The 64,889-nt window shown below is 52.2% G+C and overlaps 7 protein-coding genes and 1 long non-coding RNA gene across 18 annotated transcripts; 4 read left to right on the top strand and 4 right to left on the bottom strand.

Moving 5' to 3' along the window:
- Positions 1 to 10,302: 10,302 nt before the first annotated feature.
- Positions 10,303 to 16,401, bottom strand: DHRS1 (dehydrogenase/reductase 1). Of its 3 annotated transcripts, none has more exons than XM_049613003.1 (9): positions 16,150 to 16,401; positions 15,550 to 15,723; positions 14,031 to 14,174; positions 13,790 to 13,869; positions 12,342 to 12,474; positions 11,881 to 12,027; positions 11,270 to 11,339; positions 10,876 to 10,956; positions 10,303 to 10,691 (listed from the first exon to the last, which is right to left on the bottom strand). In XM_049613003.1, the coding sequence occupies exons 2-9, from the start codon at positions 15,697 to 15,699 to the stop codon at positions 10,555 to 10,557; spliced, it is 942 nt and encodes a 313-aa protein (XP_049468960.1). In that variant the 5' UTR covers positions 15,700 to 15,723; positions 16,150 to 16,401; the 3' UTR covers positions 10,303 to 10,554. The 3 variants fall into 3 exon arrangements, with proteins under 3 accessions (XP_049468960.1, XP_049468962.1, XP_049468961.1); XM_049613005.1 differs by lacking the exon at positions 16,150 to 16,401 and adding an exon at positions 15,946 to 16,118; XM_049613004.1 differs by lacking the exon at positions 16,150 to 16,401 and having other exon boundaries at positions 15,550 to 15,918.
- Positions 16,402 to 16,447: 46 nt separating this feature from the next.
- On the top strand, positions 16,448 to 21,674 carry NOP9 (NOP9 nucleolar protein). Its single transcript, XM_049612996.1, has 10 exons — positions 16,448 to 16,785; positions 16,999 to 17,457; positions 18,208 to 18,318; positions 18,562 to 18,703; positions 18,820 to 19,012; positions 19,705 to 19,845; positions 20,234 to 20,359; positions 20,515 to 20,751; positions 20,964 to 21,069; positions 21,401 to 21,674. Exons 1-10 carry the CDS (start codon positions 16,551 to 16,553, stop codon positions 21,556 to 21,558), a joined length of 1,908 nt encoding a protein of 635 aa, XP_049468953.1. The 5' UTR covers positions 16,448 to 16,550; the 3' UTR covers positions 21,559 to 21,674.
- Positions 21,675 to 21,982: 308 nt separating this feature from the next.
- Positions 21,983 to 25,361, bottom strand: CIDEB (cell death inducing DFFA like effector b). Of its 2 annotated transcripts, none has more exons than XM_049613008.1 (5): positions 24,285 to 25,361; positions 23,842 to 23,986; positions 22,849 to 22,998; positions 22,406 to 22,596; positions 21,983 to 22,068 (listed from the first exon to the last, which is right to left on the bottom strand). In XM_049613008.1, the coding sequence occupies exons 1-5, from the start codon at positions 24,323 to 24,325 to the stop codon at positions 22,044 to 22,046; spliced, it is 552 nt and encodes a 183-aa protein (XP_049468965.1). In that variant the 5' UTR covers positions 24,326 to 25,361; the 3' UTR covers positions 21,983 to 22,043. The 2 variants fall into 2 exon arrangements, with proteins under 2 accessions (XP_049468965.1, XP_049468964.1); XM_049613007.1 differs by lacking the exon at positions 21,983 to 22,068 and adding an exon at positions 22,086 to 22,238 and having other exon boundaries at positions 24,285 to 25,358.
- Positions 25,362 to 27,302: 1,941 nt separating this feature from the next.
- On the top strand, positions 27,303 to 28,943 carry LTB4R2 (leukotriene B4 receptor 2). Its single transcript, XM_049613000.1, has one exon. The coding sequence runs from the start codon at positions 27,420 to 27,422 to the stop codon at positions 28,494 to 28,496; it is 1,077 nt and encodes a 358-aa protein (XP_049468957.1). The 5' UTR covers positions 27,303 to 27,419; the 3' UTR covers positions 28,497 to 28,943.
- A 2,334-nt stretch (positions 28,944 to 31,277) lies between these two features.
- Positions 31,278 to 34,486, top strand: LTB4R (leukotriene B4 receptor). Of its 3 annotated transcripts, XR_007453750.1 has the most exons (3): positions 31,278 to 31,705; positions 32,300 to 33,687; positions 33,724 to 34,486. XR_007453750.1 is itself a non-coding variant. In XM_049613002.1 (2 exons), the coding sequence occupies exon 2, from the start codon at positions 32,356 to 32,358 to the stop codon at positions 33,352 to 33,354; it is 999 nt and encodes a 332-aa protein (XP_049468959.1). In that variant the 5' UTR covers positions 31,278 to 31,701; positions 32,300 to 32,355; the 3' UTR covers positions 33,355 to 34,486. The 3 variants fall into 3 exon arrangements, 2 of the variants coding, with proteins under 2 accessions (XP_049468959.1, XP_049468958.1); XM_049613002.1 differs by having other exon boundaries at positions 31,278 to 31,701; positions 32,300 to 34,486; XM_049613001.1 differs by having other exon boundaries at positions 32,300 to 34,486.
- Positions 34,487 to 35,331: 845 nt separating this feature from the next.
- On the bottom strand, positions 35,332 to 51,305 carry ADCY4 (adenylate cyclase 4). Of its 5 annotated transcripts, none has more exons than XM_049612994.1 (25): positions 51,165 to 51,271; positions 50,650 to 50,859; positions 49,168 to 49,365; positions 48,890 to 49,051; positions 48,099 to 48,248; positions 47,509 to 47,657; positions 47,319 to 47,430; positions 46,498 to 46,625; positions 46,186 to 46,344; positions 45,795 to 45,927; positions 45,419 to 45,592; positions 42,682 to 42,725; positions 42,207 to 42,564; positions 41,747 to 41,844; positions 40,991 to 41,075; positions 40,757 to 40,894; positions 39,831 to 39,941; positions 39,388 to 39,572; positions 39,108 to 39,192; positions 38,477 to 38,635; positions 37,020 to 37,166; positions 36,618 to 36,725; positions 36,410 to 36,524; positions 35,973 to 36,097; positions 35,332 to 35,882 (listed from the first exon to the last, which is right to left on the bottom strand). In XM_049612994.1, the coding sequence occupies exons 2-25, from the start codon at positions 50,806 to 50,808 to the stop codon at positions 35,730 to 35,732; spliced, it is 3,435 nt and encodes a 1,144-aa protein (XP_049468951.1). In that variant the 5' UTR covers positions 50,809 to 50,859; positions 51,165 to 51,271; the 3' UTR covers positions 35,332 to 35,729. The 5 variants fall into 5 exon arrangements, 4 of the variants coding, with proteins under 4 accessions (XP_049468951.1, XP_049468949.1, XP_049468950.1 ...); XM_049612993.1 differs by having other exon boundaries at positions 35,333 to 35,882; positions 42,207 to 42,276; positions 42,478 to 42,564; positions 50,650 to 51,269; XM_049612992.1 differs by having other exon boundaries at positions 50,650 to 51,271.
- Positions 51,306 to 51,360: 55 nt separating this feature from the next.
- LOC125909641 (uncharacterized) lies at positions 51,361 to 52,455 on the top strand. Its single transcript, XR_007453751.1, has 2 exons — positions 51,361 to 51,793; positions 52,345 to 52,455. It is a non-coding gene; the product is annotated as an uncharacterized LOC125909641 (long non-coding RNA).
- Positions 52,450 to 56,491, bottom strand: RIPK3 (receptor interacting serine/threonine kinase 3). Of its 2 annotated transcripts, XM_049612999.1 has the most exons (10): positions 56,327 to 56,491; positions 55,933 to 56,073; positions 55,485 to 55,794; positions 54,890 to 55,029; positions 54,717 to 54,763; positions 54,339 to 54,506; positions 54,163 to 54,230; positions 53,558 to 53,920; positions 53,354 to 53,414; positions 52,450 to 52,800 (listed from the first exon to the last, which is right to left on the bottom strand). In XM_049612999.1, the coding sequence occupies exons 1-10, from the start codon at positions 56,350 to 56,352 to the stop codon at positions 52,652 to 52,654; spliced, it is 1,473 nt and encodes a 490-aa protein (XP_049468956.1). In that variant the 5' UTR covers positions 56,353 to 56,491; the 3' UTR covers positions 52,450 to 52,651. The 2 variants fall into 2 exon arrangements, with proteins under 2 accessions (XP_049468956.1, XP_049468955.1); XM_049612998.1 differs by having other exon boundaries at positions 55,933 to 56,491.
- Positions 56,492 to 64,889: the final 8,398 nt, after the last annotated feature.

Raw genomic sequence — 64,889 nt, 5'->3', positions numbered from 1 at the left:
CCCTTGTGTCTCCGTTTCTTCAGTAGTAACATAGAAAAAATATCACTACCGGTGACAGTTCAAGTGAAGATTAGATAAAAGGACCTAATGTGAATGCTTAGCTTAGAACAGTGTCTATACCGAGTAAGGGCTCAGTAAATAGTAATAGTAGTAATATTATTATTATTATTTCTAATTTTTATGATAAATATTCAGGACATTGAGGCTCAGAAACACTAAGTAACTTGCTAAGGGCCATCCATGTCGTAAGTGGCCAAATGGGACCTGTGTCTGGTCTGGTCCAGCTCTCCCACCTCACTAGCCCTTTGTTTGCTTCTGTACACACTCACATGTGCAACCAGACAGCTGGGAACACAGATGCCCACAGACGCAGATTTGCCAGTCTTATATCCTAGTCACCAAGGGAGGAGGAAAGGGGATGGTTGAAAGCCGAAGTAGGCATGAAATACTTCTTAGTGATTAGCAATCTTGAAACTGGGAAGGTTGAATCAAGTAGGCTTAAGAGAGGAAGTGAGTCTCATGACAGAATCTGCTTCTGAGAAGGTAGGGCCTGGTTTAGGAAAGAGAGGGCAGGAAGGGCATTTCAGGCATGCATTGTGACGTGAAGGAGGGGGAGAACAGACTTGGCCGGCTGGCAGATAGCAGCAGAGCCAGGTGCCTTTGGAGATAAGAGCAATGGAATGAATGACAGGCCTCTTGCTTTAAGGCAAAGGGAGCTGTCAGGAGTTATATTTGGTCTCCTGTGTGTGATAAGTGGGAACCACACAGGTGCCTGAGGGTTATGATCTGAATGATGTTTAAGGAAGAGATTTTACTGCCCTCTATGTAGAAAAAGGAATAAGCAATAATTGAATACCAACTGAACCCTTAGACATCTTATTTAATGTAATCACTACCTATATGAAGTTGGTATTAGTATCCATATTTTATAACGAGAAAAGAATGCATACAGTGGTTTCACAGAGGTTAAGAGGCTTGCCCAAGGTCATACAGCTGGGAGGAAACACAGCCAGAATTCAACCCAAAGCCTGGGTGGCTGCTCCCACCTATGCAGTGGGCATTACCAGAAGCTCAAATTTGAGCTTCTTGAGGCCTGGAAGCCTGGTTCTCTTCATGCTGACCACCTCTTCCCCTGCCGATTATTTCTCTGCAACCACTCCCCAATGCGCGCGCGCGCACACACACACACACACACACACACACACACACACACTTACAATGTCCCTAGAACCCTGAGCCAGTCATGGACCAGAGATGGTTTGGAGGGCGGAAGCAGACCATGAGCCCTGGGTCGGGGCCCCATTTAAATCTTGGCTAGGAGCTAGACTTAGTGCAGTGCTGGGCTAGACTAGACAACTTTCTGCCGTGTTGAAACGTTCAATGTCTGTGCCATCCAGTATGGTCACCACTAGCCCTAGTGGCTAGTGAGCCCTTGAAATGTGGCTCGTGCAACTGTGGGAACACATTTTTAATCTAATTCAATTTTAATTTATTTCCATTTAAACAGCCACATGGGGCTAGTGGCTAGTACTGGACAGAACAGTTCTCCTGGGTGAGACAGACATGCCAGTATGTAAGCTAAAGTAGGATAGGGGCCCAGGGGCCCACAGAAGGGACACTGACTCAGATTGAGGTCAAGGGGAGTTTGTTCTAGATCTGGTGATATATAACATTTTACAATTTCTTTTCTTAAACTCCTAATGTTTCTTTTTTCTTCTTGTAAAACTTGTCAATGAAGCACAACATATATACTAAAAGCGTACAGCTTTGATCTTCCTACTTTAAACTCTCCAGCCACAGGTACGGGGAAGGAGGTTATCATCTCCTAGAAATACAGGGAGTAGAGAGGACTGTGAGGGGGTGGGGGGTCAATGAGTGGATATAGACTCGTAATAAGGAAGGACTTTCTAATAATTAAAGCTTTCCGAAAATGGAGTGAGTGAGTTGTGAGCTTACCATCATGGGAGATAATCAAGCATATGTTGTTCAACCATTCTTTGACAATGTGGTAGAGGGCATTCAAGGACCCGCCCCAAAGTTCTGAAAGATTCTGACCCTTGGGATGGAGCAGGGGATCAGATGGTTCAAAACCCAAGAAGATCCTCTATACTGCCCATTCCCCCAGAGTCCTGGGTTTCCTTGGGCACTTGGTCTGAGCGATTGGATTTTTTTCTCTTTTCCCTCTTCCCCAGTTGCTTCTGCCAGGCTGGGAGAATTCCTCAATGGCCAGCAGTGCCACCATATGCCCATAGCACACTTCTGGGCTGGGGGAAAGGAGGGAACCAGCTAGCTGATGAGAAGGGAGAGCAGGCCCAAAAGACAGAATGGCCTCAAAGGGAAAGTCCCTATGACAGAGCCAGGGCACAGTGGATGCTGACTCATGTTGGTGTTTTATGGGGGAAGAGATGCAGGGAAAGCAACCAGGAAGTGGGGCTGAAAAGCTGGAAAAACTCCCTGAGCCAGAACTGGAGCCTTTCTTTCTTACAGGAGCCAGGCACTGCACAGGTTTGGTGAAGAGGACAGCATTGCCCTAAAATTGTTCAGAGTGCGATAGGGAAGCTGAAAGGACTCCATTTTAGAAAGGCTCCATTTCTGCTGTTTCTGTGCTAGACCCCACTTACTCATGCTCTATATTTCTCCTTGCATCTGAGTAAACCAAAGAAGCTGTGCTCCCTTTCCAAGAGGGAGGCTAGAAAGTTAATCATTCTTTGACTTTCATCCTAGACCCCTGCACACCTGATAACATCTGAGAAGAACCAGATCCTAAACATGTTCCAGGACATTAGCTTCAGACAAACTTCCACGGACACTGGCGTCAATACTTGCTACCTTCTGTGGTTTATGGAATAACGCCTGACACTTGCCTTTGATGGGCCCCTACCCTGGATGCCTGAAAGAACATGTCCCTTGGACCCCTTTCCAATATAAACCCCTAAGCCCAGGCGATGGAGAGACTCACTTCTTCTTTTCTGAGTCTCACAGATACCCCATCTGCTATACTCTATCACTTACACTGTTCAGTAAACTCTACTTTTACCTCCTCCAGGCTCAACTTTGAATTCAATCCTATATGAGGCCAAGGACCCTCTTAGCTAGTCCTGTGGAACCCCCTCTGGGTCCTGGGACCCAGCATGCCTATGTCAAGAGCATGGGTGGAGTTGGGAATATGGCCAAGAAGCTCGCAAGTGGCAACCATCACTGCACAACTCCAGGGAGTGCTTTGGGTGTAGGGCATAGGAAATGTGAGTAGTGCCAGGAGGCAGCAGCCCTGAGGTTCTATGCCCACGTGAGAAACAGAAGCCTTGACTGTGAATGTCTGGACCAAGAAGGGGTGATTGGTAAATGAATACAGAGGGTGAACAAGTAGTCCCAGAAAGAAGGTGGTGGGCGGACCTTGGTGTAGATCCAACCCTTACTCCTTCCCTGTCCCATTCATTCATTCAACAGATAGCAACTGAGTGCCCTCTGTGCTGGACACAATGATAGGCATGGGGGCCGTGGCGGTGAGGCAAACACAGGCCCAGCCCCTACCCTCGTGGAGTTAATGGCCCAGAGTAGGGCTGCCCAGTAAAACTTTCTGGATGATGGAAATGGTGTAGAGAGGCAGTCACGTAACTGTATAAGCAAGTGTAAGGCTACAGTTATGCCCTTAAAGAGAGGGATGTAGTGCTGGGTGTGTCCCATGGGTGGGGGAACCTGCCCTATCCAGGGAAGGGGGTAAGATTTCCCAGGGGAGGAGCTTAGAGCTGGGGCTGTTGGTGTGGAGCAGGAGCCCTGGCTTGGGGCTGGTGGCACACTTCCTCTATGCTTCTCCAGCAGTGGGGCCTGTGGTGCCTGCATTCTAGCTCATTCTGTGGGGTGGAACAACCCCATTTCTACTCTCACTGTGAACTACCCAAGGAGGATAGTTGGACTGCATGTCCCCTCACCTAGCCTGGTGCCACAGTGGTTGCTCCACATTTACATAATCCAGCCAATCATGAAGCAATAATCACGGAGCCTCAGAACAGCTTACCCCATAGCAGTGACCAAGACTGCCAAGGCCCCTGTTCTCATTGAGCTTATACTTGAATCTGGGAGACAAACCCTGTAGAGGCAAATACATACAAGAGATGATTTTAGCCAGTCATAAGTGCCCCAAGGAGAATTAAACAAGGTATTGACCTAGAGTTGGTGGTGGTGATGGGAATCCTGGGAGAGAATGAATGACTGAATGAATGAATGGTGAGCAGTGAAGGTCAGATCAAGCACACTGAACCCCACTGGGCTGGGGCAGGGATTAGGAGAGGAGCCAAGACTCTTAGATCCCAGGGTGGGGGAGCTTAGGGCAAGGTGGTAGGGAGGGGTGGTCAGGGATGGCTGCACTTCAGGCCTCATGGGCAGGTCTGAGTGACAGGGCAGGAAATGGACAGGGAGTGCTGTGGAACCTCAGAATTTCAAGCAAGGAAAGAGAATACCTGGAATTGCTGACAGGAGCAGTATTGTGTGCCAGTCCCCTTGTGCACTCAATCATGACTCAGGTTTGAGTTCAGCGGGGGGCGGGAGGGGGGTGCGGAGGGCAGGGAGGTCCTGGAGTAGAGGTTTCAGGAACTTGTCTTGGGTTGGCCAGCCTCCAAGGGGCCTGCCCCCGCAGAGGTCCCCATGACCCCCACAACTGGCAGCCCTGAGCACAGGGCATGGAGGCTGAGGTGTGTGTTGTGAGTGGGACGAGGCCAAGTGCTGAGGAATACTAGAGAGCAGCAGTCTGGGGAGGGTCGGTCCTGGGCACATAGGCTGGCCCAGTCCACCTGACTCCAGGTAGGGAAGTGGGGCCCTCACCTGTGGCTCCCATCAGGCTTGTGAGCTCAGCCACACACTGGGTGGTGTGGACACTCCAGGCACTGTTCTGTTCTGTCTGCAGGGTTCAAACATTCTGTGAATGTGTGTGTGTGTGTGTGTGTGTGTGTGTGTGTGTGTGTGTAGGAGGTGTGAAGTCTAAGACCCAACCCCTGACCTGGGGGGCTGTCAGCCTTATCTAGGGGATGGTATGAGGACATCTATGGCTCTGACACTAGTCAAGAGGCAAGTGATTGTCATAGGTCCCCCAGAAAAGGGCAGGAACAATGGAAGAGGGTAGAAGTTTCTAGGAGGTTGAGATGAGCCTCGTGAGAAAAAATTCTGGCAGGTAGAAATGGGGCTGGGGTTGGGGGGAGGCGGCACCTCAGGGACCAGAACAGCTGGAGCAGAGGCATGGAAGGAAATATAGTCAAAATGAGAGAAGGGCAACTCTAAATTTGGCCAGGACACCTTTGGGTTGAGTGAACTTGGGAACGCTTTCACCATTCTGCCCAATCTCCAACCCTCTTTGCCAAAAAGAAAAGGTCCTCCAAAACCAAAATGAAACCAACTCCCAAAAAAATGAAGCAGCAGAGACAGGGGAATGTGGGGGAAAGACCTCGCCCTCTAGAGTCATACGTTGAAGCCAGACTCTTTTCCTATAAAGACTTGCAACCCAAGGTGTCTCGGTGGCTCAGTCGGCTATCTCTCTTTCTCTCTCTCTCTCTCTTTAAAAAATTTTTTTTAATGTTTATTTATTTTTGAGACAGAGAGAGACAAAGCATGAATGGGGGAGGGTCAGGGAGAGATGGAGACACAGAATCCAAAGCAGGCTCCAGGCTCTGAGCTGTTAGCACAGAGCCCAATGTGGGGCTCGAACTCACGGACTGTGATATCATGACCTGAGCCGGTCAGACGCTTAACCGACTGAGCCACCCAGGCGCCCCACTGTCTCTTATAAAGAAAGTTTATTTATTTGCAAGAGATAGCATGAGCGGAGGAGGGGCAGAGAGAGAGGGAGAGAGAGAATTCCAAGCAGGCTCCACACTATCAGCATGGAGCCTGATGTGGGGCTTGAACTCACGAACTGTGAGATCATGACCTGAGTTGAAATCAAGAGTTGGACGCCTAACCAGCTGAGCCACCCAGGGGCCCCAAAGTGTCTGACTCTTGACTTCGGCTCAGGTCATGGGTTTAAGCCCCATGTTAAACTCCACCCTGACAGTGAGGACCCTGCTTGGGATTCTCTCTCTCCCTCTCTCTCTGCCCCTCTCCTGCCTTCTCTCTCTCTTGAAATAAATAATCTTAAAAAAAAACAAAACAAAACAAAAAACCTTGTAATCTGGACAAGTACCTCAACTTTTCTGAGCCTCAGTTTCTAAAGCTGTAAGAGAATACTTACCTCATATGGCAGATGTGGAAAGATTAAGTAAGACTTAGGCAGAGCAGTTAGCTGGTGCTCAACAAACACGAATTCTCTCAGCCCCAACAATGACACAAGTCTCTGGCTGTCTCAGCTGTGTTAAAGGGACAGTGAAGGTCCAGAGCTGAGTCACCTTTGCTCCCTCCTACATGAGCCCCTCTGGGGATGCCGGGCACTGTTTGTTTATGGAGTTCTGGCTTTGCTTGTTTCTTCTGGAACCACCTCTTCAAGAAGGGGGGAGCCAAGATCTGCTCACTGGAGTACAGGTGCATACGTGTCTGTAGTTGCTAACAGAAACTGCACCAAGCTGACCCTACTTCCTCCCTCTGCCTCTTACCCAGCATTTCTCACAGCCTCCTCCATGTCCAAGGGCCTAAAAAGGGGACCTTTTCTTGCCTAGATTCTCCCATTATCAAGGTAAGCACAAGCAGCTCCCAGTTCCTCTGCTCTTCTGGCACACAAGTCGAGGCAGACTCTGGACCCTTTGACCTTACTCCAAGCAAGCTGGCCCACTTCTAAGCACCCTGGGGCACCTTGGTACAAGGCCAGTGGGACTCACCCACAGAAGGGCCAGCCTGTTCCTGTCCTTAGGCCCCACTCAGGGCAGATTCTGTCTCTGCAGCTCAACATGAGCTTAACATGGGCCAGGTCAGCCTGGTCAAACAGTAAGCCCCAAGGCTCTGTGAAGGTCCCTGGGCAGGGGCACCCGGGATTGCGTGTGGCGTGGGCGGCTGGCTGAGGCATACGTCAGGAAAGGATCGGGGCTGAGATGAGCAACGGTGCCCCTGGATACCTGGTGGCAGGAACTGAGACAGAGATGAGGTTTTGCAGGGAAAGGCAGGGATGACAATGTTGTAATACTCCCCGGAAGGTGAAACCTGAAAGGAATTGGAGTTGGGTGTGGCCTCGCGGGGGCAGCTGGCTATGCTGACCCCTCCTGCTTCTTTGAGTCCCCACTCTGGGGCTCCCTGTGGTTGTCTGATTGTCTCCTGATGATAACCAAAAGCACTTTGAGAGCCAGACCTGTGTGGTACAGGCCTGCCTGTACCCATCTGCCCTTCCCTGCCCAGGGCAGGGCACGGAGGAGGCTGCAACCGACACCAGCTGCCTGGGAGATGGAAGGGTAGGGAGAAGACTCAGCACAGGGCCCAGGGAGAGGGCCAGGGAGGATGGGCCGGAGGGGCAGCAGGAGCAGTGGAAGGATGGGGTGGGGGGCTGAGAGGGCATAGGCAGAGGGACCCAGGAGAGGGGCTTTGTGGAGGGGTAGACCAGCCAAGGGGACAAGGACCAGGAACCAGACGGGATGGGGGGCAGGCTGCAATGAAGCAATTTCTGAGCTCACTGTGGGGGCTCTGCCCAGGGATGGGGGGGGGGAGGCAAGGAGCTGAAGGGCCTCAGGAAATGTCTCAGAGAGAGTGCCAAGGCCTCTGGTTAGGACAGGGTGGGTAGGAGCCAAGATGAGGAAGGAAAAAGGGCAGGCCTGGGCCCAACCACCTCATCTTGATTTGCCCACTGAGCTTGGGCTCCTGTGGGGCCCTCATGCGGGCTTTTCTTTCACCTTGCCTGGATCCCCACCCCACTCTCACGTCACCCAAAGGGGCCTTTAGGGGTTGATGGGAACTCTTCCTCAGTGACTTGTCCTGAAAGCTGAAATCCACCCCTTGGTCCAGCCCTTGCTGGAGGAAGTCTCTGGCCAATATCACTTCCTTCCAGTTCTCTAGTTGCTTCTTCCTGTATTTTCAGGGTACTCTGTGTAAACTTGGCTATAGCACTGTTCTCACAGACTTAAATAGTCTTCCCTGGTGCCTGGCATGGTGCTGGGAAGAGGATGGGCATTAAATAAACTTTTTTTTGAATGAACATTGATCCTCCCTCAATGTCCTGAGCCTCTCTACTATTGAGTTTCTTAGATCTTGTTTCTCTTCTACCTCCAATCAAAACTCACTGTCCACGTTTCATTCCCTCAGAGCTCTGTACTCTTGCTTATGTTTCCAAGCTTGTTGGAGAGAAGCAGGGTGGTGTTCTGGAGAGAACACTGTACCCTCTGTTTTCTGGGGATACCAGGACTGAGGTCTAACTCCACACAGTGTGGACCCTTGGGGGTCACTTCCTCCCATCAGTGGAAGGTCTAGATGACTTCTAAGGTCTTCCAGGGCTGAAGTGGAAGTCCTTTGTGGGCCAGGACCTGGTTTGTCTTATGCTCTGTGCCCCCAGAGCCAAGAATGGTGACTGGTGCAGAGCACGCTCTTAAATATTTGTTGTGAGAAGGAACTGACAACTTCGATGGCTACCTAGTGCCTGGCGTTTTACACGTTATTTCATTTCATTCCCAGAGTGATGGAGTTAAAATTTGTATATACATTTGCATGACTCTGAAGCCCATACTCTTCCCATAATACTTTGCGGCCTTTAGGAGACGATGCCATTGCACAAGGATTTGTTCTAATGATGGCTGTGAAAGGCTGCAGGAGATCTGGAGGCCCTTATTCTTATCATATCATATAGGCAATGCCTCTGCCCCTCACAGACCTTAGGAGATAATAGGAACTTAGGGTGGTAAGTGGAAGAGGGTGAGAGGGTGGTGAGGCTATCTGATCACTGTCATCTAAATGGGGTGCTTGCGGGGCATCTGGATGGCTGTCAGTTGAGCAACCGACTTCGGCATGGGTTGTGATCTCGCAGTTGGGGGGGTTCAAGCCCCACATCAGGCTCACTGCTGTCAGCGTGGAGCCTGCTTTGGAGCCTCTGCCTGCCCCCACCCCCTGCATCTCCCCCACTCACACTTTCTCTCAAAAATAAATAAACATTGGGGGCACCTGGGTGGCTCAGTCGGTTAAGCATCCGACTTCAGCTCAGGTCACGATCTCGCGGTCCGTGAGTTCGAGCCCCGTGTCGGGCTCTGGGTTGATGGCTCAGAGCCTGGAGCCTGCTTCCGATTCTGTGTCTCCCTCTCTCTCTGCCCCTCCCCCGTTCATGTTCTGTCTCTCTCTGTCTCAAAAATAAATAAACGTTTAAAAAAAATTTTAATAAAAATAAATAAATAAATAAACATTGAAAAAAATAATAGATGGGTGTTTGGTTAGTTCCAGTCACGTGCTAAGCCAGCTCTCTCTAAAAAAAACAAAACAAAACAAAAAGCCCTAATTAGTAGCTTTTGTTGGTTTCTACGGCATATACACTCTCACTGTGGCTAAATTCAAGCAACAAATATGAAGTCACCACTGATTGCAGAGCTGGAAGAGAAGCACATAGTCAGCTCTTTTGCAAGCCAGTGAGCTGCCCTTCGCACACAACTGGAACAGTAAGCAGCGCTGTCCCCAGAAAGCTACAAGAAGGTCATGGCTTCTGCACACACTATGGGCAGCTTTGGGAAATGTCAGCTCTCACTTTGCCTTTTTCAAAGATTAGAAAGACTAGACTGACAGCAGCTGTCCCATTATGTGGATGGCCCTCTAGGCTGCTGCCAGGAAGGCTCCCTCAGAACGGTCCTGGGCTCCCCTTTGGAACACACCCCCTGATGCCTTGCCTCAGGCTGGGACAGCCCCTGGAGCAGGCAAGGCTATTCCTTGCAGTCAGTTCCTCAGGGAGCACTTCAGGTGGAACCATCCTGCAAGGAAGGATGGGTGTGTTGGTGCCATCAGCCTCTGCCTCTCACTTGGATTCGGCCAGTACTTTCCTCCCAAATTCCAGGAAATCATAAATACCAAGGAATCTGCCCTTGCTGTGCCAAGAGCAGGCCCAGCTGGAAGGCAGCAGACATTCCTAAAGAGATGGTGGAATGAGGGGGTGGAAAAGTACTGAGAGATAGGGGTGTGCCAGCTTCTGGTTGGGGAGGGACCCTGCTCCCCAGCTGAGGTGTGGAAACGGGCCTCGCAGCTGAAGAGCAGGTGCCCTTGAGCTGGGCAGCTCTAGAGGGAAGAGTAGGAACAGATGTGGAGGAAAGGGGCCTTGTCCTAGCAAGCTCCTTGAGGACCTAAACAGCTTGCATGTATGTCTTGGAGTCTTTCTCTCAAGTACTTAACACTGGCTAAGCACAGACAGAACCAGCAGTCAAAAATTTGTTGAAAGAGAAATGAGATGTTTATTAGCCTGCAGGATGTTTTTCAATACTAAGGCAAAAAGTAAAATGTAGGGGCAAGTAAAATTAAGGCATAAAGAAGTATCTAAGGGCCCCGAGGGCTCACCCAGGACATACAGTGGAGGTCTTCTCTTCATATCAAGGGTATGAGGTAGGCAGGAGAGGCTGACTTGTTTCACGGAGTCAGGCCCTACCACATAGCCCAAGGGAGAACAGTTGTGAAGTCAGGCCAGGAGGGTTAGAATTTGCTAGTGTAGAGGGTCATAATCCACTTGGGCATACGGAGGAAGCCAGGCAAGTAGGAGGCCAGCCAGCCCATGGTGGAGACATGAGAGAGAACTGAGCTCAAAGACAAATAGTCTTGGACGGGGCGGCCTGTGGAGCACAGGAAGAAGAGAAGGGTTACACTGTCATTTCCCACTCCTCAGACACCTCCGCCTAGGCTAAAGAGCCTGAGTGGGATGTGAGGGAGGAATGGGGAGAAAGTGTGGGAGAAGGTGAAGTGAGCAGGGAACGGAGGAAGGGAGGTCCAGGCTGGCTGCTGGGCCAGAGCTCTTACCATCCACATCCCGAAGCCCATAGCGTCGAGCAAGGTCACAAGATGGCAGCACCTTCCCACTCAGGCTCAGGATATTGGGGTCTGTGGGCACAAATACAGCTGAGAAGGCATGGCAGTGATGCAGTGTGACAAGGTTTGGGCCCAGTGGGACAGGGCACCACTGAAACAGGCTTCGGTGCCCAGAATTCTTTCTTTCTATTCCTAGGCCTCTGACTCCTGGCTATACTTCCTGCGGCTCCCAAACCTCAAACTGGGCCCACATAGGGTCCAGAAGCCGGAGAAAAGAAGGGCATATTCCTCAACCACCTCCTGAGCCAGGACCCAGAACTGGCTACCACCACCCTGCAGATTCTCCATGCCCTTTCTTGTTACCACCTGCTCCCAATCGCTTTACCTGTTGCCAAAGCCACCACACATTTGCCACTCATTTCTGTGGTCTCTGCAGAGCTGAAATCAGATCTGAACTGAAACACAGGGGCAGAGAAGTGAAGGGTTAATTTCCAAGAGAACTGCCCGAATTTCTTTCCCACTTTTAGCTTCTATTCCAAGAGAGACAGGCCCTCATCACTGCACCTGCAGGACCCAGAATCTTAGAAGATGCTTGAGCCGCTCCTCCCTACCTCCAGGTACATCCTGTACCCTGGCACCAGGACGCACTGCCTTTCCTAAGTGGAAGGATCTTGGGATGTCAACTATGTCTGGACCTTCTAGGTTAGTTCAGGGCAGGGGTCAACAGCATGGGCTTCGGGGAAGGAAGCTTTTCCATTTATGGCATACATGACCTTGAGCAAGTTTCTAACCTTTCCAGGTTTCAGAATTGCCATCTGCAAAATGGAGATAATATCTCCTTTGCTGGATGAAAGGACATAATGTATGTATGCTGCTCGGCCCTGCTCCTGCCACAGTAGGCACCTGGGTATTTCCTCTTTGTTACTGTCTTGTCATTGAGGATGGAGAAGCTGATTCCTTTGCATTCCCTGCCTCCTTCGCCCTCCCCCTGCCAACCTGCTTCAACAGGGGATCATCAGCATTGTTGTTTTTCATCACAACCTCCTTCAGTAGTTCTGTCTGCACCAACCCTGGCCACAGAGACACATAGCTGACCCCGTGGCGCCGCAGCTCCTGGGCACAGTCAGCAGCCAGCCTGTCGCACTGTAGAAGGACAGAAGGCAGGGGAGAGCCAGGGTGCCCGGCCACATCACCTTCCTCCCCTGCCTTCCTTGCTTCTGCTGAGGATGCCCCAGCCCTTCTCAGGAGCCCTGTCTCAGCTGTCCACCTTCCCCAGTGTGCTGCCTACCCTGGCCACCCAAGGGGAGCCCAGGCAAAGGGACTGTTTATGAAGGCGCAGAGGGAGAGGTGGGGGCCAGTGGGCCTTACTACTCTGATCATTGGGGATCGGATCTCCTGAGCTATGGGTACCATCACTGTCTGATGCCTCCCTAACCCCTGTGCTCCTGGGTCCTCACCGCAGCTTTGCCAACACCATAGGGGACATTGAAGAGATACTGCAGCCCCCCAATGGAGGAGATGACCACGATGAGTCCCCGGCCAGCTGGTACCATGAGCCGTGCTCCATACACTGAGCACAAGTAGTGACCTCTAGAAGGTGGGGCAAGGAAGGAGAAGGAATACATGACGTTCACTGCTGGCCTGGCTGCTGTAGCCCTGGCAGCTTCCTCTGCCCTCTAAGGCTAGAGGCCACTTCCTGAGAGCAACAGTGGTAAAAGGAACCACCAATGGATGCGTGTAAAGGAAAAACTCAGTTTTCCATTCTCCTATGTAGGGAAAACCCAGCACACATATACTCGGTAACCAGAAAAACATTTCATTTGCATGGGAAACAGGATCCTCCGAGTGAAAACAGGTAGAGAGAATTATAGTTTCAAAAGGAAAGCCCAATCTAAGGTAATGCAAAGGAAAGGCACAGTAAATGTGTATGTGAGTGGGGGGGGGAGATGAGGACATGTTGGTGGGCTTCCCAGAGGCTCACAAAATGGCCTTTATCTTGGAAAATTCATCATGGCTCAGGGACCAAGGCCTGGGCCTCTGCCCAGGCTCAAAACTCTGACCTGCAAGAGATGAGGGAGTGGAAGGCCTCTCTTTGGAAGGCTAAGCATGTGGGCCATAACTGCCAATTATCAGCATTTTAGGTTTTCTTTTCTTGCCTCTTGGCTGACCATCCCTCTCTGTCCTCATAATCTTTCTTCTGCCTTGGAAATCACAACTGGATTCTAATCCTGCTTCCTTGGTATTTCCACAAGAAGCTGTGGGTGTTCTTAAAATGCTTTAGGCACAGATTTTCAGATAATCTCTTAGTTACTCCCACAGGTGGCTGATCACACCCCCATGGAATGCAGTTTCTGAGAGGGCACTACCGTTCCAACAATAAAAAAGAGACACAAGTGGTGTGTCATGCTAGGTGAACTCTTCGTGCTGTGTTTCATCTCACTCCCATGCACATGTATGTGTAACTCTGATGTTGGAGTGCCCTTGCCTATGGATCTGGAGTGAGGATGTGGAGGCTAACATGGCTGGCACTCACCCTCATTGACCTTCTCTTGATCTAAGACAAAAGAATTTCTTTTTTTTGTTAATATCAACTACAGGTGGTGTGCATTATTCAAAGAGGGAGGCTTCCTTCCGATCACGCACTTGGATGTGCAGAGTGAGGCCGGAGAGAGGCCAAGAGCAAGTTCAGTTGTGTCAGTTCTGACAGAAACAAGGTAAAAGTCAATGTTGCCAGGTACGGATCCAACTGGATGGAAATTTTCCAGAGGTGTGAAACAAATGGGACAAAGAGAAGAAGAAAGAGATGGGGAGGTCAGAGAACAAGGGCGGGCATATGAGGAATGGTCCAGGCCCTCAGCTGACTGAATGAGGAGAACCCAGACCCTGGGACAAAGGGAACACTTACCTGAGTCCAACATTGTTGATATCATCCCAGATGGAGGCAGGGCTTTCCCAGAATGCCTTCTTAGTGTTCTTTATAATTGCCTGGAAGGCAAAGGGAGTGTTGTAAATTGGATGATCTAAAGGCAGACAGGTATGAGGGGCTGGATAATGAAAGGGACAATGAGTGGGGATAAGGACTCAGGACTCAGGGGTCAGAGGGGGAGGTTAGGGATGTGGAGCTGGAACCAAAGTGTAAAGGGTACCAGGACCCCAGCGTAGGCGTTGTTGACCAGCACATCCAGACGCCCCTGCTGTTCCCGATCCACTTGCTCAAACAGGCTTTGCACTTCACTCTCCTGGCTTGAATCGCATACCACAGGCACACACTGGCCCCCTCGAGACTGTGCCTGGAGAGACAGAGGGGATATGAGCTTATAGTTACATGAGTGTGAGACATAAGGCAACCCTCTTCAACTCCCAGCTTGGGAGGAGCTGAGAAGGGGAGGGGGCACTAAGAAGGCAAAAGTAGGAATCAAAGCCAGCAGCTGAGGGAATATGGTGAGCAATACTGCCCTCTGGTGTCTGTTTGAGGAGTTTCAGGAATGCTAGGTCCTTTCTCTATAGAGGGAAACAGATTGGGATCTCAAGCTTAAAAACTACATTTACGGAGGCCTACCAGGTGCAAGTCGTTGTACACTCTTACTGGAAGGCAAGGGACAAATAGGGAAGGGGGGATGCTCCTGGGAAAGGAATATCTCTCTTCTTCCTCATCCTTGGTCATTTCCATCATTCACACCCTAAGCTCCCACTCTTCACCACTCACGTGTAACCTCTCCTCTGTCCTGGCCCTCTTACCCTCACATCACCAATGCTCCTGCCTAGTTACTGAAAAATCAAAAACTCTCAGGCATGAACTATTTCTACTTTCCGTTCTACTTCACCCTTCACAAATGAGTCCCCATCCTCTAACTTCAAAGGAAGAAGAAATACCTTATTCAGGACCAATCCTCCTATTCTCCAGATCCATGTTCTAGTTCCCACCCTCTTACCTTCTTGCCTCCTAACTGCTCCCCCGTGCTCCCAGAGCATTCTGTGTCTGCCTCTGATTTCCTGCTGGGTCCTATCTTTCCAAAGCAGAAGTGACATCTTATTTATCTTGGTAACCCCAGTGCTTCTAGCAAACCAAATATTTTTTTATTTTTTTTTTTTTTTTTAACGTTTATTTATTTTTGAGACAGAGAGAGACAGAGCATGAATGGGGGAGGGGCAGAGAGAGAGAGGGAGACACAGAATCGGAAGCAGGCTCCAGGCTCTGAGCCATCAGCCCAGAGCCCGACGCGGGACTCGAACTCACGGACCATGAGATCGTGACCTGAGTTGAAGTCGGACGCTTAACCGACTGAGCCACCCAGGCACCCCACCAAATATATTTTTTAAAACTGAAATCCAGTAAAGAAAAAAAAAAAAGTCAAGTGAAAGTGTACAGCTCAATAAAGTCTTTCCTAAAATAAAGGAAAGCACAGGTCCACAACCCTTCAGCTGCAATTCCAAAATCCCTGAAGGTTTCAAACAGAAGGTTTTTTTTTCATAAAACTCACTTATTGGCAAAATTTGACCTGATCTGAAGTCATTTATGGGCTTCATTTATTCCAGTCTGAATAAATATTCACATTTCGTGGAGGAATATAATGGTTTCAGATAAGGGATTAGTGGAAGGAGTGGTTAATGGGAAGGGCTACCTCAGGTGGTGTGTGTCCCACTTGTTCCAGAGGAAGCACCCACCTCCTCAGCAGTGGCCCGCAGCGTGTCCATATGGCGGCCAGTGATGTAAACTGTGGCACCTGCCTGGCAGAGTTGCAAGGCGATGCCGCGGCCAATACCTCTGGAAGCACCGGTCACCACGCACACTTGGCCCTTCATGGGAGCTGCCATGACTCACATGCAAAGGGGGAAAATCTATGGAAGCAAAGACTTGCTCTGAGGGAAGCCTGCATCTCGTGTATGTGGAAGGGGGACCCGGATAGCGGGAGGGAGGGGGAGCCAAGGTTAGGATCCTGTGAGAAGAGAGAAGTTTCAGAGCGGGAAAACGGTGCAAACCCCAGGGCAAGGCTGTTCGTCCTTTTTGGCAGGCCAAGAAGTAAATAAGGGGGCTCGGTGGGACTGTCCAGGGCTACCCACTTGTAAGGACTCTCTGAAAGGGGTTGACCGGGTGGGGGGCGCTCAGCGCGGCAGCCCCTCAACGGCGGGTCCACGCAGCGTCCTGGGCTATCCAGAGCTCTGGCCTCTGGCGTGGCCCTGGCGGGCTGAGCCCGGAGGGGCGGCTTCCGGGTCGGGGGTAAGAGCGGGGCCCGGGCACGCAGGAGGGGAGCTCGCGCCCTTTACCTGCGCTCCTGCAGTCCCGGCGCCGTCTAGCAGGCAAAGTCCTTGGACTCTAGGACTTCGATTCTGGCTGCGGGGGCGGGACCAGGTGACTGCAACTGGATCAGAGTGTGAGGCTGGGGTGCCAGCCCGCGTTCCCGTCCGGGATCAGCGGAGGGCTTGGAGGAGAGGGTCAGAGAGCACGGGAGGCGGTGCTGGGGCCAGGACTGGCGACTGGAGGCGGGGCGACCTGGGAACACACACAGTCACCCGGCTAGGGGCTGTCGCCAATACCGTGACGTATATGCTGCGCGCCGAGCACGCCGGCCTTCCTAAACTCGGTCCGGACCCGGCACGCTCCTACGTGCGTGACGTTCCTCTGCGACTGGAGACGCTATCGCGGACGGACACAGCCTTCAGCACTCATGGGACTGGGTCCGCGCTCCCTCCACAAGGCTGGGCGCCGGTTTCCAGCTGGTGACAAACGGGGGCGCGGGGCCAAGGGATCGGGGCGCCCCCCACCAGGCCGCCAGCGGCCTCCGGACAGAAGCTCGGAGCCAGCCCAAGACGCGCACCCTCACCTGAGCCCCGAAGCTCTGGGGTATTTCCGCCAGGCGCTGTCAGCCCTGAAAGAGGCTCCTGAGACCGGAGAAGAACGAGGTGGGGAGACTTCAGGGTGAGACTAAAAGTGGGATTCGCTGGGCATAAGTTCTGGGATAGGCAGGAGAATTTTCATGGGTCCCCAGGGCATAGGGACTTAGTCTATGTCTCCCATATCCTCTTCATTGCTCCCCTCTCCCTCCTTTAGTTAACTAATGGAACATAACCATCCTCCTCTTAGTCTCTGAAATATTTCTTTTCTTGTCTGTTCAGAACTGATGGTGCACAATGTTTTGAAGGAAGTGGAAGCTGAGGCCCTAGCCTTGGCCACAAACAGGACTGGCAGTGAGATTATGCAGGAACTGCTGGGATTTAGTCCCCTGAAACCGCTGTGTCGAGTATGGGCTACTTTGCGCTCCAACTTCCGCTTTGTGGCCTGTCATCGATGCGGGGTGCATGTATTGCAAAGTGCTTTGCTGCAGCTGCCTCGATTGCTGGGGAGCCCTGCAGAGAAAGAGGAGGAGGACGTGGAAGAGGAGGAGGATGGCAAGGATGGTCCCTTGGAGACTCTGGAGGAGCTGGTTTTGGGACTAGCCTCCAAGGTGTGTGATGATTTTCTTTTCTACTGTGGAGACACACATGGCAGCTTCGTGGTCAGAACTCTGCTACAGGTGTTGGGAGGGACTCTTCTGGAGTCTGAGAGAACCAGGCACCGTGGCTCTCAGTCACCTGGTAAGTATTACAAGAGGAAAGTGGATGTAGAGGAGAGGAGAGTTTAGGAAGTCCAGTAGAAGAGAGTAAGCAGAAGAGTAATTCTTGCTGACCTTAAAGAATTAGCAGAGAAATTAGGACAAGACTTAACAGGCCAAAGATTAGTGCACACAGAGGCCCAGACGTGAGGATGCATAGGTGTGTTTGGGGGACAGCTAGTAGAATAGGCCAGGGGTAAGAGGTGATTCATGAGGAATGGGTGTCAAATTTTTTTAAACCACAACTCACAGATTTTTTTTGTTTTAAACATCACTGAACATGCGTCTGTGTATGTATACATATATTGGACTCAAGCAGAACTTTGAGAAGATAATATATATACAACCCATTCTGATATTTTCTTTTCTGTTTTATTCTATTCTATTCTATTGAAAAATTGCTGGTTAAGATCCACTAAAGTGATTTTATGATGCATTTGTAGGCAGCGAGCTACAGTTTGAAAAACTGTGGGAAATAAGGTTAGAGAGTTTAGATGAGGCCTTGAAGTCCTGAGAGTTTGGCCTATCTTCTACAGACCACTGGGGAGCTGTTGAAATTTCTTAGAAAAATTAAAACAGAAACATAGTCTCTGTTTAGTCATCCAGATGAGAAGAGGTATTCATATGTGTTCTGCATCTCCAAGCTGAATTCTTGCTCATCTATGGGACTATTCTCCCTCCTGGATGGTAGTTTGTGATCCCAGCACTGCACGTGTTCTTGGTCTTCTTTCAGAAGCCCAAAGGGCCCCAACTCGGGAAGGTAAGCCATCTGATTTTGAGGTCCCTGAAACCTTCTTGAATCGCCTTCAGGACCTGAGCTCCTGCTTTCTGAAGGACATCGCTGGTAAGGAGGGAAAAAGGAGGAGGGTCTAGGACCTGCTTTTCTAGAGGTGAACTGTCATCATCTGAGGCCCTTACTTCGATCAGTCTTATTCCTTTTCAAATCTGATCGGGTTTGATATTGCAAAGACTCTGTATAGAGCTTTTACATCCAAAGTCCCTGATATCTTTTGCTTGAGGTTTGAGGTTGTACAGGTTGTCTGGATTTTGGAAGAGCTGCTTTTATTTTTTCTGCCCTTTCCCTCAGTATTTATCACTGACAAGATCTCCAGCTTCTGCCTTCAAGTGGCCTTACAAATCTTACACCGCAAACTGCCCCAGTTTTGTGCTCAGCTCTGCAATGCTGTGATTGGCTATCTGAGTAGCCGCAATTCCTCAGCAGATGGCAGGTATGGTCTAGGCCTCAGGGTCCACCAAAGTTGATGAGGCTGTGTGAAGTGAATGAAGTGATATGGGTATTTTAGATGCAGTAAAGGCTGCTTGATCACCTTCTCCTTGTCCCTAGCCCCCTACTGCTATTTCTGCGGGATCAGACGAGCTCTAGACTCCTGGAGCAAGTGCTGCTGGTGTTGGAGCCCCCGAGGCTCCAGAGCCTCTTTGAGGATCACTTCCAAGGGCAGCTGCAGACCCTGGCTGCACACCCCATTGCCAACTTCCCTTTGCAGCGTTTACTGGATGCTGTTACTACCGCTGAGCTGGTGAGTTGAGAGTGGGGCCGGATCTGTTTCTGTGCTCTGTTATTTCTGCTAGTTTTTGTTCATTGTGCCTTATTTTATTGTGTGCCTGCCTCTGCATCTCTGAGTGTGTGCTGGCCATTCCCCTTGAAGTTATTCCTGGGGGTTACTCAGAGCTTATGACGAAAGTGCCTTCTCAGAAAGGATTTGTTTTGGCTTCTCGGGTTCCAATACCAGCAGGCGACTGGCTTAATCCAAATATGCAGCTTGAGGTTCCATGACCCGTGTTTGTGGTCAACTATCTGTAGCAATACAGAGTTGGGAGTTGGGGTAGAAGGGTAGATTTTTTTTTTTTTTTTAAGATTTTATTTTTAAGTAATCTCTACACCAAATGTGGGGCTTGAACTCACAACCCAAGATCAAGAGCTGTGTGCTCTGCTGACGGAGATAGCTAGGCGCCCCTAGAAGGGCAGATTTGATTCCAGTATCCCCTTATCTTGAGAGTGTGGCCATTTAAAGTATTGCTGCTTCCCTCATGTGAGGCAGCACCTCTAAGACTGCCCCCTTGTCCTAGACTTTATCTGGCCAAACCCAAATTCTGATATTGGCCGTGCTTATCTAGCACTTCTAGTTGTTTTCAGCAGGAAGATTTCTCTGAATAACTCAGTCCACTGTTACAGAATGCCAAAGATTCCTCATTCTGTGTCTCCCCTCAGCTGTCCCCCGTGTTTGAGGAGCTGAGCCCTGCCCTGGAAGCTGTGCTGGCTCAAGGTCACCCGGGGGTGGTCATTGCCCTGGTGGGGGCCTGCCGCAGAGTTGGGGCCCACCAAGCCCGGGTCCTGCAGCTGTTGTTGGAGGTGAGTAGGTGTTGCCCCCAACCTGTTTATGCCCTCAGTTCAAATTCCACCTGTTAGGACCTCTCTCATCTTCAGTGGTTGTATCTCTGGACTCAAGAGGTCTAATGTCCAGGGAGTTCACAGATCCAGGGAGAAATGAGGCCAAACCCATCTCATAGCCCTGGAATGAAAATTGTCTCCCAGAACTAAGAGAGCAGTTTATTTAAGGAATAAATGTTTATTCAACCCCTTTTATGTGTATAGGGGCTGGAGATACAGCAAGGCAGATGAGATCCTGCCCTTATGCAGCTTACATTCTCACATCTCCTGAATGCTTTCCTCTGTCTAGAGAGTCGGGGTTAGGGATGAGGTAGCTCTCTGATTCATCATGTTTTGTCTTCTCCTCTAGGCATTCCACTGTGCGGAGCCCCCTTCCCGGCAAGTGGCTTGTGTGCCTCTCTTTGCCACTTTGACGGCTTATGAGGTATACTATAGACTGGCAGAGGAGGAAGGGGCAGTGCCCGCAGAGCACCAGGTGAGGTAGGAGAGGGGCCAAGTCATTGACTAATTGGGGCCAGGGTTTAAAAAGTCCTTCACCCTTGTGGTGAGGGTGTGGGGATCTCTGGCTTCATCCAGGTGGGGGTGGCACTTTGGTGGCTGCCTCCTAAATCCCTGTTTCTGTCCTACCAGGTGGAAATGGGCACGGCCAGGGCTCTGGGGGAAGTGACAGTCCTTGGGTCTCTTCTGCTTCAGCATCTGCTGCACTTCTCTAGCCCTGGTATCGTACTTCGAAGTCTGGGTGCCTTGACAGGACCACAACTTCTGACTCTCGCCCAGAACCCTGCTGGCTCCCACGTGCTTGATGCTGTCCTGACCAGCCCCTCCGTGACGCGCAAGCAGCGTCGTCGTGTGCTTAAGACCCTAAAGGTTCTGGTTTCTGCTTTGATTCCCCCACCAACATCCATTTAAGAGAACATGAGCTTGCCCTGAGACTGTCCTTCAGAATCAGAGAGGATATATCGTTCCCAGACTCTTTTGACTCAGCCCATAAACTTCTGAAACTTCACTTCCCTGTTCCCCTCCCCAATGCACTTTTGTGGAATGCCCCAGAGGGACCTACCTTGCTTGTTTCACTGCAGGGACAATACGTGGCTCTGGCCTGTAGTCGTCATGGCAGCCGAGTGCTAGATGCCATCTGGAGTGGAGCAACCTTGGGGGCCCGGAAGGAAATTGCTGCCGAGCTAGGTGAGTACCTGCACCTCTCTCTAACCTTTCCAAACTTCCTCACTCCAGATGGCTGAGTGGCTGGGGAGGGGACTTAAATACAGCAGAGACTTCAGTTCAAAAGGGTGGTATTGACCATGGGTTCTTAGCAGTCTGCCCTCCTTTCCTCTGCTGATTATGCAGCCCTGTGCTCCCGCCCTCTCCTGGCTTCCGTTCTTTGGAGACTGAGGTATTATCCCTGAGGCCAACCCAGGGCCCAGGGAAAATGGAGGGACCTTCACCCAGGGAGTGTCGCTTTGAGCACGGGGGGTGACTGCATGATGATACTGAACATGAGTGATTCCCTTTGCAGGGGAGCGGAACCAGGAGATGATAAGAGACCCTTTTGGCCACCATGTGGCTCGAAATGTGGCCCTGACTACTTTCCTGAAGCGCCGAGAGGCTTGGGAACAGCAGCAGGGGGCAGTGGCCAAGCGGAGGAGGGCTTTGAACTCAATACTTGAAGACTGAGGCCTTTGGATCTGGGACTGGGTGATGGGGAGGGTAGCGGGAGTATCTGTCCTGTCCCCTTCTTAGTTTAAGTTGGAATCAAAAGTCTTATTAATAAACATTTTTATATTTTTATTGGAAATGCTTTTGTTATTTTGGGGAAAAGGGTATAAAGAAATAGAGATCTCAAGGTAAAATCAGAAAGGGCTGAATTCAGTGCACTAGGAAGCTTAGGGACAGGAGGAGTTGCAAGGAATCTAGATGTAGCAATGATCAGGGTGGGGTCAAGATACTTGGGGACAGGCTTGTGGCCTTTCCGGGTAAGTGGGATGCTGGAAAGATGGCTAGGAAGGGACAGCATTCTTCAGGAAAGGGTATAGGCTAGGGGTGTAAGGCGTTATGCTGATGGGGCCTGTCACAATGGGGTCAGAAGGCATTGGGGAAATCAGGTGAGTTACCTAATCTGCACTGTCTTCAGATCTCCAAAGCTGATGCTGTCACAATCCTCACAGTGTGTCTCTTGGAATGAATCTAGGGGCAGAAAGCAGCTTGGAGCCCCTTCTCAGTAGGGATGAAGGCGACCCTGCCGCTGCCAATGCCATTGTTCGGCCCCTTCTATTAAATGGCGAAGGCTGGAGGAAATTCCCAGCAACATATGGCCCAGCCCTTGCAGCAGTGCAGAGGTCCAACGGAGGAGCTCCCTGAAGGGCAGAGACAAGATGAAGTCGGATGGGTGGGGGAACGTGGGAGGAGGCTATAGAGGGGGTTTTCCACAAGGGAGAGATTATGGATAGGGGAGTATAGAAGAAGGAATTAAGGGCGCTGCAACTGCAAGGGGATGAGGAAATACGATATATTGGTCTCTGACCTGAGTACTTTCTTTGGGCCGAGTCCTTGAAAGTCACAACTCATGGAGTAGAGCCCATAGAATGTGGCTTTGATATTGAGGCTGCCAAAGAGGTCTCGAGGATTTTGCTTGTATACATCAAAGGTGATACGGGCGATGTCCTTGCTGTGCTTGGGCTTCTCCCGGCCCAGGCCGTATGACAGCACCCCACTCTGTAGGGTACACTCATCAGTGCCACGCACCTTCACACCCTGACACCCACGGTGTGCACTGGGCACACAGTTCCCCACCAGCACTGGGTCAGACCCACCCTTGCCTGGACTCTTTGTCCCCTGAATGGTGTCCTTGGCAACCCCTTACCTCTCCCAGTGTCTCTGCCCCCAAGATCACGGTTGGGCTAGAGAAGCTTGGGAGAGATATAAAGGATTGGTGGCCTACAGCAAGCCCCACTATGGGCCTCTCACCCTGTTGGGGGTCCAGCTCTGCCCATACTCCAGCACCATCAGGCACGTGTCATCCTCCAAAAGCTGGAAGAAGTCCTCACTCTCCACGGCCGTCCCATCCTCCTCCAGCACCAGTGTTAGCATTCCACTCAGCAGCAGGGCCTCCAGTGCCTGCCCAGCCACAGGAAGCAGGAGGGAAGGGGCAGGGCTTATCCATGCCCCTCCCTCTCCAGCTGCCCCACATCCACTGGTTGGCTCTGGATGCTGGTTGACACCCCAACTCTACTTCCTGGGAAACTGCCCTTCTTCAAATGGCTCCAGCTCTTGGTGCTTAGTTGTTGGGGGACCCTCGCTAAGGGCTGACTTTTTTTTAACCTAGTTGCTCCTCTGTCATTGTCCTCTTTCCCTGTTACCCTCTGAGCCAATCCTAGTGGTTTGGAATTGAAAAACTAGTCAGGTTCTCTTGAGGTCCATCCTTCTGTCTTCTCTCCAGTGTCTTACCTCACTGTCCCCCACTCTCAGAAAACTGTTTTCAGTAACAATGACCCTTAGCCTTTTTGAGTCTTCACTAGTGCCAGGTATCTATGTAGACTTTACATACATGTCCTCTTTGACTCCTTTCCACAACCCTAGGAGAAAGGTGTAACATTATTCCCTTTTTGTAGATCAAGAAACTAAAGTTTTGATAGGTTGAACAACTTCCTACAGTGTGACACTAGCAAGTGGTAGGATCTGGACTTGAACTTGACTTGTCATATGAATCACCATTCCATACTGACTTCTGAATGCCATTCCCCCAACCCTCCCTAGCTATTCCTCCTCCTACCCCCTGGAAAAGAAATAACCTAAATACAGCGTTGGTCATTGGGCTGAACCACGCCGCCCCCCCTCCCCCTTTAGCCCCCAGAGGGAGGAGCAGCCATGTAACTAACCTCAGCCTTTCTGCTCACTCACTGTAAGTTCTCAGTCTTCTCTAGCCCCTGCAGTAGGAACTTAGGGATTTGGCTCACTTACCTTGTCTAGCAGTTCCTGGCGGGTGGCAGCTGTCAAACCTTTCCGGGTGGTTCGCTTGTGATCACAGACACGGAAAGGTCGCTGGGGTGGTGGAGCTGAAGTCCAGACTTTCCTGCCAAATTCAGAGCTCATACTGGATACTGACCTGGTAGTTGGGAAGAAAGGTCAAGAAGTGAGGAGTTTGGTGAATGCAGTAGGGATGATGGGGTGGGGTGCCTGGGGAGTTAAGGAGGGATCTAGACTTGCAGATCAGAGTAGCCTAGGGAGAGACCATGGAGTGGAGGTGGTGAGTGGTGGTTCCATAGCTGGACAAGCCCGTTGTGGAAAGTGGGGGCAGGAAAGAGAAGCAGTGAGTATCAGAGTCTCCTGGGAGCTGAATGGAATTTTGTTGCCATGCCCTATCCTCAGAGTTGGAGGGTAGAAAGGAGGGTTAAAAAAATCACCTGAGCAGACCGCTGGGGTTCAGGGCTGAGAGGTACTCCATGGTGGAGGGAAGGAGCAGGGGAGTTGCCTCTCCCACTGAGTTCTGGGCTGTGTGGTTCTCTGCTGTGCTGGGGCTGAAATGGTGGTGTTTTCAGCTACACAGCTGGGATCTCAGCTCCAGTGAGGTGGGAGATGAGTCATCCCGGACTCTGGTCCCCCCTGCCTGGCCAGTAAGAAGGGCAAAGTCCAAGGGGAGGGAGAGGAGGGGCCTAGATGGGATAGTGGAGGAGAGATTAAGGCCCAGAGTTGCCCGCAAAAGTCATGAGGCTTTTGTGCGTGCGTGCGTGCGTGCGTGCGTGCGTGTGTGTCTGTCTGTCTGATGGCAGTGTGTGCTGAGGATAAATGGGAACTATGTAAGGATGGAATGTGGTCTCTGGTGTTTTCTTTCTATGGAGAGAATTTCTAGGAATAGTTCCTGGCTCCCAACCCTAGAGAAGCTGCGTTATACATGATTTGCACTGTACTTGCTGCCACCTACTGTGAAAGCCATAAACTGCAGCATTAGGAAAGGGGAAGCCAGGCTGCAGGTGGGATCATGGGCAGAGCTTGGAGGAAATGAAGGGTGAGACAGTGTGCCAGGGTGGTGTGTGAGGAGAGGATGGATCCTGCTCCCTGGATGCAGGATCACCAGGATCCTGTCTGGGACCCTGGCCTTCCTGCTTTCCTGCTTCTTCCTCCGTCTAGGGGAGGGGTCGGCTCAACATTTCTCTGGCTTCAATCTCCAGAACTGCTCACTTCAGCTACACTGCATTAGTCACTTTCTCTCTCACCTTTCTCTTTTGGCCACTGAATGGGCATGAAGGAGATGTGAAGGGGAAGGGGGTTGCCTTTTGATGGCATCAAGACTAGCTTTGGGTGCCCTGAGTTCCATCTCTGATTTCAGCTATAGTTGTGGATAGTTGTATGGAAGCTCAGACTCTCACTAAGACTGAACCCCTCACATGAGTGTAAATCTCTGCTTTCCTGCCTAGGTGTTTGAGGCTGCGGCAGCCCACTCAGCCTCCTGACACGTATAGGCTGCAAGTGTGTATAATGCCTCTAGCACAGCCCTCAAACAGTGAAGAAGGCAAGCTGGGCATCAGTGCCCCAGTCTTCTGTCTTTCTGGAAGGCATTCTGTGTAATTCTGAGAGCTTCCTAATCCTTACTGAAGAGACTCAATAACACACTTATTTGGCTCTCTTTTTCCCTCTCCTCCCCTGCTCCCTCACTTCTACTTCCTGAGCTGACTTCCCAGATGCAGAATTACCTGTACCCATGCTAATTCAGGCTGTGCTTTGGAAGTAACCCAAACTGAGACAATACTGGTGTCCTGGCTCCCAAGGAGTGCCCAGTTCTAGCTGGTAACTGGAGGGGTCTTTTGCCTTAGCTCAACTTTATCAGTGTACTAGGTCCCCCTCAAATTTCTGCATTTCCAGGCTTTGCCTGATCTCTTCACCCAGAGAAGGCTCCTTTTCAGTATGTCTCTACCAATGCATCCTTTCCTATCTTCTTATCTCGTAGCTCCATAGGATGGTCTCTTTGTGGTTATGTGTTATGATTCCTCAAAGAGCTGATAAGTCCCTTGTACCTCCAATGCATCCCCCAGAACTCAGCACTGTGACTGAAAGCTGTCATTGGTAGCCCTTTGAGAGCCCTGGGAGTAGAAAGAATGGAGCAGGGCATAAGGTAAGAGATGAGAGTGATGTGGATGCATTAGGCAAGCTAAAGGCAGAGCACAAACTAACAACTCCCCTGCCCCCAGGTGGGATATGTGTGATATTCCTCAGGCACTCCTAGCTGTGCAAGAACAAAGATAAGAACAGAAAACAATGGTTAAACTGATAGAGATCACAGGACCCGAGTCTCCATCAGTTTACAAATATCTTAGTAAATTACAAGAAAAGGGCAATCTCATCAATAGCCCAGTCTCCAGGAGCTCCCTACTGTCTTAATGATAATACTTTGCTAGAGGGCAAAACAGCCCTAGCTTGGCAATAGCTAGGCCCCCAACAATCTGTAACTCCTCTTTAGCATATGGAAATCCCTTCAAGAAACTTCCTCTTGACTTTACCTCCTTCAGCTCCACAGTATATAAAGGATCACCCCCTCACACTTATAAACTGCTCTTCCTGCCCACGGGTTCTGTTCCTGTGCTTTAATAAAGTCACCTTTTTGTACCAAGGACATCTTCAAGAATTCTTTCTTGGCCGTCGGCTCTGGACATCACCCCTATAACCCCAAAACCTCATCAAGAGGAGTAGGTAGCAGGCTGAAGAAAAAGAGGGCTCAGCAGGATCAGAAGTCAGGAAATAGGTCAAGATAGAGCAGTTGGGGGAATGAGTAGTTTGGGTCACCTTCTCTGCTGAGTGTAGGCCAGGGAAGCCTGAGCACGTGGTGACAACTGTCCCAACAACTGGGGCCAGAACTGCCCGAGGGATGAGGACAGATGCAGGACCCAGGATTCTGTAGTGTCCCTACTCACCTACACGATCAGGGAACCTTATCTGTATACCTGCAGATAGTCCTGTTTCCTAGGGAAGCAGCCTCTCACATGCCTGGACCTGTTAGTGATGGGAAAGGGTAGAGTGCGGGAGGAGCCCCAGGAAAGGCCCGAGAAGAACTCCACCTCGTCCCTCCCTATTCCTAGTCTCACACTGCAAATCTAACTGGCAGAGGACAGGAGTAGCCACCTCACTCACTGCTGCTGTGCCTTTCAGCTTCTTCAGCCCCCTCGTGGGTCTGATCCTACTAGCTCCCAGGTGGGTAAGTAGATCTGCGCATGCACCTTTACTTCCCACCACTCATTTTGCCCTAAGGTATAAGGAATGGGGGCTGGACAGAGAAGAAGCCCAGCTAAAGGGGTAGAGGTGGAGGTACTGGCAGCCTGGGAGTCAGGACTGGGGAGGTCGGCTGACTGACAGCAGGGGATTTGGGTTCCAAGAAGTAGTGATTGAGTAGGGGCCAGGGTAGGTCAGGAAGTCAGTCAAGGCTCTTAGAAGAGAGGAAAGTGGGAGGAAACGCAGTCCCTTCTCACCTGGCATGAGGGGTACCCCGGGCTTTTGCCCCACCCCCTAAATGCCCTCCATGGCCTTTTCCATCTCCCGGTAGGCACAGAATGCTGGCCTGTTACCGACCCCCGGGGAACGAGACGCTGCTGAGCTGGAAGGCCTCTCGGGTCACAGGCACGGCCTTCCTGCTGCTGGCGGCGCTGCTGGGACTGCCGGGCAATGGCTTCGTAGTGTGGAGCTTGGCGGGCTGGCGGCCCGCAAGGGGGCGACCGCTGGCGGCCACGCTGGTGCTGCACCTGGCGCTGGCCGACGGCGCGGTGCTGCTGCTCACGCCTCTCTTCGCGACCTTCCTGGCGGGGCAGGCGTGGCCGCTGGGCCAGGCGGGCTGCAAGGCGGTGTACTACGTGTGCGCGCTCAGCATGTACGCCAGCGTCCTGCTCACCAGCCTGCTCAGCCTGCAGCGCTGCCTCGCCGTCACCCGCCCTTTCCTGGCGCCCCGGCTGCGCAGTCCGGCCCTGGCCCGCCGCTTGCTGCTGGCCGTCTGGCTGGCCGCTCTGCTGCTCGCCGCCCCGGCCGCCGTCTACCGCCACCTGTGGGGAGACCGCGTGTGCCAGCTGTGCCACCCGTCGCCGGCCCACGCCGCGGCCCACCTGAGCCTGGAGACGCTGACCGCCTTCGTGCTTCCTTTCGGGCTGGTGCTCGGCTGCTACGGCTTGACGCTGGCGCGGCTGCGGGGCGCCCGCTGGGGCGCCGGGCGGCGCAGGACGCGGGTGGGCCGGCTGGTGAGCGCCATCGTGCTCGCCTTCGGCTTGCTCTGGGCGCCCTACCACGTGGTCAACATTCTGCAGGTGGTCGCCGCGCTGGCTCCGCCGGAAGGGGCCTTGGCCAGGCTGGGCGGGGCGGGCCAGGCAGCGAGAGCTGGAACTACAGCTTTGGCCTTCTTCAGCTCCAGCGTCAACCCGGTGCTCTACGTCTTCACCGCAGGGGATCTGCTGCCCCGGGCAGGTCCCCGCTTCCTTACAAGACTCTTTGAGGGCTCTGGAGAGGCCCGAAGCGGGGGCCGCTCTAGGGAGGGGACCATGGAGCTCCGAACTACCCCTCGGCTCAAAGTGGTGGGGCAGGGCCGGGGCGATGGAGACCCTGGGGGCGGGGTGGAGAAGGACAGTCAGGGATGGGACCCTTGACACCAAACCCTACCAACCCGGCCTGCTCTTCCCTATCCCCTTCCGTTGTCCCTCCCCCAGAACTCAGGGAACAACTGGAGCGTTTGGGGAGCCTTCTCTGGCCACAGTTTGGATCTTTCTGGGCAGGCCCAGGTTCCTCCAAACTGAGGGATTGCAAGTGGTGGTGGTCCTTGTTAGTGAATATTGTGTGCCTGCAGGTCGTCATGGGCCCACGTGCCAGAACTGCTTACTTGTTGCCAATAGCTACTGTGAAATACACTGAGGAGGGGGGCATTACATCATGGGTTAAGCATGCCCACACTGGTAGTTCATTATGCCTGAGTTGTACTGAAGCCACCTGGTTCTCTGCTGGGTCAGTCCAAGGCTGGGTGCTGCCAGCCTTCAGTGGCATCTTGACTTGTCCTCCTGAGTCTGGGTGGCCTGGTTCCCTCCAGCCAAGCCATAGACCGCTCCGGAAATAAAGGGAGAAAGAGGAAGGAAAGGTATGGGGGCTTGAATGAGAAAATGGGGATGGGAGCCACTTTCTGGGGTCTGAAAGAGTTGAGTGGAGAAAAAGCCAGCTCTGGAAGGGGAAAGACAATGTGTGGGGTTAGAAAGGAAAGTTTTCCTGTCTTGTGGTTGGTGCAGTGTGGGGAGGGAGGCTGGGAGCCCTGTCTTCCTCTCTGAATCCAACTCTTCCCCCCAAAGATCACCTGACTCAAAAAGGAGCCCAGGAGCAGGCACAGGCTCACCCAGGGGACATTTGGGGCTTGGGGCGAGGGGTACAGGGACTGTATGAATGACTGGAGGACAGGAAGTTCTCAGGGAGGTGACATCTCTCCTTGGTCTCCTTTTTCTCTCTGCCAAGTCTTGACTCCTCCCAAGACTGTTAGCTGTTGCTCACTGCCCCCCATACCCCTTGGCCCCCATCTTTTGGAATCTCTCTATCGCTAGGTCCCCAAACTGTTCTGAATCCTGATGCTTTTGAGTTTGAGGATGTAGGATGGAGTTCAGAGGACGTCCACATGCACACACATGTGGTCGCAAGGGTGACTAACATCCCCGTTTGCCCAAGACTTTCCCAGTTTCAGCACCAACAGTTTCTTGTCCCAATCCTCAGTCCCTGGCAAACCTAGATGGCTGGTGACCTGAGTGCTCACCCAGACCACCATCCCAGGTTCTGCTTTAGTGACTATTCACATCACTCAGACAGAGGCCAAGAAAGAGTAAAGGAAATTCAGTCTGCAGGGTCACGCCAGGGGCACCCAAACTGGGGCAGGGTGGAGCTCTGGATCTGGGGGGCAGGAAGTATGCTTAGAGTATCTAGCCTGGGGTGGAGGAAGAAAGGCTGTTGAGAGACATGGAAGTGGGGAGCAGTTTGGGAGAGGAGGTGAAGACAACCCAGTTTCTGTCAGGAGGGGCCTCTGGTTGACCCCTGAGCTCTGGGCCAGAACTTGCATCCTCCAACACTGACAGCGGGAACTTCTTCCTGTTCTCATGTGTCAGGGCAGAAGCTCCCTAACTTCCTCCCTTCCATAGTCCCTGTCTTACAACCTCTGTGGTCAGAAAGCCCTTCCTCAACTCTGCCTTCCTGCTGTGGTTTCAGCCCATTTCTTTGCATCACATCCTCTGTCTCACAGCTACTGGGTCAGCTCTGCACTGGCCCTTCTCAAAGCAGAGAAGGTAAAGGACCTCAGTGACCACCAAAGATGGACCAAAGTGCATCTGGGAAGTGACAGAGTTGGAAGTGACAGAGTTGGAAGGGAAGCAGAAAGGCTCATGGTCAGATTGAAGGAAAGACTTTTCAGTTCTCAGTCCCTGCAGAAGAGGTCAAAGGGAGAGACTGCACTCCTTCCCGGAAGGGAGAAGAGTGACCATTCTTTTTTTTTTATTAACAATATTTTTTTTTAACGTTTATTCATTTTTGAGAGATAGAGAGAGACAGAGCATGAGCGGGGAAGGGGCAGAGAGAGAGGGAGACACGGAATCCGAAGCAGGCTCCAGGCTCTGAGCCGTCAGCACAGAGCCCGACGCGGGGCTCGAACCCACAAACTGGGAGATCATGACCTGAGCCGAAGTCGGACGCTCAACCGACCGAGCCACCCAGGCGCCCCGAAGAGTGACCATTCTTGGGGCTGTTCCTCCCTGTACATTCCTGGTTTCCCCTCCTGGCAGGGCAAGCATAACGCATCACTGCCCCTACTTCCTCTCCCTATGCTCAGCCTCCACTTTCTCTGTGTGTCTGAGGTGGGACTGGACAGCCAACTATGAGAAGGTAGGAAAGAGGTGGTGCTGACCTCCTTGCCCAGCGCCCAGATCTTCAATCCAAATTCATGTGGCAGGGTAGTCACACGGCCAAGCACAAGGGAAGTGGTTGGGGAAGGGGAAGAAATTGGCATTCTGTGTAATACAAAGGAGGTCCTTTGGACTTTGGCTTCTGCCAAGAAGAAGAATTGAACCAATCTTTTTACATGAGGGAAGGGATAGGGGGTTCTGGAAGAGCCCCATCCCCCAACTCTGCTTGTGTCTTGAACCCAAGCCAAGGACAGAGTGCTGTCCTCTTCAAGTCCTGATGTTACCTAAACCCAAAGCCATAACCTAGCCACATCTTCCTGGAGGACAGGAAGTTCCCAGGGAGGTGGCATCTCTCCTTTGTCTCTCTGCCAAGTCTTGATGCCTCCCAAGACTGTTAGTTGTTGCTCACTTCCTATTAATCTAAAAATTATTACATGATATTATTTACATGACATGTAAAGATATCCAACATTCTGGCCTCTCAATCTGAGCCCATTTCCCTTCTCCAGCTTCCTTCCCTCCTTCTCCTGTATGACCCAGGGCAGTTCTCCAGTCTAGACCTGCATCTGAGGTCACACCCCAGCCTACTCACTCCCCTCACCCCTCTTTCCTCTCCCTGCACCTTCTTGGGCTCTTCTCATCTGGTCCCACCCCTGAGGAGTCCTCCTCCCTGCTAGGCTCTTCTGGAACACAAAGACCATCCCTCCCCCCTCCCCAGTGAAGGGAGGGCTAGGAGTTTCAGCCCCACCCTCAGGAAGATGTGTCTTCCCCCTCCTCTGCTTCTTGGTACTTCCTCTCTGGCCAACGTAGCTGACAGCACCGAGACCTGGGGCCAGGACCCTGGAACTGGGACAGATCTGGTAATAGGCTACGCCACTCTGCCCTGGCCTTGGGATTGGCACCAGCCTCCAACCAGTACACGGCAAAGTCTGTAAGTAAGTACCCTGAGAGTAGGGAGGTAGTGGTGGGGCAGGTTACAGCCATGAGCGAAAGGGCAAAGGAATTTCCAAAGAAAGCCTGACTGGGGAGGATTTGTTCCTGTCTCCTATCCACAAACTCCTCCCCATCCCTGTTATTCCTGGTGGGCCCTGGGCACCTCTGGAGAGAGTGAGGTGATTGGTGGAAATCATTGGAACTGAGGGGGCCCGGGGCCTGGCAGGTTACTGAGAAGCTAGCCTTTTGAAGGATGTGTCCTTGTTAAGGAAAGCATCCCCCCACCCTGCTGCCCCTGCCATTTGGTTCTGGGTTTCAGAAAAGAAGGAGGCAGAAAGGGTCTGCTGTTGCTCTGTATTTTGCAAATGGGTCTGTGGGCAGGAAGGAGCCCCGGGGCCTAGTTAGGAAATCAGTGTTTCTACTCAGCCAGATCCCCTTAAGACAGGTCTGTTGACAGTGGTGAGGACAGTATATTGCAGAGGTGCAACTGATGCTGCTGATTTGGAGACGGCTAGAGCACTCAGGCTAGGTGTGTCCAGGGTGTCGGGAAACCTTGGTCCCCCACCCTCATGCCTGTGTTCACCCTCACCTTCCAGGTCCTTGCAGTGGCCCCGGACGCTACATCTTCTGCAGCACCTCCTCACTAGGTGTCATGTTCATCGCTCTGCTGACGATCATCCTCCTGTCAGTGGCACTGGTTGTGGGGCTTCCCGGCAACAGCTTTGTGGTGTGGAGCATCCTGGTAAAGATGCAGAAGCGCTCTGTCACTGCCTTGTTGGTGCTGAACTTGGCCCTGGCCGACTTGGCTGTATTGCTTACTGCCCCCTTTTTCCTCCACAACGTGGCCCAACGCACCTGGGTGTTCGGACTGGCTGCCTGCCGCCTGTTTCACTATGTCTGCGGAGTCAGCATGTACGCCAGCGTCCTGCTGATCACGACCATGAGTCTGGACCGCTCGCTGGCGGTTGCCCTCCCCTTTGTGTCCCAGAAGTTTCGTACCAAGGCCGTTGCCTGGTGGGTACTGGCAGGCATCTGGGTGATGTCCCTTCTGCTGGCCACGCCCGTCGTCGTGTACCGCACGGTGACCTTGGCACCGAACAACTGGAGCCTGGTGTGCTTCCTGAAGTACCCCAGCGAACGACTCAACGCCTTCCATCTACTCTTCGAGGCCCTCACCGGCTTCCTGCTGCCCTTCCTGGTGGTGGTGGCCAGCTACTCCGACATCGGTCGCAGGCTGCAGGCCCGGCGCTTCCGCCGAAGCCGCCGCACGGGCCGCCTGGTGGCGCTCATCATCCTGACCTTCGCCGCCTTCTGGCTACCCTACCACGTGGTGAACTTGGCCGAGGCGGGCCGGTTGCTGGCCGGCGGGGAGGCGGGGCCGTTGCAGAACCGGCTGCTCCTGGCGCGCTACGTGTTCATCGCGCTGGCCTTTCTGAGCAGTAGCGTGAACCCCGTGCTGTACGCGTGCGCCGGCGGTGGCCTGCTGCGCTCGGCCGGCGTGGGCTTCGTCGCCAAGCTGTTGGAGGCCACCGGCTCCGAGGCGTCCAGCACCCGCCGCGGGGGCACCCTGGCCCAGACGGTGAGGGGCGCCCCCGCCACTCCCGAGAATGGCACCACCGAGAGCCTCACCGTCTCCAACCCTCTCCAGTGAAGCGAACTGAACTAGGTCTGGGTGGTGGTGGTGGTGGTGCTGCCGCTGTTGGTGGAAGGTCGGCTTTCCTCCTGGCGGAATGCCCCCACGTTGGCCTGGCCCAGTGCTGTACCCCTAGGAGGAGAACGCCAGTGGGGTGGAGCAGAAGAGGAGGGAGGGGTGGGGCAGGTGAGGGCCCAGTGAAAGCCTGGGGCAGCTTTGCTATTAAAACTGAAGCCTCAAATTGGGTCAACCCTGTGTGTGGGGCGTGTGTGTATAATGGGGAATTAGGGTTGCTGCTGGGTGCTCTTCTGGGGATCCTTCTCAACAGTTGAGAGGCACATCACACCTCCTGTGCTTTTCAGTTTTGGAAGGGACACAAAGATACAGAAACCAGAATCCCCTCTCCTCCCCCATTCTGAGGCAGGTGCCCTGCCCATCATACTTAGAGCACAGGTCTTACAGACTCCTGAAGGAGCAGATGGAAGAAGGCCACCCATGTGGGCTTATCATGCCAGACTCCCTGAATCAGCAGATGAGCTGAGAAAACAACACAGCTCTGGGACCTTTACCCTGAAGCTTATGATAGGTATCGCTGTTACCATGACTCCAACTTCCTGCCACTCAGCTTTGTCCTTTCAGTGGGCAATGTTCTAGGGCACTGCCTCCCCTCCCCTCATTTCCCAAGGAGGCCTCACTTAAGAACCAAGTCATCAGATCTTAGCCCCTGGAATTCTGGACATTAACATTCTGCCAGCCCCTAAAATACACTCAGAAGCAGGTTGAGGCTGAGGACCCTCTGTGCCAGTCATCATTCTTAGGAAATTAAGATTCCTGTAAGTGAGAGGGATGAGTCATTCTTTCCTAGGGATGACTGTTTTAGAGAGCCTTGGACTGGCTCTGTCCTGACAGCATTTTAGGAAGATGGTAGCAGAAATGGCAGCGGAGTACTTTTTGAATCTCTCCCATAAACAAAGACCAACTAGGAGAAAGACCAAAAATCCAAAATGTGCAGTATCTGTAACAAATCTAGGGTGTCAAGATACCTCCCACAGACTGCTAAAAATGTGTGGGGAATAAGCTTAGGAATTCCCTGAGCTTGCACCTATGGGTTAACAAAGTCACAGGAAGAAAGCATCCAAGATTAGGTAAACAGGGCAAAAGCGCCCCCAGTATAGAACAAAGGCATAGAGGAATAGGAAGCCACAGGATGAAAGCATCCAACATTAGGCAATCAGGGCGGAAGTGCCCCAAAATAGTGCAATAGCAGAAAGCTGCTTTCACAGGAGGGAAGGACCAGAATAGGTAAGCAAGTAAACAAGGTTATAGACCTCAGCAGGGCGAAGTTGCCTGGAGCGGAGCTAATTAGCAAAAGAAAGGAGTCTTGTTGACCCTGAGGTAGCCTGCTCTGTCTTATCCTCCAGGCAAGCTAAGATAAACAGACACGTTGCCTTGTGCCTGCCATAAACAACCATCTGCCCGGCTCTGGGATTTTGTTTTGTATTGACCCAAACCCTAACACCGCATATTCTCAAAAACCCCTTTTCTCTCACACATATGAATTAATGTTCACGGTTTCATTGTCTCTTTGTGCACGTCCATCACGTTTGTAAGCCTTCTGATCCTAATAAAAACGGAGCAAGGATCTTTACTTAGGGCTCTTGTCTCCTCCCCAACATTAGCCTCTCTCACATTTTAATTCTGCATCCTCTCTCTTGCTGGACAAGAGAGAACTCCAGACCCAGAGTCTACGACAAATAGGAGGTAGGCGTGAACCTTGGATGCTTCAAGACCTACATAGTATCAGCATCTGCACAGAAGGATGCAGAAGGAAGCAAGAGGGCATTTGAGGGATCTATGAACAAGAGAATCCCAAAACTGTCTACAGGTCTTGGCTGGAAAGTATGCACCAACTTGACAACAGCAGCTGAAACAGGGAGGGACCTGACAGATCATCTCCTAAGCCTTTCATCCATGCTGTATAGTAAGCACATAATAGGTGCTTGTTTAGTATATAGAGAATGAATAAAGGTCAAATGACATTCTCAGCTATTCCTTTCCAATATTTGTGGGTGGGGAGCAGGAAAAGACAAATCCCTATTTTGAGCCATGTGGCTAAATTTCTTTATGCTTCCAAGGTGTACAAAATACTGGAATCAGGCAGGGAGGCTGAGGCAGTCCTCTTCTTGAGCTTGTGAAAAAGAATCACTCCTCTCCAGCACACTCATGATCACCCTTGCATATACACAAACACTCACTTTAGCTTGGGAAGAAGCAAGTTTAGCTTGCTGAGAGGCAAGGAGAAGGTGATCTGCAGCTATACCAGAAGCTTCTGACACCAATTGGCTCCCATCATACCAGAGTCTTTTTATTGAGGATCTTAGGATGATGGGGTCTCAGCCTAGGGTGGCCGAGGGAGGTCCAGTTCGTGCCAAATCTGTGTTCAGAAAGTAGGTGCAGAGTTGCCCTTTGCCTTTGACCTTGATGATACCCCGGCTGTAGCAGGTGTAGCCTAAGGACTGCAGCACCCGGGCCGTCTCTTCAGTCACCTGGGATTGAAAGGGTGTGAGTCAGAAGTGTGGGTGTGGCCCTATCCTTATCCACCCCCCCCCCCCATGCCTCCAATGCAGCCTCCTCACCTGGATCTTGCCCAGGACTCCTGTACTCTCCATGCGGCTGGCCACGTTCACTGTGTTGCCCCAGATGTCATACTGCGGCTTCTGGGCCCCGATCACTCCAGCCACTACAGGTCCGTGGTTCAACCCTGACAAGAGGTATGGTAGAGAGGAGCCCTGGGTGGGCAGATTTGAGGAGGGAGAGGGGAAGAGGACACTCTAGGAATTAGGGTGAAGGGCCTGGAGGCCTTAGAGGAAAGGGCCTGGAGGGGTGTGGCTTAGGGAAGGGGTGGCTGAGCCTCGGAGCTCCTGGCCCAGCAGCTTCATGCTCCATCCCCAGGGATGAGGCTGGAGGGGGTCCAGGGTGAGCTGGGGAGTAGCTAACAAAGAGCCTAAGGGAGCCAGAGCTTGGGAAGGTGAGGAGGAGGTTCCAGACTGCCCCAGCGAGGGAGGGTCCTCACCCACACGCAAGCGGAAGTTGTTGAAAGAGTGCTTATTGATGACGTCCAGCTTTGATCCAAGAGCCACCGCAAACTCCACCATGGTGCCAAGGTGGCTGCAGCTGCGCTCAGCATCCTAGCAACGGGGCCGGCCCACCAGGATGGGTCAATGAGGACCCCCCAGTGAGAGCCCAGACGAAGGTTGGTAGGTAAAGAAGGGATTCTGTACCTGCTGTGCGTCCTGTCCGGAGGTGGCATTTAAGCCTGTAGCTGCCATGTAGGTGCTACCGATGGTTTTGATCTTCTCCACCCCGCTAAACTTGGGCTTTGAGAGCAGCTGTATAGAAAGGAAGCTGTGTCCCCAGTCTTTCTTGCTCTCTCCTGCCTCCCTCTCAGAGGCCCAGCCCCAGGCCTTTGGAGACTAAAGGACCAGGTTGTGAGGACAGGGATGGTGGCAGGAGGGAGAGTGGATAGTGAGCAGAGTTTCCAGAGAGCTAGGGGATTGGAGGAGGAGTGGCAGGGCCGGGGAGAGGGGGATGGACCCCTGGCTGGAGACTAAATTGGCAGGAGGGACTGGTGGAAAATTCTAGCATCCAGGACAAAGGGTCCAGGGGAAGCTTGGAGTTGTCACCTCATCAAAATCAGCAATTATCTCATTGAGCAGCCGCAGACACTCTAGACCCTCGTGGTTTATGTTGGACTCAGAGTAAAACTCCTTGAAGTCTGGAACTGAGGCGAACAGGACACAGACACACTCATAGGACTGGTGGTAGAGGTCCTGGAGGATGGGATGCTGGGTTGAGGGAGCAAGCCATGGTCTTCCCCCTTCTGAGCCTGCATGGGCCCTCCTCCCTGTGTCCATACTCCTACCCCTCTATTTAAGAAGGATCGGAAAGGAGGGAGAGGGGTAGGGCCAGGTTACCCCAGGGATGGGTGACTCAGGAGTCAAAGATTGGGTCTCATTATGATTCCAGGAGAGACAGGGGTTTGGAGTCAGGATCACCTCATAGCCACGTGAAGGGAGTCTCTTCAAGAGCTGGGATCCTGTCAGTGGGAATCATCTTTCTATCATATCTCATTGCCAATAGGTGTTAAGTCAACTAAGTCAGCTTACAAAGATAGCTACAACTTGGAAGATAAAGTAATAGGGAAAAGGGGCCAAAAGGAAAATAAAGGTAAGATAAGGTAAGAAAAGGTAAGAAAATAAAGGTAAGATTTGAAGTCGGTTCACAAAATGGGTGCCATAAAGTCTCTGTGAGTCCTAGATTCTGGCTCTGAGCTTTCTAGTAGCCAATGTGAAGCTAGAAACAGGAGCAGTGACAAGATTCCCAGTGTCTGTAAGAGAAGGAGGCAGGAGATGTAGACCTACTGCTGATCTTGAGAGCAGAGAGCAAGCAGTGGGGGCAGGAAGCTGTGAAGTAGCCCCTGGCCTGTTTCTTTTAACATTCCTCAAGATGGACCAAGAGCATTTCCACAGCAGACACGGTGAAGTAGTGGTGGCAAAAGTAATATGGTGCAATTATGTGGGTGACCTTCTGATGGTCTATGGCAAGATGTTTAAGGATATAGATTAGCATCTTCCAATGGGAAACCCTGTGGTGATGGAAAGTTCTACATATGGGATGCCCAATACGGCATCTACTAGCCATAGGCAGCTGTTAGATCCTTGAAATGTGGCCAGTGAGACAGAGGAACTGAATTTTCCATTTTAATTCACTTAAATTTAAAGGGCCACACATGGCTAATGGCTACCATCCCAGATAGTGCAGGTCCAGAGAGATGGATGGACTGTGTCCTCCACACAACTCCCATCAACACTTGAAGAAGCTTCTGGAAGGCATGGAGTGGTTATGAGTTGGAGAGGATGCTCCTTCTAAGTAAGAACTTGGAACACAGAGGCTCTGTGCTCAGCAGACAAAGACTAAGAGCTTATGAAAATGTCAGGCACCTATGTGACAGGGACAGAGACTTGGGTGGCCACTTAACTACTGTGGGGGAGTCCAAAGAGGATGGGCCAAGGGCCAAGGCTTGCATCCAAAATTGGTCCCTGTGGCATCTGAGGCTAAGGAGTCAGGGGTGGGGAGTCACCTCGTTGCGCCGGTTCTGGCCAATGAACTGGGGGGCCACATGTGCAGGGAGCACATTCTCCAACAGCAGCCGAGTCAGGTTCTCCATGGTCTCTGTCTCCTCCTGCTCCTGCCGCAGCTTCTTCTTCCACAGGAAGTCCAGCCGGCAGTAATACTCATTCTGGCAGGGTCAGCAGGGGCCCAAGGGGAGACACAGTGCACGGGAAACTTCAGCTCCTGTGTGCTCCCCCCTTCCCCCCATTCCTTGATGCTTAAACCACACCCCCTCCCCCCAGTCTAGAGAGAAGCCTCAAGGTGCAACTATCCCTGGGGAGGCTACCTTGAAAATAGATTCAAACTAGGGTAGATAGAATTGGCAGCAGATTCTTTCTTATAGGTGGGTTTTCCTAGGTTGGGGTGGGAGGGATGAGGGAGGGAGAATTTGAAGGCACCTCCTTTGGCGGGGGGGTGAAGGAGAAAGAAAGGGAGCAGGAAGGTTCACTTAGAAGCTTCCAATGGGCACACTATTTTGGCTCAACCCCGAAGGTGTAAGATTTGAGGGAAAGAGTGAGAGAGAGACCAAGTCACAAATATGGGGACCCCCGCCTCACCCTTCAAAGGGAGGCCCTGGAGGGCTGAGATGGGTGACTTACCTGCCGAGCCAGGACAAGGAGGGTGAAGAAGAAGATGAAGAAGGAGATAGCTCCCATCAGTTTGGGCTCCTTCAGCACCCCTGGCCTGAGGAGGCCACGGATCAGGATTGCCCCTGCCCTGCACCTTCCCGATGGCCTCCTCCCTACCCTCAGTGCCCATGTAGCCTACAGCCACCCTCCCCCTTTGCCCTGTGGATGGATGGTTCAGGTCAGGGAGGTAAGGACAGCTCTGCTCCGCTCTCAGGGGGCCTGAGCACCTCTGTCCAGTGGCCTTGCACACCTGGAGTCCGAGGGATCCGGATAGAGGCGGGCGATGAGGCAGTCGGACAGCCAGGCGTGGGAGTGCAGGAAGAGGGAGCAGGAGGCCCCCAGCCATAGCAGGAGCAGCAGCAACTTCAGCTCGAAGCTCATGTGCAAAAAGAGGGAGCAGGACAGGAACCCCAGCACGCAGCAGTGCATAGAGTACTGTGGGGCCAAGTAGGGTGGTCAAGAGGCGGGGCATATCCCACAGGTAGGGGTGGGAGAATATCCCGGGGCTCCTGGCCTGCCCCTCCCCGGGCCCACGACCTATCTGGGGAGTAGGCAGTGTCATACACACAAACACACACCAACTGTAATTTACGTCTGTCCCAATCCACAGGATGGAACGTTCAACCAAGGAGGTGGGGGAGGGGCCAAGGAAGGCTCTGGAGAGAGAGTTTCAGGGCTGTGAGGAATACTCACAGGGACGCTGATGAGAGGCAGGGACCCAGGGAGCTCCCAGGAGATGTTGAAAGCCATGGAGGACACATTGAGAGCCCCAAAAGGGCAGTTTGATGCTGCTGGTAAGAAGAACTGCAGAAGGAGGTGAAGAGCTGAGGTGGGCAGGCAGCTCCCTGGGCACAATGGTGGCTTGTGCTGGGGTTCAGCTGACTTAGGGATGGGTCAGGGCCAGACCCCTCCAAAGAGGGGGATTCTGCTATGCCTGGCTGGTGAGGGAGGCTTAGCGCAGGGGTCCTTGCTGGGGGGTCAGGGATGGGAGGAGCAGGTGTCCTGAGCACGAGTCTGCCACGGATCCACTGTGTGATCTCTTGCCAGCCACTTAGCCTCTCTGGGCCTCAGCTTCCTCTTCTGTTACTTGGCTGGCGGGGGGGGGGGGGTGATTCCTAAGGTGTCTTTCAGGGATAGAATTCTAGGAATGACTATAAATTCTGAAAACTCAGGGGCGCCTGGGTGGCTCAGTCAGTTAAGTGTCTGACTTCAGCTCAGGTAATGATCTCGCGGTTCGTGGGATCGAGTCCTGCGTCAGGCTCTGAGCTGTCAGCACAGCTCGGATTCTGCCTCCCTTTCTCGCTCTCTACCCCTCCCCCACCCATACTCTGTCTCTCAAAAATAATAAACGTTCAAAATAATCAAAACAAAACAAATTCTGAAAACTCAGCCAGACTCAGCTACAAGATCATAGTGAGCGAGCTAAACAGTGAAGATCTGCCTCCACAGAATAGATATGCTCAGGTGGCAGATTAATTTTTTTCTTTTATACTTGTCCAACATTGCCAGAATGTTGGCCTTACTCCGGCTGTCCTCCCAAATCCCAGGGGTCCCCTTTCAGCTTCTGACAGCTCGAACAGGCCCTGATGGGGGTACATAGGGCCCCCCACTGCCCTCACCAGGCTGGGAATGGCCATCACAAAAACCAGGAGGATGGTAGCTGTGCCAAGGGCAACTCGCAGTCCGGGCCGTGTGGCCACCAAGCCAGACAGTGCCGGCAGCCAGTGCAGCATCTTGGGGCCTTTCAAGACACACCTCTGCAGAAGGAGCACAGGAATCTTAGCCGTGGGGCTGGGACACCCAGGTCACAGTGAGGGCCCAGCTCACCACTTCCACCCCCCAGCCCACCTCACCGTCAGGTGCTCTGAGAAGCAGACGAAGAGGAGGAGGAGGAAGAGGAGGAAGGTGATGCTATAGGTGATGGCCAGAGCTGGGGGCCTAAAGGGAGATAAGAGTGAGGCCTTGAAAGTCAGAATCGGCTCTGTGTGCTGGGAGGGTGCTGTGCCACCCAGTTGGGAGATGTGGGGAGGAGGAGTCCTGGGGATCTGAACTGGCTGCCAGTGGGGACTGGGCTGATGAAAGGCATTGCCTGCTGATGCTCTGGGAAAGTTGAGGGGTCTAGGGCAGTGGTGGGGTAGGGCAGGAACTATAAGGTGGGGACAATACTGGAAGGGGGCAGGAGGCTCACAAAGGGGCCAAGGCCACATCAGGCCAGTCTCTGGGCCTTCAGGCCAAAGCTCTTCTTCTACCTGGCTGAGTTCTGGACAAGTCCCTGAAGCCCCTCCTAGCCATGGACTAAAAACAAGGACCTACTTTCTAAGCTCATTTGCTGTGAGATTTGGGCTTCTCAATGAAAATAGAACCTGCTTCATTGAAAAGTTGTTTGAATTGAGAGACAGGCTTGTGAAAGTGCTTGGGTTATGCAGAAAGCCCACAAGATGTACGATAGTAAAATGAGGGCTATGATTATCACTGTTTCCCCAGAACACATGTTTCCTCTGTGGGTCAGTGTCCGAAACTAAGGGAATGTCGGTAAAGAAGAAAATGTGGGTCAAGAATCAAAAAGTCTATACATGGGAATCAGGGCCCCTCTTGCCTGGGGCTCTCACCTGTTTGTCACCAGCATCTGGATGATGAAATTGGAAAGGAAAACCAGGAAGGTGCAGGCTGCATAGTATTTGAAGGCGGGGAGTGCAGAGAGTCGGTACTGGAAGGGAAGGGGGGTCAGTGTGGAGACAGGGGCCACTAGGGCTGCCCATCATCTCACAGGTGTCAATTCCAGGCAAGAACGGGTGTCTCAGCCTCCCCACCCACCCTCCAGTTCAGTCTCAGGTAGCCCCTACTGGTTCTCCAAGGAACTGCCCTCCTCCCTCCCATCCCCACCTAGAAATTAAATCTATAGGGTGACAGCCATTTGGAGAGAGGTACAAGCCCCTCACCCCAGGATCACAAACTGAGCAGACCTTGGAGGTGAGGCGGGACCACAGGGCTTGCCCCCTTCCCAAGGCCAAGGCACTAAGGTTGGAAAATTCTGTAACCTTGTGCCACCCCCCACCCACCCCAGCCCACCTCTTTCTCCAGTTCCTTCTTTCTGAAGTACAGTGTCAGTGGGTTGAAGTCCTTTGACTGCCTCCACTGTCTGGTAGGAGGTGGGGGGCCATGAGCCCCGGAAAGGAAAGGACAGGGCAAGGTGGGTGGAGGGGTGGTCAGGTGTATGTTTCCCTGGAGTAGAGTAGGGAAGCCCCCCCCCCTTCCCTCTGGGTCATTAGGGGAGCACATCCCTCCTGTACCACAGAAGCCCAGCTCCCAACCCCTCCCAGTCCTCTTCTGTTCTCCATACTTCTGAGAGTTGAGCTGTTCGATGACCTGGAAGAACTTGGCGTCCCCAGTGTCCAGGTCATCATCTAGCCCCCGGGGGGTACGGCTCCTGCAGAGTGACAGCCCAGCCTGTCACCACAGGAGGCCCTCAACAGATCTGGGTGAAGCAGGTGCAGCCCCCAACCCCCAGGATGGATGGGGGCAGGTCACCCCAGGGCCTCCTCACCGGTCCAGGCTCCACTGGGGGCCAAAGGAAGCCAGGGCCTTCTCCTGTTGGGAGAACACAGCAAAGAGGGGGATGAGGCGATGCTGAGCATCTCTGAAGCCTCTCTGCAGTGACTGGTTCCATATCTACACATGTCCTTGGCCTTGAGCATTTGGCATGAGTGTTTTCACTGCCTCTAATGACTTCCTCTCTCCATCAAATCCCATTTGCCCTTAAGGGAAGGATCAAACCACATTTATTCTTTAAATTTCTTGTGGACTTGGGGCGCCTGGGTGGCTCAGTCATTTAAGAGTCTGACTTCAGCTCAGGTCATGATCTCATAGTTCGTGGGTTCGAGCCCCGCATCGGGCTCTGTGCTGTCAGTGTGCAGTCTGCTTTGGATTCTCCGTCCCCCTCTCTCTCTGCCCCTCCCTGCCTGCACTTCTCTCTGTCTCTCTCAAAATAAATAAATAAATAAACTTTAAAAAACAGTTTCTTCTGGACTCTTTAGACACCCAGGGTCTTTATACTTTTATTTCCTCAGTCTCTACCCCCTGTGAGGCAACCCTGTGTCTTCTGTAAGCTTGAGTGGCTGTCATCTTCCCTAAGGACTGAACAAATCCCAAAAGTCCTTGGTTTAAACTGAAGTGACAGTGAGAAAGTTCTGACTCGCTTGTGGTCAGGCTGAGCTGGGAAGTGGTGGGGGCAGAAGACAAAAAGTCTAGAAGAAAGGGAAAGAGAAAGGAAGAGAGACAAACCTGGTCACAGTCATTCTTTCCTGCACCAAAACAAATGCGCACCGTGAGCAAACATATGAAAATAAGCAGGCAAGTAAAGCAGGTGAGACAAGCCCCAAAGAAGAGAACGAAGCCAACGGCCACTGCCCAGGGCCAGGAGTCTGTGACTGTTCTTTTCTGCTCCCCTGGCTCATGTGAAGGAAGCAGGGTCACAGGGGGCCACATCATCCCCCCAAACCAAAACTTGGTGTATGGGGAAGGAGGGAGATTAAGGGGTGTGTTCTAGGTATGAGCCCATCTATGCATCCAGGACTGAGCCTAACGTTCTTCAAACTACCTACCTGCCTTTCCACCTTGCTCAATGACTGTTTTTTGAAAACAGAGAAAACAATTTATTCATTTCTGTCTTCTCTAGAACTAGCCTAGTGCCTGCCACATTGTAGGTGCTTTAAAAGTGTGGAAGGAACAGGGTGCCTGGGTGGCTCAGTCAGTTGAACGACTGACTTCAGCTCAGGTCATGATCTTGCGGTTCGTGGGTTCTACCCACGTGGGTATGGATGGATGGATGGATGGATGGATGGATGGATGTTATATACTAGCACCAACACTGCCCCACCACCCCAAGGTTCCCCATTGTTTAAATGTAAGCTGATGTGATTCTCAGGATTTCTAACATTTGACTGAGGGCCTGGTACTTCACGGGCTTGGAAGTGAATTTCTGGGCTGGTGAGGTCCTGCCTTGGGAGCTACCCTCGAACCAGGAGTTCCTACTTCTCCACCCTGACACTTTTTAGCCTGCACACGAGTGGGGTTTCAGGGAGGTCTGGCATGGGTTCTAGGGGGCCTCTCACCATGGGGATTGCACTTGCACCTAACATTGTCTCACAATTCCTGGGCTCCCAGCAAAGCCCACCCTCTACTCTGCCTCCATGCTGGAGACTCTATCCTGCAATAGTCAGCAGAGTCTTGGATTCTTTCTTCTTCTCCCTCCTGCCCGCTTAACCCTTCTGACGTCCCCCCTACCCCGTGTTAAGGATTGGAATTAGGTACTCTCCTAAACCACTGCTGCCAATGTCCCCCCATACCACAGTGTTTCACGGATCTCTGGCCTGCTTTCCTGCTGGGTGGGTGGGTGGGGGGGCGGAGATGGAACACAGAAAGGGTGCTCTGAAGTCATCCCATATATCCAACTGGGTCTACCTGGCAGAGAAGATTCAGAGAGAAAGATCTGCAGAAAGGTGGCTGGGAAAGTTTGGAGAGGATCAGATAAAATGGAGAAGAGCAGGCTGAGGACCCTAATCTTGGGGCAAGCCTTTGGGGACACAGCCTCAGTACCTGTATGCGTGGGTGTTCTGGCTGCTTGTCACCAAGCACCAACACGAAGAGCCAGCTGGTGGGAGAGATCCAGGCTCCTCCACCAGCTAGTGGGTCATGATTACCGGAAGGTGCTATGCACAAGGTCAGCCAACCAAGCCCTGGTTACCTCTCTTCCCTCTCTCCTCAATCCCTGCCTGCTCAGAGTGACTTCTTTCAAGACCACATGTGATTTTCACTGTCACCTCATTTAATCCTTGTATAAATGCTGAGAGTAGGGGCAACAACTGATTTGCCCCCACCTTCCCAATTCTAGTGGGGATTAAAAAAGAGTGTGCGGTTTCAGGAAGGGAGTTCAACAGAGACATTTCCTGGTAGGACTGGGTGTGAGTGCTGGCTTCAGAGCCAAGAGGAAGTATGGTCTATACCTTTGGGGTACTGAGGGAAGGCTTCCTGAGTGGAGTTTGGGGAACAGTGAACATGGTGCCTATAGGATTTTGCATCTCAAGTGAGCTCAGAGGGCAGTGACCTTTGCCCTGTCTCTGGAAAGAAGGGTAAAGAAAGGCCTGAACCAGTGACTGGGGCAACCAGACAGTTCAGGACCTTAGGATGTCATCAAGTGACTCACTGGATGGGTGGGGGGAGGTTGGGAGAGGCAGTGGGGTGGGGTTATGTAAGTGCTAGGGCTCGCAGTGGAGTGCACTTACCGGGAGAGGGGTAGAAGTGGACACAGGGCTCTCTAGGTGGCTCAGATGGGCAAAAGGCTTGGCGGCGCCCCAGGACTCCAGGTAGCGGGTCATCAGCAGTGACGGACGCATCTTGGGGCCCTCAAGAGAGGACAGCAACCCTCCTGCAGTGCCCTTCTCATCCTCTTCCTCAGCCTGGGGCATAGGAGGGCTGAGAGTCAATTTCACAAATGCTTTCCACATTCTCCCCACATCTCTTGGAAGGTTGTGTCACCTCCCCCTTGACGCACACACTGGGACCCAGGAATTCAGTCTCTGGTGTAGGAAAAGAGATCAGGCCTGTTGGCTGTGGGTGGTTAGGATGGGCCAGCCCATGGGGTCCAGGCTGGGCTTTTACCCTGGGATCGATGACTAGGTAGGTAGGCTCCCCTAGCTCCCGAAGGTATGGGTCCCGGTGTTCCATGGCTGCATCCTCCACAGCATAAGCCCCTGCCAGCAGGGCCAGGGTAGCCCCTGTAATATGTACTCGTCTGGAAGGAGGGGGCAGTGGGAGTCAGGACGGTGGGCTTGCAAACCTCTCCTTTCTTTCAAGGAGCCTTCCTGGAGGTCTGACTTTAAGCAAGGCCCTGTGCTACCGGAGGTGTCTCCCAACCCCACTCCCTGCACGCCAGGATCTCCCTAAGCCCCACGTGGGATTGTGCTCATTTTAGGAAACTATGAACAGGATGACAGCATGTGGGAGGCCCGGTTGGTTTCCTCCTGTGGCCTCCTGCAGCCCCACATCTCACCCTGGCACGCCACCCGCCTCCATGTGGTTGGCCAGTGTGACATCATGGGACCAGACATCATACTGCCACTTCTGCAGCCCAATGACTCCGCAGAGCACACTGCCCGAATGCACGCCCACACGCATGTTGATGTCCACGCCAGTGGCTGCCCGGAGCTTCCTGAGCAGGGTATGTAGGGGACAATCTGAATGCTGCCTTCATCCCTACCCATGCCATACCCCTCCCTCCCTCTAGGAGGACTTCCACTACCCTGTCTGCTCCTCCCCAACATCCATCCCTTGTTACCCCTCCTGCCCGTCCACCTGAGCTGACCTGATGGCCCGGCACATGTCCAGCCCCATGCGCACGCAGTTGATGGCGTGGTCTGGCAAGGAGAGCGGTAGCCCAGAGACACAGTAGTAACAGTCTCCCAGGATCTTGATCCGCATGCATTCATGCTCCTGGGAGTGTGTGTGTGTATGCAGGGGAAGGGGGGCACCTGGTTAGAGGCCAGAGGTACGAGGGAGCTGGGAGGAGTGGGAGCAAATGTGGCATTCCTGAAGAACCTCTGAGGCCGGAAGTCTCTGGGTCAGATCTAGGGACTCTCTCAACTTGCTATGGGACTGGCTGAGGTCTGTGGCTCTCCCCCAGCTCTGGCATGTGGAGGGTGTATTCAGATTTGAGCATGTGAAAGTAGCCTCAAGACTGAGGTTTTCTGGGTGACACCCAAGATTAGGTTTGTTGGGGGCATCCCTGGGGGTCTGAACAGGTGGCTGGATTGGGCTGAGGTTACACAGGGCAGACATTTCCCTTGGAAGGGCTCCCTAAGGTTAGAACATTTGAACATCCCCCTAGATTTGGCTGTGGTGTCCAGAGACACCTCCGTCAGGGCTCTGAGCATATCTGGGGGTGTTGTGGTTGGGACATTTGTGGAGTTGTTGAGAAGTCTCTTCCAGGTTTGAGGTGTGTGGTGAGCAGCTCCACAGCTGGGGTTGTTTGAGAGGGTTTCCTACTTCCATTGGAATATCTTCCATTGGAATACATGGGCTCTGAAGTGGGACTGGGATCTGAGGAGGCAGGTGTTTCCCTTGGAAGGGGCTCTCCAGGGTGGGGCACTTGAAGATCCCTGGGTGGGGAGGGAGGCCCCCTCTGACCTTGGCGATCTGGTCGAACTTGCCAAAGAGCTCGTTGAGCATGAGCACCAACTCCTTAGGAGAGCACTCACTGGCCAGCCGGGTGAAGCCCACGATGTCAGCATACAGCACACTGGGCAGGACAGACTGTGTCGGTGGGGCCAGGATCTCAGCCCACAGCCCCCTTCCCTGGGGCCATCATTTCTCATACCTGACTCCCTGGTGCCTCTTGACATAGAGGCTGTGGAAGTTGTTGGTGCTTTCTGGCCGTGACCCCTGTCCAGCCTGCAGTCGTGCCATGATCTCTGCCTTCATCTCTCGGGCCAAGTAGGCAGGAAGGATGGACAAGAGAAGGTGTTCCTGGAGGAGGTCACAATGAACACCAACCCTCCTGCAACCCACAGCCAGAAGTCCCAGCCTCCCAACGAACTAGGAACCCAGCACTTCCCCAGTCCCACTAGGTGTTTCCCAAAGTACTCCCCCAAGATCCTTCCCATCACATAGAGCTGGGGCTCCAACATCCCACCCTGCACTAATCACCTTTGGGGACTGAACTCCCAGAACCAATGCCAGAATTAAGAGTTCTTTGTTTACTATCATAAAAGTGCTTTCATAGGCTTCAGTTTGTTTGAGACTTAACACAACTTTCCCAGGTGGGCGGTAGCCACATTTTACAAAGGAGGAAAGAGAAGGGTAAGTGACCTGCTGAAAGTCATTCGGCTTCCAAAGGGGCCCGGCTGAATGATATAAATAACCCCTTTTCACACCACAGTCTGGCCCAGCCTCCCAGGCCCAGCGAACCTGGTGCTTCTTCTCGGTGTCCAGCCGCCGGCGCGAGTGGAGGGAGCTAAGTGCCTCGCGGAATGTGGCGCGCAGCGCGCGCTCCATCAGCGCCTTGTGATACGCTCCCGCCACGTTCCCGCACAGGAACAACACCGCGTTCGCTGCCAGCTGTGGGTGAGGGTCAGCCTCAGAGGATGCTGGCCGTGGGTGGCGGTGGGGGTGATTAAGTGCATACCTGGAGTTGGTCTCCAAGACTCTTGAGGAGGACTCCACAGAGACCCAAGAATTTCCAGGCAATCTGTGCTACACTGTGGGGTCCGTAGGGGGAGCTTCTCCTCCCCCAATACCCCTGCTCTAGACTTGGCTGTGCACCAACATGGCGTCTTAGGTCTAGAAACCATTCACATATGTTTCCTCTGCCTGGTATACTACTCCAGTATTTACCCGCCGCCCCCCCCCCCCCCCCCGCCCCTCGCAGCGCAAAACCACTCAATCTCCGACTTTTACATTCTCTGTGAAGGTTCCATCATCCGCATCTGTCCCCACTACTCTGGTCCCCGGGTGAGCTCACTTGCCCATGGACCCAGAGGCCTCTTCTGGTTTTTGTAGGCATCGGGCTGCCCTGGTGTACCAGCCCCATGAGCGCACTGTCTGGGTGTGTATGTGTTTGTCCTCTGTGCTTAGCGGGCGCCTCACCCCGGAGTCCCAGCTCAGCAAGAAGTTGGTGGACGCTCAGAGGAACTAACGGTGCGCGCAGCGGGGCCGCCCCCCTCCGCCCACTGCGCAGCAGGTACTATGGGTGTGCTCACCTGTGGCAGCAGCGCAGGCTTTGAGTCCGGCTGAGGCCCAAGGTACAGCCCCAGGACCAGCAAGTGGGAGAGCGATGAGGCAAGGCCCGCAGCAGCGGCATCCCGCATGCCCAAGGGCAACATGGCATACACGGTGAAGATGACAAAGAGGAAAAAGGACACCTGGGGGCGGGAGGGCACAGGAAGCTGCTGGCTTCGGCCAGCCCAGCAGCTGGGCTGTTCCCTCCTCTTGGCCTGGCTGTCCTCCTGCCCCTTGCTCCACCTGCCACTCCTCTCACCTGGTCCCAGGCGCTCACCAGGCCCCCAGTGAACAGGAAGCCGTGGCCTAGCCCGAGTAGCGCTGCCCATACGAGGCCCGACAGGGGACGTGTCCAGCGCTGCAGTCGTTGCTCCCGGGAAGCCAGGCCCAGGAGCAGCGAGAAGCCACCCAGCGCGCACAGCACAGTGGTCAGGAAGCCTGGGTCTGAAGCTAGCTCCTGCGAGGAGAGGGTGCTTGCAGCAAGACTGGAGTGTGGAGTATGGGGGACTGCCTCCAAGCTGAAGAAGAACAGGCAGCCCCCCCCCCCAGGCCACTTCTGAAATGTGTCTCAAACTCAAGTAGCAAAAGGAGACAGGGCACCTCGACTTGCCATTCGTATCAGGTTGAACCATAGGAAGTCACCAATAATCTGTTTTTAATCTACAGAGCCTGGGGTCTCATAGGGTTCAACCTAATATCTCACTTGCATGCTGCAGGGGTGGTTGAGCCTTAGGCCATCTATCCAGAGTCCCTGGCTCAGAACTCATACTGCCCATTTGTGAATCCATGACCTTTCTGAACTTCAGCTTTCTCGTCTGTCAAATAGGAATTCCAGCACCAGCCAGGGGTCCTGAAGCAACCAAAGAATCCTACCTTACAGAAGGCACTTAGGAATGAACCAGTTTGCTCAGGAGATTCCCTGCCCTGGGGACAAGTCTGGGAGTTGATCCCCATCCACCCACCCAAGAAGTGCTCCAGCAGCAGGGGGCACCTGGAACCTCCCTCCTGTCAGGCCAGGGGGGAGCACTACACTTTTGCCACCCACCTCTGGGCACCCTCCCACCGCTGCCCCTGCCCTGTGTCCCCACCTCTTCCTGGACTTTGAGGACCAGCAAGAATTGGTCTGTTTATTGGCTTTCCCAACTTGCCTCCAAAAAGTGAAAAGAAAACTTGGAGCAGGATATTTCCAGAAATGGAATTGAATTGAAGACCCCCTTTCTCAAAAAAAAAAAAAAAAAAAAGAAAGAAAGAAAGAAAGAAAAAGAAACTGGAAATGGGTTTATTTTGGGACTAAATGTGAGCGGGAGGGAGGGTGCCTTCTGGGAGACTATGGGTACAACTGCCCCACAACCCCTATGAAAGAAAGAAAACCAGGAAACGGATTCCCACAGGGCCCAGTGTAATTTCCCCTCTGGAAAATTGGAAAATCCGGTGTTGCATTTACTCTAGAACCAGTAGATCACAGAAACTCAGAAGGCCTGTCAGTACCCTGAGAGAAATTAGAAGCACCCCCAGGGCTCAGCCTTCTCCCAGCAGCCCAGCGAATGTGGCCCCAGAGGTGGAGTGACTTGTCCAGGGTCACTACATTTCCTAGTAAGGCTTTCCTGGATTCCAGCAAAGAAGGCATATCGAAAAGAAGACCCCTCCCGAGCCCTAACTCCGAAAACGCCCCCTAGGCAGTGACCCTCCCACCACCCTCCAGAAGGCGCCCCTCACCAGAGCCTCCCCCCTCCCCGCTCACCCGGCCGCTGGCGGAGGCGACAGCCAGCAGCGCCAGGAGCGCGCAGAGCACGATCACCAGCAGCAGTAGCAGCAGCGGGTACTGCTGGCTCAGGCTGTAGTAGGTTTCGTAGAAGAGGTCTTCGCTGGGGGGCGGCCGGGGGCTGAAGAGGCGGGCCATGGTCTTCCCTGCCCTCCGCCTCGTCGCCCGGGTGGAGGGCGGGCCCCGGGGCTGGGGAGGGCCAGGGGCCGCGTTACCGCCTGCGGCCCCAGCCGGCCCCAACTGTGCCCCTCTCACTGGGTCCAAGCCACTTCCATCCCGTTTCCCCAACCTCGCGGCAATCCCACCTTCCAGGCACTCCCTGTGGCCTCTCAGCCTTTTCCCAGTTGGCGGTGAGGGGACTGCCCCATCCCTCGCTCCAACTCCCTCGAACCCAGACTGCCTGAGGTGCCCTAGCAGAAGCCTCATGGCCGGGTGGGACGGGATTCGGGGTTGAAGCAAAGGAGCCTCGGGTTCCCCCTTTCCCCCAAACTCACTGCCCGCGATGCTGCCGCAGCTGAATGGGTTACGCCCGAGGAGGGAGCTCGGGCAGCTGGTCGCGAAGTCCCGATCCCCGAGAAGCTAGTGGCTCAGAGCCCCGGGCGGCAGGCGCTTCCCTCCCGGCGCCTGGGGACCCCTCCCACTTCCCCGGATGGGACTGCCCGGCCCCTTCCCGTGCCGAGTCGAGTCGGACTCCTCAGGCCTCCTCCCTCCCTCATTGTCTCCCCTAACACCGTCACCTTCCCCCTTCTGCCGTCTCAAGAAGGGAATGCAGACCGTGGGAGATGCGAAGGGGTGGCGTAGGCCGGGCTGAAGAGCAAGTGTGGAAATCGGAGTGGAACCCTTGGACGTGGGGAGAATGCAGGACAGCTGGAGTGAAAGCTGGCAAGAATGTAAGGAAGAATGTGGGGGCGAATGGGGGGTAGGATTCAGGTCAGGATGGAAGGGTGTTCCCATTCTCCTCTCCTCCTGCCTGTATGAGCTGCTGTGGCGGAGTCTGAACTGTCCATGCTCCCATGGAGTCCAGCTCCATGGGAGGAGGCACGTCTGTGTGTAGCTTTGTGGAGTCATGGCTTTCTACTCCCGACACCAGCTGGGAGTCAAAGGGCTCGGAAGCAAGGAGCAGGTGAGTGTAGGTGGTGAGTAATTGTGGTGGAGGCAAATAAGTACGGTGGCTGACCTCCAAGAGGCTGGGGGGTTTCCTGCAGGGCAAGAGATGTGCCTGGGTCTGCGGATGCCGGTAGAGAGCCCTCTTCCCAAGACCCCACTGCGGAGTCTCCATAGCCCAGAAGAAAAGTAGGCAGGGAGACTATCACCAGAATTTTGGTTTAGGGTGGGTTCTCGCCTGATGTAGAGGAAGTGCTCCACCCAGAGATTAGAGCAGCCCCAGGAGCCAGGCGACCGGGATTCCTTCCTGCCGCCAGCTGGGCCCTGACCTTGTGTGCCATGACACTGCCCACCCCCAGCCCTGAGCATCCCGCTTCCGGCCTCTGCTAGACAGCAGTGCCTTGGGTTCCCTCTCTGTCAACTCCCGGATCTCCCAGCCACATTTCAGCTGCCAGGGCCTGGCCTAAGCATTAGCCTCCCAAGTATGACGCTTTGGTTAAAAATCCACCATGTGTGGGGGTGCCTGGCTGGTTCAGTTGGTTAAGCTTCTGATTCTTGATTGCTGCTCAGGTCGTGACCTTGTGAGATGGAACCCCCCCCTCAGCGTGGACAGCACAGAGCCTGCTTGGGATTCTCTCTCTCCTTCTGTCTCTGCCCCTCCCCTCCTCACGTGTTCTCTCTCAAAATAAATAAACTTTAAAAAAATTCACGTTTATTGACTCCTCTTTGCACAAAGTCACTTTGGCTGCAGGCCAGATGGCCCTTGAAGAAAGCCTCAGTTAATTGCTTCAAGTCCAAGAGGTAGCTCAGAACCTGCTTTGTACTGGCCCTGCAGCCCACTCCAGGCTTCTTGGTTCTTGTGGCCCTTCTTCCCCACCTACTTGTGGGGGGCACGCTGCCAGCCTCTACCCATGCCCCAAGGTGCCTGGCCCTGTGTGGATAAGGCAGTTCCTCCTTGTATAATCAAGTGGTTGTTGTCTCCCACCTGTACCGCATGGCTGTCACTTATGATAACAGATGGCGGCCCTTTAAGAGAAATTTGCAGGGTTAGTAGAAGGGTTAAGTAGTGAGGACCTCAAAATTAGGAGGAGCAGCAGGGTGGGGAGGCAGCGGCACCTTGTGTCCATCCTGGGGAATTGCAAGTATGGGGTCTCTAGGCTGGCCTGTGACTGGGTTAAGGCATGCCTTGGCCTTCCCCTTCCTGCTGCCCCTTCAGAAGCAATTTGCAGAAGTTCAAAAGGAGTGGCAACTAATGTCTGAGACCCTGATATTTGGGTCTTTTCTTCCAGGAGCCCCTCTGGACCAGTATAGCAACAACGGAAGTTAGGGGTTCACAGAGCTGGTACTGGGGAAAGTCAGGAAGCTCAGGGCAAATCCAGGCTTTGCTGTGTGACCTCAGTGGGATCTAGTCCCAATGGGTGTCAGTTTCTTCATTTTATGAAACGAGAAGTTTGGGGTAGTTGGCCACTAGCCCTTTCTCTCCCCTGCTACCCAAGGTACCCTGGATCTATATATGGTCTTGAGGAAGAAGCCAGTGGAAGAATTAAGCAGGAGAAAGGAAGGAGTGGGGAGTGGGTACCTGGTATTGGATTTAGCCCTGGTGCCCTGGTTGGCCGGTTGGTGCCATGTCTCTTAGCCCCCTGCGAACAACACAGCTCTCTTAGGCTCCCTGTCCTGGGGCCTATTCCCCTGCTGTATTCCCTTCAGCCCCAAGTTTTCCCTGGCGAGGGGGACAGGATTCACAGGATTCCTAGTGCATCCTCTAGTTCTGCCAGGGTCTCACCTGATTCCCTTTGGGTCCAGGACCTGGGGTCCAAGCCAACTTGGGGCTGGGGGTATGATTTCTGAAAGGTGAGGTCTCTGGAGTTTGGGGAGATGGGGCTGTTGAGGCTGAAGGTATCCCTGCTCTCCGGGAAGGCTGAACCTTGTCTCCCTGTGTCCTGATCCTCTCAGGAAGATTTGTACATTTCTTAGGAACACAGCTGGGGGCCTCCTTCAGATTTAGCTTGTTCAGCATCTCAGAGGCTATAGAATCATGGCTTCCTGTGGTTCCCCTAGGCTCATCCGTTTCTGTCCCTCCTGGGCCTGGCTTGGGAGCAGACAACATCCTGTTGCTACCCCTGTGCTCAGACAGGAACTTCTTCACCTGCAAGGATAAAAGGAGCATTCTGGGCATGGAAGTGGGAGAGCCAGTGTAAACCCAAGGAAAGAATCTCTTGGTCCATAATCCATTACCTGGGAACTCAGCGGTGAGGTGGGGAGAGTGGGGCCAAAGATTAAGGCATGCATAAAGAACAGTGGTCAGTGGGGAGTCATTGGGTGGCCAAGAGAGCCATGTTGTGCCATCCTTGCTCTGCTCTGGGGTTGGGGATGGCATTGGACACTCACCATGGAGACTGCGGCATCCATCTCCTTGTTTACCAGATTGAGGGCTTCCTCGGTATTTGGTCGGCATTCTGGAAACAAGCAGAGTGGGGTGGCAGATGAGCCAAACCTTCCCAGGGAGAAGCCCCCTGCTGACAGATCCAGGCCTACCCTGGCTGACAGCTAAATGGCCAGTTCACCTTGGAAGGAGGGCCTGTCCTTGGGCTCATGGCTCCAGCAGTGCTGCATTAACCTCTTCAGTCCTTCCAAACCAGGAGTCTCTGGGCCGGGCTGCGGCAGCTTGGTCAATGGGGGCCGGATCTGCCTCTCGCACACTGCTTCCTGTACTGCTGATTTCGGGGCCACTACTGGGGTGGGGGTGGAGGATGTGAAGAAAAGACATTCAGGGTATGAGGGGCCACTTGCTCCACCATGGGAAGGGGAAAGGAGTGTAGTCCAAGGCAAGGTGAGGAGAAAGTCAGGCAGTCTGAGCAGGTAAGCTGGAAGAAGAGGGTTTGGAGGCTTGCAGGAAGAGGGCACCTGGAGTTAAGGATCCCAGTGTCTGCCTAGAGTCTTACTCTCAGCTTCTCTTCCAGCTAGCACTGCCCACATTAGGATCCCGAAGCTGCAGGAGACACAAAGCTGAGACGTGAGCAAACTGCTGGCAAGACTACCTTCCCATATACCGGCCCCTAGAAGGGTCCAGAGAGGTATAGAAATTTGGAATGTGTGTTTAGAGTGGGCACATTACCTGTAGACATCGCTAGCCATGGAGGCTCTCCGGTTTACATCAGCCAACAGTTCTGGGGCCAAGTAGGCTAGGGCTAACTCCTCAGATCTTGCCAGTGACGTTGAGCCTCCTTGAAATGTGAATAGGCCAAAATCTGCCAGCTGGAAAGGGAGGGAGGAAGGAGAAGGTTGGGGATGGACAGGTAAGGCAACTTTCAGAATTCCCTCTCCCACCACAAGGTGTAGGTCCAGCCTTGTAAAGGGGGTTTTGAGGGTTAGGGGAATGGGAGGACCAGTAGGGCCCTTGGGTTGGAGGTCTGGGTACCCTCTCATGGGGCTGGGTCAAAGTCTGAGTCTCCTCAGCTAGGTCAGCCATGAGGCTTTTGATGGACTGGTGGGTGGGCCTGTGGAACTGACCGTGTTGGTCAGGGTCTCAAACACCTGGTATGGTAGGGGCCATGGCTCCTGGGTGGGCTTTGACACCTGTGTCCCAAGGGAAATGCTGAGAGTGTGCAGCAGACAGAGCTGAAGCAGTTTCTGTGTCTAGCGGGTGGGGCTAGAACAGTTCTGAGACAGGACTGTGTCCAGAGGCTGGGCTGGGCTATGGGTGGGCTGACCTTGGGGTGCAGGTCTGAGTCCAGCAGGACGTTGGAGGGCTTGAGGTTCCGGTGCAGAAGCACGGGATTCTGGCTATGCAGGTAACACATCCCCAACACCAACTCCTGCAGCAGGCGACAGAGGAACGGCCAGGGCCGAGGACAGTGGGGCTGCAGCAGCCCCACCAGGGAACCATTTTCCATGAACTGAGTCACCAGAGCCGGCCCACGCACGTGTTCCCATTCTAGCTTCCCGGTGACTCCCAGCAGGTGCAGTACATGCTGGCCCCGCAGACTTGCCATGGCCTTCACCTCCCTGGATATCGTCTCCCTACATTCCAGGAAAGAGCTGGAGTGGGGCTCTGCTCTTGGAAGATCCCTCTTTTACCCAATCAGGCCAACAGCACAGCGGCCCCTCCTTCTGGGCCAGACCCCAGGAAGCCCCAGCCCCGCTGCTCAGGTCACTCACCTGTTCATGATCTTGACTGCCACATCTAAATCCCACGTCCTGTGTCGCGCCCAGAACACCGGCCCGAACCCGCCTTCACCGATGAACTTCAGGTTCTCCAATTCCTCGAGGGGAACCAGGGAGGCTGGGGTACCGCTGGGCCTGAAAGAGGGGGCCTGGTCTTCCAGACCGCACCCCCTCCCCTGCCCTGTGACACCGGTGACTCTGCACATTCACTTCAAACCCCAGCTCCCACCCCTGCCCACCCCCAGGGTCCCACTGTGCTCCGGCCTCAGTAAGAGGCTCAATGGCATTCCCGGAGCTAGTCTGTGGAGGGGAGGGGAGGGGAGGGGAGGGCTGCGTGGCTGCGTGTGTCAGGCTGCATATCTGTATCCATATCCTGCTCTCCACTGACCATAACTTGACGCCAACATCAGACATCAGGCTGGAAGGTGCGAGTCCACACGGATGGAGTGACTTCTGGGAGCTGAGGGTTTGTGGCAGAGAGAGACAGGGGTTCGCGAGAGGGGTCACTGCAAGGATTCCGCTTCCTGGTTTGCTCCTCCTCTACCCGGAGTGACTAAACCACTTCCTTAATTCGCTGGTGCATCTAGGGTCCCGCCCCAGGGGCGCGTGTCTAGGGTGCCGCCCCAAGGAGGCAGGGAGGCAGAACCGAAAGTTAGTCTTTTTCCTTCCTAACTCATATTTCCTGAGCACCTGCGGCGTGTCACAGCCAGGTTAGGTGTCACTGAGACCTTAGGGTGCCACACAAGTAATCCTCATCTTTCAGGGACCCACAATCCACTCCTGCAGCCTGTGTCTCTCCCTTCTCCCACAGGATTTCCATCTCCACCACCTACCAGGCCTGCTGTGGGGAGGGGATGAGGCTGAGGAGGATTTTATGGTCCAAGGATTTAGCCCTCCCCCAAATGCCCTACGATCACCGCTAACAATTCTGTAAAGCTCGAATGTGCCAGGTACCTGTATTAGCTTATTTAATTCTCACATCCACCCTAGGGGGATTGGTACTACTTTTATTACTTCTTTGTGGATGAGGAAACAGGCACAGGTAGCTTAAATACCTTGCCCAAGCCAGTATGGAGCTGACTTCAGGCCTAGCTCAGAACCATCAGATTTGACAGACTGACAGAACCATCAGTCTGTACCTCTTAACTGGTTGTGAATGTGGCTAAAGAAGGTGTGAAGCATCTAATAGCGTAGTGAAAGGTCCCTGTCTGTATTTCTGCCCAGTCCCTGACAGCTGCTCTTGCTGAGGCAAGCCCTTGGCATTGGTAGTGATTTGACTCTCAGGGCGTGGTGGTCAGCTAGATGAATTGACCCAGCCAAGGGCAACTGACATTGTGGTGGACATTGGAGGGGAAACACACCCTTGCCCTCTCCCCGCCACACCAATACCTCCACACAAATTCCCTGGTTAACACATGTGCCCAGCAAGCATGTATTCTGGACGAGGGCCTTTGGAAATGCAGGAATTTGGGGGGCCTTAAGGATTTAGGGTAGACAAAAGGTGTCTATGAAGACATACCCACTCCTTACTCTCCACTCTTGAGCTGGATACCGAAGGCCTCACCGTGGCTGGAGGCTGTGGAAACTATATGTGGCCAGTCCTAGCACTCAGTCCTTTATGGGGAGACCTGACTCTCACTGGAAGGTGCTCACCTTGGTATGCACTTTCCATTCTGTCCAGTGGTCCATGCACTCTGCTGGATGGAGCAAACATGGCCAGCAGTTAACTGTGATTTTTAGACCCATACCATGAATTCTGGTAGAGTCAGTTTGTGCTTTTTTTGAGCTATTTAGGGAATTCTAGGACTGTAGTCTCTTTATTTTTTTTTTAAGTTTATTCATTTTGAGAGACAGAGACAGAGAGAGAGAGAGAGTGTGTGTGTGTGTGTGTGTGTGCGCTCTGATGTGGTGCACACATGCAAGTGGGGAAGGAGCAGAGAGAGAGAGGGAGAGAGAGAATCCCAAACAGGCTCCGTGCTGTCAGTGCAGAGCCATAAAGAGGCTTGAACTCATGAACCATGAGATCATGACCTGAGCTGAAATCAAGAGTCAGATGCTTGGGGTGCCTGGGTGGCTCAGTTGGTTAAACGCTGACTTTGGCTCAGGTCATGATCTCATGGTTCATGAGTTCAAGCCCCGCATCGGGCTCTGTGCTGACAGCTCAGAGCCTGGAGCCTGCTTCAGATTCTGTCTGTCTGTCTGTCTCTCTCTCTCTTTCTGCTTCCCTCCCCCACTCATACTCCATCTCTCAAAAATAAATAAACATTAGAAAAAATAAAAGAGTCAGATGCTTAAAAGACAGAGCCACCCAGGTGCCCCTGTAGTCTCTTTAAAAACCAGTACATTGTAGGCACCCAGTAAATATTTGTTGAATTGAATTAAGTGAACAACGAAGACTTTTGGGGATTCCTTACAACTTTGATCACTCCTGCTGGAGCTCCAAACTCATTGGGAGGAAAAAAGGAGGTTGCACTTTGTTAAGGTTTGGTGGCTCTCACCTGCACCTTCATGGCTGACAGAACCCACATGAAATCAACTTTATTGTTGAGACAGGATGGCATTTCACAGAATATAAAGGCAAGTGCAGCAGGTCCTCAAAAAAGTCTAGTCAGGAGTCAAGAGCCACCAGAGAGGGCAGCCATCTTGTTCATGAGTCTTTTGGGAGAAGACCCCAGGCTCCCCTTGAGGGGAAGCAGGCAGAAAGGCATTAGAAGGGTGCTTAAAGATCTTTTTATGGCTGAATGTGTTTAGATTGGGCTAAGGCCCTGAGACTCAGGGGTAAGCCACTATACAGTGTGGATTTGGGGATAGTGTCAGAGCCTGTACTACTTTTTGACTCAAAACAAACCAAACCCCTTTAAAAGAAGGAGGAGCAGGGAGAGGAGCCTGGAGTGAGTGCCTAAGAAGACCCTCTGCTTCTAGGTGGGGGAACCTGGCAAAACAGAGCTGATCCCTAGATTTTGGAGCTGTGGCCTTTCCTGAGGCCTAGTGCTGCTGACCCCTAACAGAGACTCTGCCCCTGTCCCAGGCTTTTGGAGAATTTGGGTGTTTCTCATCTCTTCAGTTTTTTGCTCCTGATGGTCTTTGGTCACCTTCAGCACATTCCTAGTACCTGCTCTGTTTCCCTATCCTTAGTTGTGGGGGTGGGAGGGCAGAGGGTGTGGTTTCTCTTCTTACATATTCTAGCAGGAACTAATTCTGATCTGTTGTTTGATGAAGAGATTCCAGTTATAGATCAAATGGTATTAATTGAGGGGATGGTAAAAAGGATTAATGGAGAATTTTCATTTTCCTTAGTGTTTGAACAGTTTATGTTAGCGTATATTACTTTTATAAACAGTTAAAGAAGGAAAAAGATCATGTGTATGCAATAACTCAGCTGTAAGGATATTCACTGAAGTGTTGTCTGACATAGTGATGAAAACAGAACCCTAAATATCCCATAACATGAAAAGGTTATACATAAATAAATATATATTACAAAGATTATAAATAAATTATGCAGTGGATGACTATGTAGCCATTAAAATGGTGCTCTAGACCCATATTTATTATCATGGAAGGTGTCTATCATATATCAAGTGGGGAAAAAAGCAGCTTATAAGGCAATAGGTACCATACAATCACATTTTTGTTTGATTGTTTCGGAAATTCTATCTACTCCAGTAGTGTGACAGAGTTCCCATAACAGGATAGCTAAATGCTATGTAAAGCATAACGAACACATTTTTTTCATTTTAAAATGTTTATTTATTTTTGAGAGAAAGAGAGAGAGATAGAGAGAGAGAAAGAGAGAGGCAGAGCATGAGCGTGGGTGGGACAGAGACAGAGGGAGACATAGAATCTAAAGCAGGCTCCAGGCTCCAAGATGTCAGCACAGAGCCTGATGCTCTGGGAACTCACGGACCTTGAGATCATGACCTGGGCTGAAGTCAGACCCTTAACCCACTGAGCCACCCAGGCGCCCCATAACGAACACATTTTAAAAATTCCTTAGTGAGCTCCCAAGAAAAGAAAGTTAACCTCCCAATGGCTTCCCCCCGAGACTAATAAAATAAAATAATACAAATCAAAAAGTAAACAGTAAGTAAACAGAGAGTCAACTAACTTGAAGCCTAGAGTTCTGGGGACTGGGAAGGGGGTGTGGAAGGTTGGGAGAGAACCACAGAGTGAGCCCTAAGGCCTAGGAAGATGAAAGCTAAATGTGAGACACCCCTATTGCCCACAAAGCTAGTACCCTCAACTAGGCTACATTCTCAGTGGAAAGGAAAAAATATTATCTGCTTACAGAGGAGTCTTACAGGGAAAATTGTCTAGGCTGCAGATGTTAAAATTAATAAAAATGTTAGTTTCCATGTGAGATCTGCTCTAACAAGGATCTATGGTTGGAATTTTTACTTTCCCTTTGATCAATAAACCATAAGCTGAAAATTTTAACTGCCCGCAGATTATTAATGCCCTCTGGAATCCAACAGAAGGAAACTGAATCCTCCTTAGAGGAAAGCATCATCCACCCAAGCTTCTAGATTAAATTCTGCCAAATATAGACTTACACAAAAATAATTTTATTTTATTTTAATTTATTTTTTTAAATTTTTATTTATTTTTGAGAAAGAGAGAGAGCACGAGCCCCGTGTTGGGCTCTGTGTTAACAGTTCAGAGCTTGGAGCCTGCTTTAGATTCTGTGTCTCCCTGTCTCTCTGGCCCTCCCCTGGTCACACTCTGTCTCTCTCTTTCTCTCTCAGAAATGGATAAAAATTTTTAAAAATTAAAAAAAATATTTAATGTATATTTAGAAAAATATAATATGTATACATTTTATATATTATAATATATAATACATATTTAGAAAAATACCTAAATGGACAAATAAAAAATTAATTTAAGTTATGGCTGGTAAGTTTACAGGTGATTTTTATTTTCTTATGTCTTATATTTGTATTTTTGGGGGGCACCTGGGTGGCTGAGTCGGTTAGGCATCTGACTTTGGCTCAGGTCATAATCTCACAGTTTGTGGGTTCAAGCCCCACTCAGGCTCTGTGCTCTCAGAGCAGCCTGCTTCAGATCCTCTGTCTCTCTCTGTCTCTCTCTCTCTCTGCCCCTGCCTCGTTCACGCACTTTCTCTCTCCCCAAAATAAACATTTATATTTGTGTTTATTTATCTGTATTTCCTAACTTTCCTAAAATGAATTCCCAGATACTACATTTCAGTCTCTTTTCCCCTCAGGACATCAACCAGAGGTGCGGAGACTTCCCTCTGCCACCTGCCTCCTACCCTAACCCGGAAATCTACTCAGCGAGCAGCTCGCTCTTGGTTTCTTGAAGTTATTTTTTTTTAATATATCTTTTTTTTTTTTTTTTTAATTTTTATTCATTATTCATTTTTTTGAGAGACAGAGCCTGAGCGGGGGAGGGGCAGAGAGAGAGGGAGACACAGAATCTGAAACAGGCTCCAGGCTTTGGGCTGTCAGCACAGAGCACCATGCAGGGCTCCAACTCACGGACCAGATCGTGAGCTCATAACCTGAGCCAAAGTCGGACACTTAACCGACTGAGCCACCCAAGCGCCCCTCTTGAATCTTGGATAGCTGGTTGAAGTTAGCCCTTGGCAGTCCAATGATGAGCAGGATTTTGACAGACGTAAACCTGGGGAAAGCGGATTCCAGTCAGAGAGGATGTTGTGAGCAAAGGTGCAAAGTCATCAATGATGATAAAAGCTGATCTTTTTTACACTTGATAGTACACAAAGCACTCACTGAAAGTCACCGCAATTCTGTGAGGTTCGAGTTCTGCAAATGAAAGAAATTAAAAGGCTTCCTTTTTTGTCTGAATGTGAAAAACAAACATAAAGGGATCAGAAACCTTTTTACAGTGACAGTGCAGACGAGTCTCCCAGACACAAAGCTGCTCCAGCTCCTGGTTGGGGGGAGGGGACCCTTATCTCGGCTCCCAGCTGCTGAAAAACAAACCCTTACGGCAGGGTAAGCGTGAACTATGGGCAACTGAACTTTTGGGGACTGGGCTGCACTCAGCTTGGAAAGGTCACAAGCAAACCCCAGGGTTTAAGCGGAGTTACAGGGAAAGTGTTCCACTTGGAAAGGGTCGTGATATTGTGATTTACAATAAGAAATATATTAAAATACATTCCACCCCATTCCTGGAACACAGCTCCTAAAACCTTGGAATTTCCTGTGAGGAAAGCAGAAAAGGTGCCTTTTGTTATGTTAATTAGGTGACCTTCGGAAAGCCCTGAGATAACCTAAGGAGGGGAGCTAGTTGCCAACCTGTAATTGAAGGATTGATTGAAACTTCCAGTCCCGCCCCTGACCTCTGTGGGAGGGGAGATGAGCTGGAGGTTGAATCAATTACCAGCTCCTGTTTAATTCAGTCATGACTCTGTAATGAAGCCCCATAAAATATAAAAAGGTTGGAGTTTGGAGAGCTTCTGCGTTGGGGAATAGGAGGTGCTGGGATAGTGGTGCTCTCACAGCACACGGAGGTTCTGTGCCCTTTTCCACATAACCTGCCCTATGTATCTCTTCTACCTGGCTGTTCTTGAGTTATACCCTTTATAATAAACCAATAATTCAGGGGTGCCTGGGTGGCTCAGTCAGTTGACCATCTGACTCTGGATTTCAGCTCAAGTCATAATCCCAGGGTTGTGGGATCGAGCCCCATGTCGGGCTCTGCGCAGAGCATGGAGCCTGCTTAAAATTCTCTCTCCCTCTTCCCCTCTCCCCTGTTTGAATGTGTGTAGTCTTGAGTGGTCTCTCTCTTTAAAAAAAACAAAAAACAAAATAAACACAGTAATCTAGTAAGTAACCTGCTTCTCCGTGCTCTGTGAACTGCTCAAGCAAAATAATTGAACCCAAGGTAGGGTGCACGGGAACCTCCAATCTATAGCTAGTCAGAAACACAAATGATAACCTGGATTTGCAATTGGTGTCTTGAAGGGTGTGTGTGTTGTGTGTCAGTCTTGTGGGACTGAGCCCTTAACCTGTGAGATCTGATACTGTCTCCAGGTAGATAGTATCAGAATTGGGTTGAGTTTTAGGACACACTGTTGGTGTCCAAGAATTTCTTGGTGGTGTGGGAACCTCCTCTTGCTACACGCATGGTGGAAATGAGTCCAGAACTTTAGGATCCCACCTGCTGTGGCCCCAGCTTCCCTCTACCCTTGGGGTTCTTGTTTTGGGAGCCCCTTCCAGTGCCCAGGATGCGCTCTTCTTCTCAGCATTCCAAGCAGGTCAAAAGCCCCTTGTAACTTGTTTTTCCTTAGCAAAGCTGAAAGAATGATGATTTCACAAAGAGCCATGCTGCCCCTAGGGCCATCTACCCCAGCAAAATGGAATACCTGCTCATTTGTCATCTGTTTCTACTAGAGGGCATGGAATGGTGTCCCCTTGGCAGAATGTAAGTTGCTGTTCTGCACCCTCAAGGCAAGGGAGCCTTGAAAGGGCAACTTCTTTTTATTCTTTCTACCTTAGTGAGATGGGGTGAAAAAGATTTTGAGCAGCCATCAGTGATAAGTATCCGCCCACATGCAACAATCATAACACACCCCAATCAGTGTGGAGTCCTTCTTTGCTTACCGTGTCTAGTTAATGCTTAAGATCTAATTTTGATACTCTCCCAGCCCCCCTCATCCCAGGCAGGGCAGGGGGGACAGGCCACTGTTTCAAACTGCTTCTCTAGCTGGATGTTCTCCTTGTTTGTTTGTTCGTTTGTTTATTATGGGGAAATTGAGTATAGCCTAATGGTCAACAGTACAGGCTCTGAGGTCAGACTATGTGGGATTGAATTCTGGCTCTAAAAGTTACTGTTTGACATTCAGTGAGTTGCTCAATGTCTCTGAGCTTCAGTTAATTATAGTACTTACTGGAAAGGATTGGCTGTGAGGATGAAGTGAAATAGGCATGAGAGAACACCACACATTTCCAAGCACATATTATGTGCTTCATTAGTGATAGGCATTAATGCAATAAACATTATTGTGTTTCCAACCTGAGGAACATTTCCAGTTCACAAGGTATTTGTAGAGCAGAGAAAAAAAACGATTTAACTCATGCTCAGTGAAGTAACTTTTCCTTCTTTGGGTAAATTCCCAGCCCCACCCTTTCCTCCCAGGGCCCCTTTAATGACTGACTCACCCTTCAGGTATTCTCTCTTCTACCCAGACAAATGTCCTGAGGGAGTGATTGAGGAAGTCAGTTGTGTCCAGGCCTGTAGTCTTGGGGAGAGAGGACTTGAATCCTGGGTTTCTAGTTTCTGGTACTTGAGTTGTCTGCCTGGCACAGAGGTGCTCAACGAGGTTGAAAATCTCACATTGTTGACCTGAGGATGGGCTTTGGGCCTGAGGCAGCTACTTTTGGTGCCCCATGCCCCATGTCTTCAGGCCACCTTTGATTTGAGCTAAGGTTGTATGGATAGTTCCATGACCCTGCCAGTGCCTCAAGCAAGAGGTACTCTCTGTGTGCCTCCCTCAGTTGACAGAAGTCAAGGAGAGGGGAGGAACTAGGAGAGGAACTAATGCTGAGGGCAGAGGTCATGCAGTAGAGGACATGGGCCAGTGCCCCAGCCTCCTGTCCTTGGGAGGGTCAATCCTGAGGTTCGTGTGTTCTACAGTTCTGCAGAGGGTCTGTGGCTGGACTGAGCTACATATCAGTAGCTAGCTCAATATGTACCTTTCTCCTCTGACTCACATTTTCTGCTCCTTCCCTCCTGATCCCTGGGACCACCCTCCAGGAAGTCTCCGGTTCTGTCCTCAGGCATTGTTTTCAAGAGAATACAATCCAAGCCCTCTGCCCTGTTTCCTCCCCATTGTTTCTCTTCTGATTGTCTTTGAGACTAGGATCCCTCCCTGTCTGTAAGGAAAGAGGAAAGAAGGGGAAAGAAAGGGAACACAAGGAATCTATTTACCTCAGAGATAAGGTCTAATTGTATTCTGGCAT

This window comes from Panthera uncia (assembly GCF_023721935.1).
Source record: "Panthera uncia isolate 11264 chromosome B3 unlocalized genomic scaffold, Puncia_PCG_1.0 HiC_scaffold_1, whole genome shotgun sequence".
Classification (NCBI taxonomy): domain Eukaryota; kingdom Metazoa; phylum Chordata; class Mammalia; order Carnivora; family Felidae; genus Panthera; species Panthera uncia.
This window is presented reverse-complemented; position numbering and strand designations above follow the sequence as displayed.

Excerpts from the sequence above, each read along its gene's own strand:
- DHRS1 (XM_049613003.1), bottom strand. The coding sequence starts at position 15,699 with ATGGCAGCTCCCATGAAGGGCCAAGTGTGCGTGGTGACCGGTGCTTCC. Across the intron at positions 11,340-11,880 it reads ATGATCCCCTGTTGAAGCAG|TTCAGATCTGATTTCAGCTC; the intron begins GTTGGCAGGGGG and ends CCTGTGTTTCAG. Across the intron at positions 10,692-10,875 it reads TGGGCTTCGGGATGTGGATG|GCCGCCCCGTCCAAGACTAT; the intron begins GTAAGAGCTCTG and ends TGTGCTCCACAG.
- NOP9 (XM_049612996.1), top strand. The coding sequence starts at position 16,551 with ATGGGACTGGGTCCGCGCTCCCTCCACAAGGCTGGGCGCCGGTTTCCA. Across the intron at positions 17,458-18,207 it reads CCGTGGCTCTCAGTCACCTG|AAGCCCAAAGGGCCCCAACT; the intron begins GTAAGTATTACA and ends GTCTTCTTTCAG. Across the intron at positions 21,070-21,400 it reads GGAAATTGCTGCCGAGCTAG|GGGAGCGGAACCAGGAGATG; the intron begins GTGAGTACCTGC and ends TTCCCTTTGCAG.
- CIDEB (XM_049613007.1), bottom strand. The coding sequence starts at position 24,325 with ATGGAGTACCTCTCAGCCCTGAACCCCAGCGGTCTGCTCAG. Across the intron at positions 22,597-22,848 it reads AGAGCTGGACCCCCAACAGG|AGTGGGGTGCTGTCATACGG; the intron begins GTGAGAGGCCCA and ends TGTACCCTACAG. Across the intron at positions 22,239-22,405 it reads GGCCCAAAGAAAGTACTCAG|GGAGCTCCTCCGTTGGACCT; the intron begins GTCAGAGACCAA and ends TCTGCCCTTCAG.
- LTB4R2 (XM_049613000.1), top strand. The coding sequence starts at position 27,420 with ATGCTGGCCTGTTACCGACCCCCGGGGAACGAGACGCTGCTGAGCTGG.
- LTB4R (XM_049613002.1), top strand. The coding sequence starts at position 32,356 with ATGTTCATCGCTCTGCTGACGATCATCCTCCTGTCAGTGGCACTGGTT.
- ADCY4 (XM_049612992.1), bottom strand. The coding sequence starts at position 51,096 with ATGAGGCTTCTGCTAGGGCACCTCAGGCAGTCTGGGTTCGAGGGAGTT. Across the intron at positions 42,726-45,418 it reads CCACTTCTACCCCTCTCCCG|GAGAAGGCCCTGGCTTCCTT; the intron begins GTAAGTGCACTC and ends TTCTCCCAACAG. Across the intron at positions 36,525-36,617 it reads CCGGACAGGACGCACAGCAG|GATGCTGAGCGCAGCTGCAG; the intron begins GTACAGAATCCC and ends CCCCGTTGCTAG.
- RIPK3 (XM_049612998.1), bottom strand. The coding sequence starts at position 56,144 with ATGTGCAGAGTCACCGGTGTCACAGGGCAGGGGAGGGGGTGCGGTCTG. Across the intron at positions 55,795-55,932 it reads GCAGTCAAGATCATGAACAG|GGAGACGATATCCAGGGAGG; the intron begins GTGAGTGACCTG and ends CCTGGAATGTAG. Across the intron at positions 54,231-54,338 it reads GGACAGGCCCTCCTTCCAAG|AATGCCGACCAAATACCGAG; the intron begins GTGAACTGGCCA and ends GCTTGTTTCCAG.